The sequence below is a fragment of the Vulpes lagopus genome, chromosome 7, assembly GCF_018345385.1.
Source record: "Vulpes lagopus strain Blue_001 chromosome 7, ASM1834538v1, whole genome shotgun sequence".
NCBI classification, from domain to species: Eukaryota; Metazoa; Chordata; class Mammalia; order Carnivora; family Canidae; genus Vulpes; species Vulpes lagopus.
Window position 1 is genome coordinate 112,230,957 of NC_054830.1, and position 60,948 is coordinate 112,291,904.

Genomic DNA, 60,948 nt, shown 5'->3' on the forward strand with positions numbered 1-60,948 from the left:
AGGTCTCCTAGTCTATTGAAGAACATAATGTTCTCTGCATTCTCTGGACCACGGTTTGAAAACTTGATCAGGATCCTACCTGCCTGTTCTTTCAGAGGTGTTGAGTCAAGAGGAGACAGATGTGAACAGAATTGGCCACTAATGTGACTGATCTCTCTAAGAGAGAAGTCCAAGGGCCCTCCGGCCTGGCCTATGTATCTCTGGGCCCTGGGTCCCCTCCTGTTGGGTTCCATGTCTGCCATAACCACGCAGTCTGGATGCCTTATAGTCACAATTGCTGAGGCCTAAGGAAGGTCCATAAATGGACACCCACAGAGATGGAAAGAAACCTCTGGAGCCAAGGATAGAAAAGAGAAAGTCCCTATAGCCAGAGGTAGGAATAGGCCCAAAGAGGAAGGATACCTGTCCCATGATCCCACAGCCAGGCCCACATGCTCAGGGAGTAGGGGGAAGTAAGCCATGCTCAAAGAAAACAGAAAACTACTCAGTTAAGCTGTAATTTATCACAGCTACCGCTTTTTTTTTTTTTTTTGAATCGAATTATTCACAAGTAGCAGAGACATCTGTAGGAAGAGTAACTGGATGCAACATCCTACAGGAGGCCAGGCTAAATGTGTCCCATGACATCACTCTGGAGAGGAGGCTGCCAGGAGCCACGCAAGGGCCTAGAGCATTTCTGCACCTGAGTGTTATAGAGGATGGCAGGGCCTGGGGCTAGCAGCATGGTTTCTGGGCCACCTGCTCCATGGAGAAATTCTTTGTTGGCCCTCTGCCCTACGGAGAGATTGTCTGCCCATCTCTCTAGACTAATCTGATCTGGAAAGATACCTTCTTCCTGCCCAGCCTTCTGGTTCCCCCTGGGTCTCCTTTTGAGAACCAGTAGGTCTTCAGTTAACCTGCTGCCAGTGAGAGTTGGTGGGGTGGGGGGGGATTCTGACAGACAAACATGTGACACCCTTTTGGAGGAGCCTTCCAAGCCTGGAGCATGAGAGATTCCATCAAAGTCCCTGCTAGGCTGTGCCTGAGTTCTGGCAGGAGCATCTCTCCCAAGAGTCCGAATCCTGCGATGGGAAAGAAGGTGGAAGGTCCTATTGTAAACATGGGAAATGTCTCAGAGGCACACGTCTGCACCTACAGGCCTACAGGGGGTATATGGATAGGGCAGGGCACACATATGCCATATACTAGTACTGCAGGCACAAGCCCCGGCAGAAACTCACACCCTAACCGCTAAGTTGTTGAGCACATGTCCACAAAGGGAAGGTGGTCTCTGGTGGGTCTGAATAGACCTTTGGCTCTTCCACTCTCTGCCACCTAACGTCTATTCTCTGGTTTCCTACTCTTTTCTTCCTGGGTCTGCTAGTGCCTGGCCTGGGAGAGTGGCATAGACTCTTGGTTGGGCTGCTTGAGCGCTGTCCTCGGTGCTGGATGCCTGGTGGGACATAGGCAACACAGGCGAGGGTGTTGGGAGGAAGTGACCTTGAAATCCCACTAGGGCCCACCAGGAGATCTACATTCATTCTACACTTATTCTTTTGGAAGAATGTACAACTGGGCTTTCTCCTTCCATCCCAGACACTGAAACAGAAAGTGTCCAGCCGCTCAGCCAGCAGCGTGGCCATATGCGGTTGTGGGTGGCTGCGTAGCCATTCACTGTAGCTATGAGGGGCTTCTTAAGGCCTCATGTGCTACAAATAGCTATGCATCTAGACCGTGGTGGCCCGTGTCCTCAAGAAACACCTGTGATTCCATGTGGCCTCATGTGGGAGGCTGTGACTACATGGAGCCTCCTGTGACCTTGGTGGCCTCAGATCCAACCTTCCCAGAAGGGGAGATCTGAGGTCTGGGGTCCCCAGGGAATGTGGGCACTAATCCTGCTCGGTAGTCCGTTTGCTTGCCAGGGCCTCCACAGACCCTCACCACTTCTCTCCTCACTGTGCTGGGACTTGGCACGCAGAGGCTCCTGGTGGCTGCAAACTTGGGTCCTAGGGGGTGTCCGCGTCGCCGAGAACCGGCCCGCAGGCACGTGTGCCTCCTGGACCCGGGGACCGCAGCGCCCCCCCGCGCGGCAATCACCTGGGTGCGCCCCTCTCCTGCCCGTTTCCCCCGAACGCCGGGCCCTGACGTTGGGGCGGGGGCGCCGCGGGGGGCGGGTCTGCGCGGCGGCCGGCCCCTCCCCCCGGCCTCGGCGGTTCCGACGCGGCTGCGAGCGCGGGGGGCGCCCGGGACTCGGCCGGCTGCGCGGTGCGAAGCGCGCGCCGCGCCCTCCCCCCCTGCCAGGACCGCAGCGGCGCGGAGCGGGGGGGCGCTGCGGAGCGGGCGGCGGCGGCGGCGGCGGCGGCGGCGGGGCGGGCGGGGCGGGGGCTAAAAATACCCGGCGGGGCGGGGCGGGGCGGCGGGGCGGCGGGGCGGCTGCTGGGGCTGCGGCTGCGGCTGCGGCTGCGGGCCGGGAGGCCGTGCGGGGCCGGGCCGAGCCCCGCCGACCGACATGCTGACCTTCTTCCTGGTGTCCGGGGGATCGCTCTGGCTGTTCGCGGGTAAGTGCCCGCTCTGTCCTCGTCCCGGACTCCCATCCCCGGCGCGCTGTGGGGTCTCGGCCCCGCCAAGCCTCCAGCCCCGGCCTCCCCGGAGAAGCAGCTGGGTGCGCGGCAACGAGGGGCCTTGCTCTCAGGACCCCACGACCGCCCAGCTCCGGCTCTCGCACCCTCGCCCCGGTAGCCAGCACCGTCCCCACAGCGATGAGGCTAGGCCGAGCCCACCCGTCCCCCCAAGGACGGACATGGTGCATCCTTGCCCATCCGTCCCCAGCATCCAGAAACGTGCGGTGTTGGTCCCGGACGATCCGCTGCGGGTCCGAGGCGTAACCAGGACTGACCTGGGGCTTCCTGTCAGGGGTCTCCTCAAGACCCCTCACTGCCCACCCTTGAGCCAGAAACGTTCTGTAAAAAGCTGTTCACCTGACTCCTTAGCTCTGCACAGTGCTCGTGCCCCCACTGCTCCCCTCCCCCTCGCGGCAGTCAGCTACTCGCCCCTGCATTCTCTTAGGGCGCCGAGGGGACCCTCTCTGAATCCCCGCCCAGCACTCCTCCCTCCTCCTCCCCAGCCGCACGCACACACACACACCTGGGGTCTCACCACAGGCCCATTCATCGACCAGTTCTGCTGCCTGCACCAGCCAGTCCCCTCTGAGAGCCTCGGGTTCCTCCAGGGTATAATACCAGTAAAGGGTCTCCACTTCCGGCTGCCCATGTGCAGATTTAAGGCTGATAAGGTATGTGAAATGTTTGGGAACCTTAAACTGGCCCCCAAAGGGCCCTAGTCCAGAGCAAACACTCTATGAATGTTAGTGTTTATAATTATTTCACATTCAAACTGCAGCATCAGAGAAAGTAATAAGGGTTCTTTCTGAGCCAAAGAGGGGAAGCCGACCCTTTTGAAATCCTTACCTGAAACTTTAAATATATTATTCAAAATTCACAGCAGATAGTAGGAGTTTCATGGTGCTTTCCCTTTCTAACTGAGGTTCAGAGGTTAATTGACTTGCCCAGTGTGACATGGGTAGTATCTGGCAGAGTGGGATTTAATGTGAGGTTTTAATTGATCAGTCATTGCTAAGTGCATGGGAGTATCAGGCCCGAACCTTGAGAATTGTTGGGCCAGGTAATCACCACCACCACCACCACCACCACCACCACCACCACCACCCCTACCTCCACCGCCCCCCTCCTCCCACTGCCCTGAGTTGGGCCACAGGGACACTTCCCCTGAGCAGGGGAGTGAGTGAGGCCTCTCTAATCCCTTCAGCTCCCTAAGCTCCTTCTGTCTGCTGGTGTCTGAGGACAGGCTGTGCAGGGCCACTCTGGGCCTGACGTGCTCATCCAGCAGGCAAGATCTGGACTAGAGCTGGGATCACAGGTAAGAGGCAGAAGTTACCAAAATAATGATAAGGTTGATGATGGTGATAGGAACAGCCCCCATTTATTGGGTGGTGGTCTCAGGGCCTTTCCCTAGTGCCAGGACCCTTTGCTCTACCTGTAGTCAGCCTTCACCTGGCCATGGGTCCAAGGGCAGCTCTCTGGAACCCTGGAACCTTGGTCTTCTGCAGCTACAGGAAGTTAGTTGTCTGGGGACTGCAGGGCCACATGTGCCAGGCGTAATCAGCAGCCTTTGAGAAAAAGCCTCTCACAGTATTAGGTCCTTGTCTGAAATTGGACTTTGGCAGACCCTGACTCAAAGTGGCCTTCTGTCCTGCTTCCTTGTGGAACAATTCCCAAAGTGATCATATGCCTCCCCGAATGGGATGGTACAGAGCCCTTGGAGTGGTCAGGGAAGGAGACTCTTGGTGCAGGTGGCAGCTGCTTCCATACAGGGCAAGCTTCTCAGTGCAAAGATGCTACACTTGGTGCAAGAGTTAGAGACTGAGTAGTGATCATTTGATGGAATACCCCATACACGTATGGGGGCATTCCCAGATTGTGTGTCCACCTTGTTTGGGACTTTGCCCAGACCTCAGCCTTTCTCTGGGGAGAAAGAGAACCCTAAGCTAAGACTGACAACACATTCGGCCTGGTAATTTCCAGGGTCCCTAGGCAGCTGTCAGGTAAATACCTTTGGCTCAGCTAGAAACAGGACATGGCCCTCAAGGTGATGTCACTCTTTAGTAGAGTTATGTGCTTTTCCCACCCATTCTGGCCTTAAGGAGACAAAGGCTGCCCCGCAAGGGACTGCCGGGAGAGGTTGATGTGAAGGGTAGGAGGAAGCTACCTGGAGGAAGAACTGTCTGTCTGGGGGAGGTAGCCATGTGCTCTGAGCCCTAGGAGAACAAGAGCTGCATCTGTCCTATTCCCCACTAAAGAGGCCATCACTGAATCCTGGGCCAACCCAGATCCCACCTGTGTGCTGCATAGTAAGCAAGGGAACAAAGAAAATAGATCCAGCCTGAGACAGATGCTGAACCTGGCCTGGGGAAAATATGGTTGGTCTCAGTGCCATGAACATTCAGAGGACTGTGGGAGCAATGGACTGGCACTCCTGCCTGGCCATATGGCACCGTTGGGCAAAGTAGAAAGAGGCACTGCCCTTAGTGGATGAATTTCTGAAAGGGCGTCGTTCCTTGAGGGTTGGACAGCCCCATGACCTTGGACAATATCCATTCTGCTCAACCATATACCTGACCATTGGTGGCATCTTAATAAGGTTTCTGCAGCCTACAGGGATGTTTGTCAGGAGCAGATAGGTCAAACTCCAGGTAGAGAAAGTCAGGCCAGAAAAGGTGTACAGGATTAATTGTGGGGAGTGGGTCTTCAGAGTCTTGTGCTCCTGGAGCCTAGGTTGTGGGAGAAGGATGGAGTCTGGATAGCAGAGGATTCTGGAGGAAAGGGTGTTCTGCAGAGGAGCTCTCCGTTTACCTGCAGTAGCCAGGCTGCGCCACCAGGGGGAGACTGGAAGAGCGCAGAGAGGCTGTTGATGTTTTGGATAAGATTTAGATGTGCCTGTGGTCGAGGCTGGGCTCCTGGAAGGGAAAGTAGGAGGCCCAAGCCGTGACCCTGGGGAATGGGAGCTGGCCCCGGTGGCAGAGACTGGTGTGGCAGCCATCTGGCTGTAAGTGTCTTGAGACACGTGCAGACTTGTACAGCCTGGCTTAGTTCAGCCCTGTCAAATCTTCACCTGATTCCAGGCTCCCATTAGGGTGGAAGACTAGTGTGAGATCTGGAGCCATTTCAGGGGACCCAGGAAAGCACTTATGGTCCTGACACATTGTGGAGCTGCAGGCAGAGCGCCTGAGGGCATGCCTTACAAAAGAAAATTTAGATTTGTACCTAGTGCACTGCCCCATGGGAGAATTCTGACCTCAGCACCTTATCTTCTTCCCCAGCCTGTGGTAGGGTACATGGGTCCTACCAGTGACAGCACACAGACACCAGAGGGCGTCAGAACCTGGCCATTGAGCTATCTGGCTAGTTTTCTGTCCCACATGATTATAAGGGCTCTTAGGTTGACCTTCAGAAGACTGACTTGGGCTTGGCTACAGGCCCCAATGGGACCCAGGGCTGTCCCATACACATAGCAAGCAGGATAAGTGAGCCTAAGGTTCTGACTTGTTTGCAAAAAGGCAAAAATTACTGGTGTTTGTGTAGCACAAGCTGTACTTTGTAATTAGCCATATAATTAGCCTGGTACATAGTAGGCACTCAAATATTCATTGAATGAACTACTGTGGGAGGGGGGTTGTTTTAAGGGCCGGAGGAGTCTAGTTATAAATGTACTGATTTGACTGCTGTTTCTCTGAGCACCTACCAGGCCAAGCACAATATTCTACAATTCCCTAAGCTTTCATTTAATCTTTCCCACAACACTGTGGTGCTGTTAATGATCCCCATTTAATAGATGAGTCATTGAGACTCAAGGATGTTCAGAGGGAAGGCAGCTCCTAAGAGTTATGAGCCAGACCATGCTCTCAGACTTTCAGTCCAGGGAGGGACCACCAGTATGAGCAGCCAGGGCCTGAGCCCTCCAGCAGGCTTGTCAGTGGGCACAAGCAAGGGAGTGGTCTTTTCAAATGGAAAGGGTTTAAAGAGAGGACAGGCATAAAGTGCCAAGGGCAGGGCGAGCACACAGGAAGGGTCCTCTTAATTGTTAACTTGAGCTAGGTTTTCCTTAAAGTAGCTTCAGGGTTCTGACATGCAGAAAGGGAGTAGGGAAACAAGGCATTCCAGGCAGAAGGACCGGTATGAGGAACGATTGGTTGGTTGTAGGAGTGAAGGAAATCTAGGGACACTCTGCTTGGCCAGTGAGGTCACCAGGGCTGGATTCTGCAGGCCCTAGGATACTAGCCCGGGCAGCCTGAGCTTTGTTCTATCTAGTGGCTACGTCAAAGAAACATAGCCCAAACTGGGCATGTGGGTGACCAAGGTGACACTACCCCTATGCTCCATATGCCACATGCATTGCCTAGTGGCACCTTATCCACTGACTGCAGTTGTTGGCTTCCTATACTGTGATCTCCTAGAGGGCGGGACCAGAGTTTCTCCCGTGTGCTCCCCAGTCCAGGCCAGGCACAGTGTGTACCAGTATTTATTGCATAAATTAATGAAATGAAGAATTCTGTGAGAACAATTTATTTTAATAATGATGTGTTTTATAAGCTGTTTTCTTATAAAAAGCTAATCACAAATTGATTAGCAAATAACAGAATTTGAGTGTGCTCCTACTAGATGCCAGGCTCTATGGCCAGCTGGGGGTGATGGCAATGTGGTAGATGCAGTGGGGTGGGGTGGGGTGGGAAGCAGATGTGAACTCCTTGCAGGCAGGACAGGTTATGCCTTCCCTGGGGAACCTTAGTGCTAAGACCCCAGAACAGAAGGAGGTACTCCAAAAGTATTTGCTGAAAGAAGAAGGAAAGCAAGAAGGAAAGAAGATGAAACCCATCACTACTGGTGATTGGTTTTGTAGAAGATATTCTATTCTGGGGGCAAGGTCCTTTTGTATCCTTAGAGCTCCAGTAGGCTGGGAGCTCTGGCCTAGCAGAGCAGGGAGCAGGTCCCAGCCCCCAGCCTGAGTCCCCAGCTCACTGGATGGGCCAGTGTGATGACCCCATTTCCTGCCTTGGTCTGACCAGAGTCCTCACTACTCACTCATTGAGCCTCACGGGTGCCACTTTGGGCCGTTAGGGTGTCCTTCAGGATGCCCAGGCTGGTCTCCCACCATTGTTTGCCTGCTCTGGAAGCCAGTAGTGGGTGAGTCATTCCCAGAATTGGTTCCTTTTTGTGGCTTCTGATTCGTTTGAGGCTTGGGGGTTTGTGACAGGCAGAAGTAGAAAGATGGGAAGTGGGTTGGGACAAATTCTGAACCAAGCTGAGCTGTGTGTTCTGAGGGAAGTTACTATCCTAGAGCCTGTAATCTCAGAGCCTGAAGGATTTTGAATCCCAAGAAGTCCCACCTGTGCTTACTCACCAGCTCTGCCTGGAGAAATCTTTCCTCTCCCAACAGCTAGTCCAGGCATTTAGCTGGGAGTGTCTGTGGAGAATCGAGAAAGCTAGCCTCTGATTTCCTATCTGCCCATTCAGGCCTGCGTTCTGAGAGAGCTATCTTCTGGGGGCTTTAGAGCAAGAAGCGAGGCCAGGATGGTGCCAGTGAGGGAATAGTCAGCATCTCCATTTTCTGACCCCGGGATAAGCAAATCCGAATGATACCCATTGGAGCCAGGAACAGACCCAGTGATAGACGGCTGTTGGAGAGAAGGGAGATGACAGGCAGGCCCAGGTGGAATGGGCAGCTCTGGGGCCAAGATCATTAACCGACACCAGGAACCCTGCCCTGTTCCCAGCACACAGCATCTGCCTGGACCACCAGCACAGCAGGTGGATCTCAAGGAACCAAAAGGACTCAGCCCTGATGCAAAGCCCTGTGTTTCCCTCCAACTTGTGGATTGTTGTTGGGGCTGAGTATCTCCAATCAGATGCCTGACCTCTGCCTTAGCCTTGGCTATAGACCACTGTGGGCTGTGACTGCAGATCCTGTCAAGTAGGTAGAAGGGTCACTGGGAGGGACAGTGAGGTCAATCAGAGATTGAATGGCAAGGCGACACAGCAAGGACAGTCAGAGGTCAGGGAAGGTAGTTGGAGGTGGGGCGGCAGGGTGGAATACGGGCCTCCCAGGGAGATTAGATAGGGAGGTTAGCTGGCCAGAGGCTGGATATTGAGGCTCCAGAGGCCAGTGAGAGGAAGGCAGTTACCAACATGGAGAGGAGGGCCTCACTGAGACCCATCTTAGCCTGCATTGACTCCTGAACTTTGGAAGGAGCCATGCTTCTGGCCCCTCTGCTATGGTCCCTAGAAGTGGGACTGTCTGAAGCCACCTAAACCCCAGGACCCTGCTTAGTGTCTGGCAAACTTCAGTGTTAATGGTGATAGTAACTTCCAGCAGATGATTTGGATGTGGCTCTCTAGGGGACACCCTCAGCTCACCCATACTTAGCACCCCTCCCTGCCTGCAGGCTCTCTCCACAAGCCTTGCTGTACCTGGAGTGGTGGAAATAAAGGGAGGACAGGCCTTCTGGCCAGTGAGCTGGTGGGAGGTGGGGGTATGTATGTCCCTGATCTCCTTACCACAGGTCTGATATCAGGGGAGGCTGTGATCCGGGAAGCACCCTTTCCATCTGTACTGAAGTGTCCTTTTGCCTCCCCTTCCTCCTCCTCCTCCTCTGCATCCTGTTCCTCCCAGGAGGAACTCCATTAAACACTCTCAGATATGCCTGGTTTCTTGGCTTCATGGGTGCACCGTGTGGCCCCAGTCTATAGAAGGGAGACCTGTGGTGGGAGTAGCAGTGGATGCTCATCCAAGATGGGCATTTTCTTTGGGCTGAAAAGCTGACTGGGCCTGTTTCCCTTGGATAGCAGGGAATCTGCAGAGCATCCTCTAGACCTCCGATTGGTTCTGAATCAGTTCCTGAACTGGTTTTGTTCTAACTTTCTCCTCAGGCTAAACCATCATGTGTGTGTTTGAGATCTCCCAGTGTCACTATCTCCAGTTAATGGGAGTCTGAGTAGCATCCATACTTCATAGGGTACAAGATCTGTACTGTAGATAAAAGACAACTTGGTGACGTTCAGGTGTCAGAAAAGCAGCGTTTCCGGTCTCTGGAAGTGTGAACAAAATTGAAGTCCAATCTTGTCGTGGGGCCTGCTTTGAGGATGGAATCCAAACCCTGGAGTGTCCCAGAAGCTTGTGATTTCGCACACTGGGTCTGGGTTACCAGGAACCCCACCTACAGCTTGAGGGCCCTTTTAGCAGCAGCAGCACCAGCACCAGCACCCTGCAAGCCAGGCTGAGGATGCTCGTGGTCTCCGTTCTTACAAGCCCTCTCTGTGTGCTGCAAGGTCTTTTGTTTACCATCACATTTTTCTTCCCTTTTCTTTCTCCATATTTAACTACCATCAACACCATGAGAATTACCAGTGGCGTTCCCTCATATTTAAAAGATGGTGACCTCAGACCCAGCCATTTCTATTTTGGCAACGGGCAAAAAACCAGCAGAGCCTCAGAATGAACCAGTTCCACTTCTTGATACCACCCACCCTGACCTGACACACTGTTCTCCTGGGGGCCACAGAGGCCTCTGGCTCCTTCTGGAAAGGTGGTGGGTTCAGTAAGAATCCAAGTGATGGGTGCTCTCGGTGGGTCAGTGTGAACAACGTCCAACAGCCTTGCCAGGCCAGCCAGGGCCTCGTTTTGCTTGAGTCTGAAAGAGATTTTTGTTTTCTGGTGAGAACAGCCCCAGTCTGGCGCCAGAGCCAGCAGCAGGAATACAAACCCTTTCATGTGACAGCCCCAGAGTGGAAAGATACAGCACCAGGCCCTCCCCTGCACTCCTCGGGAGGCGGGTATTTGCATATTCCCCATTCATCCTGGCCTTGAAAAGGAGGCCTGAGTTCTCAATGCTCCCTGCCCAGCTGAGGGCTGGGCTGCTTGAGCCTGGCATTAACCCTATGGACACCATAGCCCCTCATTGGCCAGAGAACAGGACTTGGCAGGTGCAGGGCAGCAAGAGACAGCTGCTGTGTGGCCCTGGCCTCCAGAGGGATGATTCGGGAGGTGGCAGGGTCCCACTGACAAGCATGGCCTTCTGCTGAACTGAGTGAAACTCAGATTTGTTTCTTTTTGTGGCATTCAGAAAAGGAACATTGTCAGAGTACAAGGAAGCCAGGAAATTAAGCTGTTTATCAAATTTTCCAGAAAATTTACCTCTAACCAAAGGCCAAACTTTCTTCTCTGCTCATTGTCTATCCTGTGGGGAAAAAAAAAACAACATAAAAAAAACCAAACAGTGTCACTTAGAATGGTTGGGAGGGAGTCTTGTGGGCTCCTGGCTGTAGCCCCAGTCCCTTGGTTAGGGATCTAGAGGCACAGCTTGCCCAGGGCACTTCTGCATCTTAAAACCCCAGGTGCTAGGAGCTGGTGGGTTCTTGTAGCTTATGGCTGTGACCCCGAAGGCACGAGGCCTATACACAGTCCCATGACAGTCTTTTCTCTTCAGCAGCCACGTGCTGTCTCTCCAGCCTCAGCTCACTGCTCCTTTCCTCAATGCAGCCAGACTCCTGCCTCTTTCCTAGGAGCCTCAACATCTTACAAGTTCTTCCTACGGCTTACCAACCCACTTCCATCACTGTGTCCCCTTCTCAGAACACTCCTTCCCATCTGGTTCTGCTTCCCTCCTTGCTCCACATCCCTGTCTCAGGATGCATCTTGGGTTCTGTCTTTTGTGTGTGTGTTTTTCTTGGGCAAGGTGTCCTCGGATGCTCCAGAGTGAACAGGCAGGCAAGCAAAACCCTCTCTTTTTCCCCCTACCTCCATGACGACAACCATATCTTAGCAGGACCCACATCTGGTGCAGCAGCCGCCACAGTGAGCTCTAAGACTCTGGTCCTGCCAGGAGTGGCCTGTAGGCCCTTAGGCTTGAGCCTGTAAGTTTGGCTGTGTGTTCTCAGTTGGAGCTGGTGACGGAAACAGATCACTAGTTCTAAGGCCAGGACACTGACAGTCCTAAAACATACTGGCTGGGAGGGGAAAGGATCATGTTGCAGCCACAGGATTTGGCTCCCTGCACAGTGGGGCCTGGCCAGGGGTGTCCCTCTGTTCTTGTGGCACTGGTGACCCTCACCAGCATCCCCAAGTCCTCCTGCTGTCCTCGGACTTGGTGAAAGGAAGGACAATGAGCCTCATCCTCACCATCACCCTGGCTGTTGCATTCTGTATATATTGCCAAAGGGAGTGCTGCCTCTGATGCACCTCTTTGCTCTGAAATTTTAGTTGGGCCTGATTTGTGGTGAGGACAACATTTATCTCCAAGCTTATGAAAGACACTGTGTTTCTTTTTGCTCCTCTGTCCTCAAGGTTACTTGTATTTTTAAAGTTCCTGAAAGTGTCCTTTGAGCCTGGCTTCCCAGTGTTATCAGGAGTGTGGGCCCATGTTCCCTGACTGGGGCTTTGGGTGAGTAGGGTTCTTTAGAGGTGCTGGTGTGGTAGGGGGGTAAGCAGGGAGGTATCAGAGGGCAGTGAGGCTGCTTCCTGGATGAAACGAATTACTAAAGGGAGGCATGTGCAAGGTGAGTCCAGGCTAGTTGGTACAGGTGGCCCTGTACAGGGTTCAGGCACAGCCAACTGTAGGTGGGCTTTTCCACATTGAAGAGGCTTAATTGAACCCTCAGAGCGATCGTCAGGCTTCTTGGGGAAGCTCGGCAGGTGAGTCGCTGTGTAACCCAGCAACCTGCATCCCAGCCTCTCAGGGGATGTGCCGTCGGTCTCACCTGGCAGTTCCCCAGTTGGGGAGGCCCTAGGCCCCATGTCTGCCCCAATCATCTGTGGTTCTGTGACTAATTAAAACCCAAGAGGACGGTGGAAAAAAACGTCTCTCTCACAGTAGAGACGAGCATGATTATCGGTGAGCATGGGGTGGATAGTGGACCAGTGGTGGGCTGCCGTGTTTGCGTGTCTGCATGTCAGGGTCACACAGGGATGATGGTGAGAGCTGGCCTTTTCTTGACCTAGGGACCGAGCCACACCCTTCCTGGGACAGAGTGGCTGCTAAGGCTCTGTGTCCCCGGCACCCTGTGTGGTTTTCCATCAGCCAGGATCTTGGCTGTGGCTGTTGAATTTCCTGCTCTAAAAGCTGCCCTGAGAAGCAATAAAGGAAGATTTTTGTCTTATTTTAAAACATTTCTGAAGATGCCTAGGGAAAAGTAAGGGTCCTGCCAAGAAGGAAGAGGTAGGAGCTTTGTGAGCTGGAGGTGGGTCCTTAGGCATTCGTGTATTTTAAAGCCTCCTTGGGTGGATTGGAGGAGGCTATGGCCCGGGGGCCCAGGTAAGCTCCTGCTAAATTCCAGGAGAGGGCTGCTGAGGCAGGAAGCTCTCCTCCTGGCCTGCCCCCAGGTTAGGAGCTGAGCAGGCGAGGCTACATACATCAGCCCCAGGGAAAGTATTGAAAGGCCTCTTGGGCTCCAGACTCGCCAAGCAGGTTGTGCACATGACCCCTTAAGAGGGAGCTCAGAGCCCTGGACTGTGGTGTGGGACGGTCCTGCTGCTGAGGAGGTAGGTCGGATTTGGGCGGACGGTGGCCCCGGTATTGGCCAACTTGGAAGCACCAGTTGTGGGTAGGGCCTGGAGGGTGGTGAGCTGACTACTGTGGCCTGGATTTGCATTTTACTCTTCAGTAGTGGCCACCATGTTCTTACTGTGTGCTCAGCCACATGCTGGTCACAAAAATAGGAGTACGAAATGGCCATATCTGATGCCCACCCCCACGCCTTATCCTCTGGAGACAGACCTTGCAGGAGTGAGGCCCTGGGAGTTCCTGGGACCTCTGATCTTGGTATATCTCCCAGAGGTGCTAAGAGAGTTCAGAGCTCAGCTTTGATCCCAATAGGCCAGGATGTGGATTCTGGGTTCAAGATGGCCAGTCTCTGGTAAGCCAGGAAACAGTATCTCTAAGGGCAGACATTAGGGATGGGCTGGTGTGCTAGCCTAGGGACTTGCAGGGGAGACAAGCCAATGTCTTCCACCTGCCGACCCTGATCTTTATTCTGGAGTGTCCAGAGCATCTCTAAGCAGATGTTTTATCGGGGACTGTGTCCAGTTTCCTTCCTCTCCCCAAGTAGACAGGTTGTGACCTTGTGGTGAGGAGTCGAGGGGTAGAGGCAGCCCCTGAGAGGGGGGTACAGGTGGAGTCTCCTGGGCCTCCAAATGCCTTGCTCAAGCCAGAGAGCTGGCATCCCTACCCCCACTCCCTACTACTTCCTACCACTTCCACCATTCACGCCTGCTGCAGGTCCCCAGCCCCTGCCTGAGGCTCTGGCTTCTCATCGGTGTTGCAGATGGACGTGTAAAGAGGCTTTGTCCTTAAGCAACCCATTTGGCAAACCCTGTCCTGAAATGAAGACAGGATGGGGGTGGGGGGAGAAGCAGCGAACGGAGCTCGGAGCTCCGCGGCCGGCAGAGTGGGGGTTAAGGCGGGTTGCTGGCTCTAAGCTGATCTGAGCCAGAGCTACCCCGCGTGCAGATGGAGGGGGGGCCAGCAACTCCTCATAGAGCTGTTCTGTGCTCAGGTCCTGGCCAGACCTGCTCCCACGGCCGCCAGGGAGCCTCCGCCACCTCCGCTAACGCCTCCACCGCCACCCGGCTTCTCGGAGCAGGCGGCTGTTGCCATCCGCTGTCCCCAGGGGCAGACTTGGGGCAGGGCCTTCGCCACTTTTGTGCTTTGCTCAAGATGTGGTAAGCTCTCTCCCTGAGCCCCACACGCCCTTTATAAAGGGAGGCTGGTACTGGTGGGGTCAGTTCAGCCGCCTCCCCAGTGCCAGGAGCCCTCTGGAAAGGTAGGGTGTCACTGCATGTACTTTGGCAAGTGAACTTTGAGCCCTTTTGGCTGGCAAAGAGATGGAGTAACTGCTTTAGCTAACTACCGCCTACCGAGGTTTCACTTACTGTGTGATTGGCACCACATTCTCTGTCCATGAGCTTCTTGGAGGAGAGGCCCAGAGGGGTAAAGTGACTTGTCCAAGGTCATACGGCTATCAAGAGTCTGAGTCAAGATTGGCACCAGGTCAATGCAGCACCAGAACTCACCTTTGGGCCCTCTCCCTAGCTTCTTTGCTGGGGACCCTGGTCCCTGGGAGAGGTGGTGATTTTCTTTTTGAAGCTTATCATTGGGAGTTGAGAATGGTCTTTAATGATCTGGTGGCTTGCCTTGCACCTGCCTACCATTTCTGAACTCCTCAGAGATTTTCAGACTCAGAACCTCACTGCAAGAAGCCCCACCCCGCTCCAGGCTGATATACAAGGAACCTGGGTGATTTTAAACGACGGTAAGGATCTGAGGGTCGTGGAGTCTTCTGGTACCAGCAGGATGAGTTGGACTTTTGTCCTAAGGTAGTACGGAGCTAGATAAGGTCTTTGTGTAGTTGCATGACATGGTCATGTCTATGTGCCAGGAAAATAACCTTGGTATCAGCGTAAGCACCAGTTAGTGCAGAGACGCCTGTGAGGAGGCGGGTGTGGGAGATTGGACTGCACCTGGTGGTGGCTGGACCAGGCTGGGAGCTGTGGGGGTGAAGAGGAATAGTTACCTTTGAGAGATATTTAGGAGGTGGCCCTTGCAGAGCCATCTAGCTAGGTTGTGAAGGTCTAAGGCGCTAGGGTTAGGAGGCTGGGTCAGCAGAGTGTTCTTGGAGCCAAGCTCCAGGCCTGTGCTCTGGGGCTCTACCTCCGCCACCCTGCTACCGTGGTGCCAGTAACCTTCCCGCCAGGGTCTCTTTCCTCCCATTCTCTCCCTTCTTACGCTCTGACAGCTCTGCCTCTCATCAACTACCTTCCCTGTGTGCCCTGATTCAGTGGAAGACATAGTATGGTGGGGAAACCCCAAGCTCCTAGCCTGTACCACCAGGTGGTATTCTGAACTGTTCTGTGCGGGAGGAGAAAAAGGCAAGGGATATGCCAGAGGAGAGACTAGTTCAGCTGAGGGCGGCATCCTCCTTCGAGGTGGATATTTACAAACACTGCAGCTCACTTGGCAACAGGGCGCCACTGATCCCCTTGAGCACTGCCCACCCCACCCCCACCCATGTCCCATGCCACTGCAACCAGGAGAGCCTCCTGGGGCTTGGGAGGAGGCAGCTATTGCTGGCACCCCAGGGACCCCTGAGCCTCACCCTAGTTCAACAGAGAGGGAGTGAAGGTCAAAGTAGGCCAAGGCCCTGGGAAATAATGAAATGAGACCAGACTCCCAAGCCTAGGCTCTACTTTGCCCCTTGCCAAGGGTTTGGTGGCCTCGGTTGGCTCTCAGGCCCATGTCCTCAGAAGACCTGAGTTTGTAGCTCTGCCCTGCAGTGGCTCCCAGGTCTGAAGGGAACCTCGGGGTATATGCAGGCAGTCCTGACTATGTCTGAGAAGACTGGCAAGATAGAGGCGTGATGCAGCATACTACTGATTCCTTTGGTTGCTGCCCACTAGGCAGAGGTGCAGGCCCAACCTGAGGGGAAGAATAGTCAAGCCCTTTCTGGAGAGAATGAGCCAGCCAGATAAGTGGGCTTTCTGGAGGGAAGGAGCCAGCCAGGAGAAGTTGGTGAGAGGGAGCCCACCCCTAGGATGTACATGGGGAAGAACAAGTGACAGGCCTGATGCTACATCGTGGGCTCTGGTGGACAGCCCAGTGTCGGCAGGGGTGGGGTGGTGGTAGGTAGTAGGTGAGGTAGTGGTTTGGGAGGCTGCAGTCTGGGGTCTGGATTCTGCTCTCCGACTTGCTCCCAGTGTACCTGTGACTGGCAGGTACCTTCCTCAGTGGAGTCTGTGTGTTTCCACCTTAGGCAAGGGCTTCCCAGACACCAGGAATTGAGGAAGTTGAGACGGACCAGTTCTGTTCCTCCCTCTCCTGGGCACTATGATGCTTTGGTGACTTCTGAGAGCTCATGTACCTAGTAGGCCAGCCTCTCAGACTTGTGGCACTGACCTTTGTACAAGATTTCCTGGGCTCGGACTTAATTTCCTGAGTGGAATATTCAGCTGGTGAAGTGCTCCCTGCTCTCTCTCTCTCTCAGCTCTAGCCTTTGTGTGATTCTTCCCTCTGCTCAGGACACTCCTTTCCTCTTTGTCTTCTGTCTCAGCATCAGTATGACTCCCAGCCAGCAGCCTGTCCTGACTCCCCATACCTGAGTCAGGTACCTTCTTTGGCTCCCCATGCTTGATCACAGCCCAGACCGCACAGCACAGCACTGCCCCCTCCTTTATGTGTCTTTTTCATGGGACTGAGGGCAGACCCTCATCTGGCTTATCCCAGGGGCCAGCCCTGGGCCAGACGAGAGCAGCGACCATGTGACGGTTTGCCCAGTGAATGGGGTTTGGGTAAGTGGATGGATGGCTTGACCCTTCTGGGCTGTGCTCTGTAAAAAACCCAGCACTGCAGCAAAGGCTGCAAATGGCCATGTTCTGCTGCAGGGTAGCACCCAGGAGCAACTGCCAAGGGCTAGGGACTGCTGGTAGTGACCTATCTTTCCAGGGTTCTCTCTAAAATTTTTGGGACCACATAGCCGAGCTCTTGGGCTTGTCAGAGGCTTCTCAGCCCATTGACTCAGTTAATCCCATTAGAGGAAACATCAGGAGCCCACCCCAAAGACTGATGAGTATATCTGGATTTTCTATTATGTGTATACAAAGTCATTTACCTGATAGACACAGCAGTGACTTGGTCTCCATATCTGCGGCTGAGGGAAATAAATGTCCCAAGGAAGCTAGCTGGTGGTCTGCTGGGGGTCTTCCCCAGAGTGGTTTTCATTGGTGAATTCACTGGGGTCCATAGTTGGGCCTCTTCTCTGCTGGTACCTTAATGTGATCGGTATGCCAGGAGTGATTTGTTCCTATGGGATGGCCTCAAAACTGATCTAGCTCAAGGAGGCGGCCAGTAAAACTGGGTCTCCAGCTCAGGAACTCAGTGAAAATGATCAGGCTGGCTGGGGGCTTACTTTCTCTGCTCCCCAGGGAGCACCCAGAGTCCATGGGTGGTTCATGAGTGTTACCAGGATTCAGACAGCAAGTTGTGCCACTCGCCAGGGATCACCTTTGCCTGGTGCTTAGACTTGCCTGGACTGAGCAGCCTCCCCGGTCTGACAGCACCTCTTAGCTGTCTGTTTAATCGTGGCATGCCTCTGTGCCAGCCAGATACAGTATGAGTACATGGCTGAGTGATACTATCCCCACTCTAAAGATAGACAACGGGAGGTCCAGAGAGATGGGTTATGTGCAACCTTGTGTAGTTTATAGGTAAAGGAGAAGGAATTTGAACCAATATTTGCCTGTTTTCTCTGCAATGATGTTGCACATCACTGACCTCATCTCTGGTGTGGTGCTCTTACAGTTTAGTACAAATATTATTGTCAGAATTTCAGTAGATGTCTCCTCTCTCAGAGGTCAGGCAATTGCTGCTTGGTTCATCTCCTGTGGCTGTAGAGTGGCTGCTGTTGGGATTCTCACTGGTTTCCAAGAAGGGAAACCACAACCATGCTTCCAAAGGTAGAAGGCCAGTAAGGAGAGCAGCTGTAGATAGTGCAGGGCAGTTGGGAGCCTACCCAGCCCTCATCAGGCTGGCAGACCTGGAGATGTTTTGTGGCACTGGTAGCCTCAGATCCTAGTGGGCAGTGGCTCTGAGGAAGCCGTAGTGAGGATAAATCATCCAATGCCTGGTCAGTCTTGGGAGAAGTACAGACCCCTGAGCCCAGCTGGCCCTCTCTGCCCTGCTAACACTGTTTCACTTAGCGGCCATCGGGAGGACGTGGTAGCCCCTGGGACCTACTCTCTGAACCAAAGTTAGTCACTAGTGCTTCCTACAGAAATGCTTCCCCTGCCCACCCCAGGGCATCCACTCTGTCTCCTCATAGGCTCACTGTGTCCACTCGGGCTGTGGTAGGCAAGCACGGCACCCTGAGTACACACAGCATTCTGCTGAGCCCTTTCTCTCTGCACTTTGGTTCCTTTCCCTTCCCATCAGTTTAACACGTGCTCCTTATGCTGCTTCTGTTTGTTCGGGACATTAGCAGATGGGTTCACAGGGAAGACAGCTTAGGGCCCAGTTCATGATGGGGCCACCCCTGCTTCTTGGTACTTGGTCAGTGGCAGTGCGGAGCTACAGTGCACAGCGGTCAGCAATCTGGGACCAGGGAGCTGTATTTGACCTCACTCCCGTTGCTGTTGGTAACCCTGCTGTTCCCTCAGAAAGTTGGCCCCAGCATCACCTCTGGCCCTGGCAAAACTTTGGCTCCAACTTTTCTTTAAGGAGAGCCTGTGGTAGATCAGGATGTGGACCTGGGGGACCCCTGCTGTATCACTCACTGGACCCTTGCCAGATAGATCACCGCCCTTATGTCACGAGGGCCAGAGGTGTCTGTCAGGATGGGTTGGGGGCTCCACTCTCCTTCCCTTCTCTGTCTCCCTCATGGTTGGAGCCTGGGGCCAGGAGCTTTGAGATAGAGTGGGGGGACCAGGCACCCCTTCACCCCACTCATTCTGGTCACTGTGCTCTTCATACTCTGGGAGCAAAGATAAGCCAAATGGTATGACCACACAGGAGAGGCAGAGCACCCTGACCCTGGGGCTCAGGAAGCTTTACGTACAGAGCTGTCAGAGCGCATGCTGACCTCTGCAAGATACGGAAGCATCTGTCAGTCATGGCCTGGGGCCTGAGCCTGTGGGTCTCAGGAAAACTGGTTGGATGTCTGCCTGTCAAATGTGACTCCTAAGGGCTCTGGCCTGTCACCTGGAAAGGCCCTTCTAGGAGGCCAGCTTCTGGGATATGCTGTGTTGCACCAGGAGATGGTACACCCCAACTAGCCCCGGGCCTGCCCAACAGTGTATTTGGCCAGGGCTTGGCCAAGGTCACGATGTCGCTTGTGATCCAAGACAGATGGAACGACAGGGGAGGGACTCTCAGGTCTTCTCTCTCACCTGCCTCTTGTTTCCTACAGAGTTCATCCTCTCACTTCTGGAGAAAATGCAGACACAGGAGATCTTGAGGTTGCTGCGGCTGCCCGAGCTGGGTGACTTGGGCCAATTTTTCCGCAGCCTCTCAGCCACTACCCTCGTGAGTGTGGGTGCACTGGCCGCCATCCTCGCCTACTGGTTCACTCACCGGCCAAAGGCCTTACAACCACCATGCAACCTCCTGATGCAGTCAGAGGAAGTGGAGGTGAGCAGTGTGGAAGCAGCAGGGCTGTGGGACGTAGTGGACAGAGGCATCTTGAAGGTAGAAGCCAAACTTGTAGCTGATTTGACCTCAAATGGTGCGGAGAACTCGTTTTCCCCTGGCAGCTAGCAGTAAGCACCCCACCACCACCACACCACCACCGCCACCGGGGGCCTTGAACAGGGTCTCCTACAAGATGCTCCTCTGCCTTTCCTAGGAACTGAGCCCTGGGCAGAGCCTGACCGTGGCCTTACACCAGACCTCTAGTTTGCCAGCTTCTTGGGTGGGAAGCCTTAGATCATTGGTTCCTCAGTAGAAAACCTAAGGTTCTCAGGGAGCTGCCAGATAACTCCCCTCTTGGTCTCCCTGTGCCCACTCTGTGCTCATCCTGTGCCCAGCCTTGGTCTACAGCTGGGACTCAGAGCTGAGCCTACCCCATGGCCCCGTCTTCCCAGAGCACATGGACTTACAGGGAGGGTAACCTAGGAGAAGAGGTGCTGTGGCCCAGCCTGGACAAGGGTATCCCAGGCTAATTCTAGAAGGACTAGTGAGATTTCTTTTTTTCTTAAGCTTATGAAATTTAAAAATTGTCTTTTTCTTAAACTTTATTCATTTCGAATATATGCACGCTTCAGAAGAATGAAAGGTCACAGACTGAAAAGCTTCTACCTTCTTCCCCTTGCCTACAAGTTTTCTGTCCTAGAGAACCGTCCATGAGCAAATGGATAGTATCTGCCCCCCCCCTTTTCTTCTTCTTCTTTTTTTTTTTAAGATTTTATGTATTTCTTTGGGGGGGTGCAAGGCAGAGGCATGGGGAAAGAGACTCTTGAGCATACTCCCCGCTGAGCATGGAGCCCTTTAGGAGGGCTCAGTCTCACAAGATCACAACCTGAGCCCAAATCAAGAGTCAGATGCTTAACCCCCTGAGCTACCCAGGTGTCCTTGCCCCTCTTTCTAAATGCTGTCACGCTGCACACACAGTTTGGCATCCTGTTTTTTTGTTATTGATGGTGCATCTTGGCAACCATGAGCATACCAGACTTTTGCCTGGTAGGAGAGGATGCAGGTCTAGATAGGATGAGCATCTTCAGGGCACTTTTCCAGTAATGATGTGTGCAAAGGTGGGGGTATGTGAAATTGTACCTGGTGGCTTTGGGAAATGGTGATTCACATGGGGTGTCTAGATGGCAGAAGGGATACCCATGGGCTAGCAGAGTGGTTTCCAGAATGGCCTTTGGTGACCAGCAGCCCCGAAGGGCTGGCCATGCCTCTTACCAGTTATATGGTCCTTGGCAGTTTCTTAACTCTCTGAGCCTCAGTTGTTCTCAACTGCCAGGTGGGTAATAAAAAGAGCACCCATTTCCTAAGGTTGTGGTAGGGATTTGGTAAGATGACACAGAGAAAGTACTAGACTGTTTTGGTAAACTTATAATTATAACTCACTTGAAGAGGCTAATAAGGACAAAGGTCCATGGGCCAGGACCCTGGAGAAGGGCAGCATGGATTTATTTTGAGTTTTTAGTAGTATAGAGACACAGTGCCAATTTGTGCTATGGAAGGATCAAGTGGCATGGGCAAGAGCGTGCCTAGACAGGTATCTTCAGCCAGTACACACACTAATTCACGCTATTATGTGAATGATGGTTGGCACCCAAATGATTCTTAACCTAGGGGCACAGCAGCAGCAGCAAATGAGATGAAAGCCACCTTGGCAGGCTGATCCTGATGCCAGAGGGTAGCCTGACTGTAGCCAACACTCCCCATTCCATTGAATGAGTGAACCAGAGGTGTATATGAACAGTAACTAAAATTCTGTACATTTTGTGTGTGCTAACCTGGTGTTGAGGTACTGTGTGCCTATATGGGAGATCAGTGTACTGGCCTATGTGTGTGAGCCAACTGTGTTTGAGTGTGGGTGCATACAGGCCTAGTGTAGACAAGCTGGCTGTATGTGAACATGTGTAGAGGTTGTGTGTGTACAGTCCAGGTGTTATGTATAGGCTGTGTATGAATGCATACAGAGCATGTCACAGCCCCAGCCATGTGGCCCTGGTGTGCATCCAAGCTATGTGCAGCCTGATGCACCCTGGTGCCCTCTCCTGATGCCTCTGCCTGCCTCAGCCAGCTTCCCTGGCCTGTGCTTGGCTCGTAGGACAGTGGTGGGGCCCGGCGATCTGTGATCGGGGATGGCCCTCAATTGCTCACCCACTACTATGATGATGCCAGAACCATGTACCAGGTGTTCCGCCGTGGGCTTAGCATCTCAGGTGAGAGGGACTGTGGGGATGTGGAGGCACTGTGGCAGGGAGTGATCGGGTGCAAAGGTTGTGGTGGGCAAACAAGGTACCAGGGGCCTGGGAGGTGGGTGGTGCCCAGGATCAGAGGAGAAAAGCCACTCTTGGCCCTTCTCTCACCCCATCAGATAAATAGCTGCATTATGTGGCCAAAGGGCTGACCTCAGCTTTGTTCTAGAACTTCAGACTGCCTGACCTTAAGCTGTCTCTCAGCCCATACTTTATATCTCCTGTGGGCAGCCCCTGATAAACCTCAAACTGTCAGGCCACTGGTTGGCATGATTCAGAACCTGAGCCTCTAAGATGTCTGGGTGAGACAGGGTATGGGGCAAAAGAAAATGGTTCCAGAGAGACAATTTTCTGCTTCTGCCTCATGGCCAGGTCTCTGTGTCCTCTTGCGGCTGCATCACACAGGTCATGGTGGGAACTGGTAATGTGTCCTCCCACATTTCTGGGCCTCCCTAATTCCTGAGTATGTGTCATGCTTGTGTACTTTAGGCCTTCTTGGGCTTCTGCAGGTTAGAGGGGCAGCTAAGGAGCAGTTCACTTGACTCATGGGCAACCCCACAGTATGGGATGTCCATTCAGGAGTCTGATGAGCAGGTGCAGGTGACACCCCACCCTACCATCCTCCCTGGTACAAGGCTTGCTTATCTCTCTGCAGGGAATGGACCCTGTCTTGGCTTCAGGAAGCCCAAACAACCTTATCAGTGGCTGTCCTACCAGGAGGTGAGTGATGGAGGACAGGCCCCACCCTGTCGACTCATGTAGATCTGGCCCTTGGGGGCTTGTGGGTACAAGCCCCCAAGGGCCCCCTGAGGTCTCAGAGGGTCATTTATTTCTTTGCCTGGCCTCTTTGCCAGACTCCCGGCAGCAACCTCATAGGGCTTCCAGCAGACCTGGGCAGGGATGGGACTTGGGGAGGTCTCAGACCTGTAGGAATCCATACCTGGGGATCTCCCTCCCCTGCCAAAAGTCCTTGCTTTCTATCACTTCCTCATGTCTGTGTGCAGGTGGCCGACAGGGCTGAATTTCTAGGGTCTGGACTTCTCCAACACAATTGTAAACCATGTACGGATCAGTTTATTGGCGTTTTTGCACAAAATCGGCCAGAGGTAAGCATCTGCCTTAAAGTTTTGGAGGTATCAGTGGAGTAGGGGGATTGAATATCATACAACAGCCCTGCTCCCACTGTTTGTAGGGCCTGGGATAAGAGGAAAAATGGATCTAGTTAGTCCATGCCACCCCTCATTCGCTTGGCTTTGCCCCTAATCAGGAGTGGAAATCCCAGCCAAGCTCCATCCATACCACCCAGTCCCACAAAAAGCTGTGTTCTGAGCCATGGGGGAAGAATGACCCAGGGCAGAAGGCCATGCAAGCCTATTATATACACTTGGGCTGTTTGGAGTCCTAGAATTCCTTGGGGATATGCATGATCCAAAGGTTGTGGGTAAGCAGGCACAACTAGTTAGCCTCATGGATTCCTTGCCACACAGAGAGGGCCAGAACAGAACCTTCTCAGTAGGATCCAGAACAAGTACCCTGGTTGCCTGGGCATAAGGGCAGTATAGCCCTCCTATCAGCTCTGTGCTCTCCCAACCCCAGACCTGTGTGTCTCCACAGTGGATCATTGCAGAGCTTGCCTGCTACACGTATTCTATGGTGGTGGTCCCACTCTATGACACCCTGGGCCCTGGTGCTATCCGCTACATCATCAGCACAGGTGAGCCACCACTGCCCCCTCTTGCCACTGGCAGCCAGCTCCTAGAATCCCCTCCCCTCCCCCCATTAGGTTATACTAATTGTCTGACACTAGTAAGTAAGTACTTCACTTCCATCCTCAAAGAACGTTCTCCACTTTGGCCCTTGAGGTAGCTTTCCCTGGTTGGACTTCCCAGAAAGACACCTTACACAGGGCCTGGCTACTATGAAGGGGCTACCAGCCCCCACATGGGCTTCCAAGTCAGCCCCCACATGGGCTTCCAAGTCTCTGAGGCTTAGTATAGCTGGGGGCAGTTGCCTGAGGTGGGGGTGCAGCAAATATCTCAAACAGATCTGAGATTACGGAGCCTGATCCTAAAGCAAAGGAATGCTTGGAATCTGCTCTAGGAAATTCCCTGGTCTTTTGCCCTTGGTTTCTCCCAAGTTCCCTGCTCTTTCCTCTCTATACAGCACTCTATATGGCCCACATGGCCTCTCTTATGCATTTTTATACACAAGCTTTGGCACACAAAGTCCATAGTTCTGTTGCCTGGCACATGTACCCACAGTCACAGCCTGACTTTCCCTGATGGTCCCTTCAGCTGACATCAGCACTGTGGTGGTGGATAAGCCTCAGAAGGCCGTGCTTCTGCTAGAACATGTGGAGAGGAAGGAGACTCCGGGGCTCAAGCTCATCATCATCATGGAACCGTTCGAGGAGGCTCTGAAAGAAAGAGGGCAGGAGTGCGGGGTGATCATTAAGTCCATGCAAGCTGTGGAGGTGAGGATCTGCTCCTGGGCTATTTACTGGGCCACAGCTACTTGGGCCAGTGAGCCAGAGCTGCTGGTTATCTGCCCCTCTCATGCCCTGGGGTGGATGTCTTAGGCCATCAGAGTACTTCAGGGTCAAAACAGAACAGGCTTCACAAGGGCTGGCAGAGGGTGGTAGAGTTGGTGCCCATAGGCATCCTCTCGGCCACAGGCTCAGTTTGTTGGCCCAGCTAATGACACAGCTCCAACACGTGGGTGACGGTACCAGCCTGCCCCAGAGTTATGTCGTGTCTGGGGCTTCCTTTTTTCCATCTAACCATCAGCCTGTCTGAACCTGAGGAGTATAGACATGAGGTCCCAGAGTCTTTGAGAGGTTCTTCCAATGTGTCTGAGACTCCCAGCGGCCAGCAGAACCAGTTTTTCTGTGTGTGACCTCTCTGGAGGTGTGGGTTTGATGGCAGCTTGCCTGCTGGAGTGACACAGGCCATCCTGGCCTCCCAGAACTCACACTCTGCTCAGTTGCAGTTGACCCCAACCATACCTTACTGGATGCAGGCCCCTGGGCTCTCCACTTGTCCTCCTGCATGCCTGTACGTTTCTAACTATGCTTGTAATGCCTGTACACTTGTACCCTTTCATGGCTTTTGGGGTCACATATACAGTGGCAACTCCCATCTGCCCCTCTAGCCCTGACCATTTATCTAGAAGTCCAGGTCACCCAGCCACTCTGTCCAGGTGGGCACCTCAAGCTGTCTCCCCAACTATGCATGTGCACAGTGCCTAGCCTTGCCCTGGGCCTTGAGCACCTTGGCTGTAATGTGCAGGATGGCCTAGGCCTGGATGTGTATTTGAGGAGACCACTCAGGTCTCCACATGGGCTATGTCTGAATAGGGACTCCTGAACTCTAGGCTGGGTACAAGGGCAGGGAATAGTATGCTGAGTTTATTTTGATTTTTTAGGTTTTTTGCTTGTGTTGATTGATAAGAGCTTTTGAGCATTTAAAAATAGGATTTTTCTCTTCCAGGAATGTGGCCAACAGAATCATCATGCTCCTGTGGTAAGCTCATCTGCCAGTGGGTCTTTCTTGAGCAAGATGGTGAGCAGGGCTTATCCTCATAGACTCCATGCCAGGGGCTTGATAGGAGGTCAGAGCAGCCCCCTTGTGTTAATAAGCAGCCACTATGAGCAGCTTGGGAAATGTACCAGAACTTCTGCGGGGGGCGGGGGTGGGGAGGTATGGGGAGTGGTCTAGAAAGGGGCCTACAACAAGAGTCTGACATTTAGGAGTGAGAAAAAAGGGAGCCAATCCTGGCCAGTCTAGGTTCTCTAGGAAGGCTTCTTTGGGAAGGCTTCTTTTTTTCTTTGAAGGTAGTGAACTCTGTCAGGATGGGGTGAGCAGAAGCAGCAACACAACCAGAAATGAACTCTGGGGCTGAGTGGCCTTTTGATGTCTGCTGTCTTTGTTCATCTCTGCTCTGTGAATTTTTCTGTGTGTCACCCCAAAGTGATACTGCCTGGGCTTAAGTCACCAGTGACAGTCACTGGCCCTGGGAGGGCCCTGTGGGGGTTTTAAGCTTGCTTACAAGGCTTCTCACCTCCAGCTCAGCTCTTCCCACTCTTCTTACCTGTCCCTGAGCTTTGTCCTACGTAGGCCGGCCCTTCACGGGTAGCCCTGGGATGTACCCACCTCCTCCATACAAGGCCTTAGAGCACTATTCTCCGACTCCTTTGCATGCTCTTGCTTCTTTGACCTCTGCCAATGGCCAGGCTAGTTCCTCTCCCGGAGCCCACCCTCCATTTATCTGGAGAGATCTGGCCTGTCCCTCATTCTCAGCTCATGTCACCTCCTCTGCATATAAGCAGACACGATAGGTTCCTCCCAGTGACCCCAGGACTGTGTGTCCAGTGCCAGGGGCAAGGGCCTGACGCAGAGCAGTCTTGGTGACACAGTGGGAAGCTCAGTTCCTGGGCCACGTGTTCTCCTCCCAAGCCTAACCCCAGACATTTGGAAGAAAGTAGGAAGGAAGGGTGGAACCAGATCACATCCACTAGAAAGGTGTGGTCTCTTTTAGAGGCCTGAATGTGGCCACTACAGCCTGATCCCATCTAGAATTCAGCTCAGATTCAAGTTGAGGAAGCAGCAGAACCAGGTAAGAGGTTAGTGGGACAGATGGATGTCCAGGCATCCAGTAGGTCTCTTCAGCCTCTTTCCCCCTTTCCTGGGGACTTGCCAGCCTGCCTCTCTGACTGCAGCACACAGGGGTGTGCACATGTACCCACACAGACCCCCATACCTACACATGGCCAGTGGGGCTAGTAGAGGGGCCCAGGGCTCTTGGGCCCTGGCTGGCCATACTGGGTCTATTTAACGCACACTTCTTCTCAACTCTGCAGCCCCCGAAGCCCAGCGACCTCTCCATTGTGTGTTTTACAAGCGGCACAACAGGTGAGCACAGGCACCCAGATCATCAGCCAGGGCCACCTGCAGCCTTTTCCCCACAGCCTTGGTGGGGCAGATGCAGGGGTCTCTGGTGCACTCCATGGCCTGGGCTGAGCCTTGTCCTGTGCTTGGCTACAGATGGCGGGCCCCTCCTGCTGCCCCCAGTGCTCGGCAGGAGGCAGTACAGGTGGCTGGACATGGATGGACAGTGTGGACCGGGAGGTACAAGGTGGGGATGCCATCCCCCGGCGCTGGGGCCACAGAAGGGCTGGGTAGCTGAGTCCCATCACTCCCCTCTGAGAAGCAGCTCTCACCCCTCCACTTCCTGCCTCTGCCTGGCCTTTGTGTCAGGGACTGGGGAACAGGTGTGGGATTCGGTGTCCGAGAGCCCCAAAGTCCCACTTCCACCACTAGCTGGGCAGCTACAAGCCAGTCACTTAACCTCGCTGCCACCCACTCTGCCCAGCTCCTCGCCTTGTAATGAGGGTGGTTAAAAGTGCTGAATAGGAGAGGGGATGGTGTGTGAAAAGGCGGTGCCAAAGCTCTGCAGCATGGGGCTGGTTTGCCATGGACATGGCTGTCAGGACAGGGATAAGCAGAAATAACACCACCCCGTGCCTGGTGCTGACAGAGTATACATAGTGGTGTTTGCAGGGACAGCCAAGGCAGGCTGCCTGGGGCAGGCTGGGGGGCAAGAAGCACACGAGGAACACAGTCAGGGCCATGGCACTTCACAGCCTGCGGTGCCCTGCTCACCCATTCACTGAGCTGCTAGGGCCTCAGCACCACCTGTGAGGCATGCAGATGTGGGGGCTGGTCCTGTGTGGATGCCACTAGTAGGTGATGGTAGGGGACTTGTGCCCTAGTCCCACAACGCCCAGCCCAGTGCTCTTCCCATGCTAATGCTCCATCTCATCTACTGACTTGGAAAGTTGCTTGTCTTTTCCCTAAATGGTCAAGGAATTTCCAGCCTTCTTTTTCCAGACTGAGGACTGGCCTGCCTTGATGTTAGCTCTTAGTGGGGCTTACAGCAAACCAGGGCTTTCCATGCTTCCCGCAGACTTAGCCTCTTAGTCATTTGGCAGATCCTGACCAGCCCCACAAGCAGGACTCTCCATGAGGACGGATCATGATAAACATGACCTTATTGGATCAAGATGGATTTTTGCCATTAACTAAGTGGGTTTGGGGGTTTCCCCCCACATTGCTAATTTTTGTCAGAAAAGAAATAGCATAGCTCTTGCTCCCCAGGAGCTGACATCTAGATTCAACCTGGAATTTAGAAATGCCCTTCAGGTTAACATTGGTTTTTGTCATGAGTTTCATGACGTAAAACTTTGGTGACCTGTCTCTCCAAGGCTGGGGAACAGGTTACTACTGTGGCCTTTAGCTTTGGACCTGTGCCCTTGGAGCGCTCCCCTAGGCTTTTAACGAGTCACTTGATGTTGCCCCATATCTGGAAAAGAACTTCACAGTGCAAAAATGTGCTGTCACCCAGCTGGAGAGGGCAGGCCTCATGTCTAGTGCTTTTCCAGACCATGAAATCACAATTGGAAGCTAAGCCATCCTGCCCAAGCTCTGTGTGATGGAAGTTGTGGGACGTACAGAACCTGACCAACGAGTGGTGATTTAGTGCCCGAGCTTTCCATTCTAGAGATGTTGCTGGTGCCAGGGCAGAACTGGAGGATGTAGTGTACCTCTTATCACCCTGCCTGGCTGTACTTGGATTTCCCTGGCATTAGCCTGAGCTTTGCTTCTGGTAGCCATCCTGTTGTCAAGCACATCAGCCCTGCATGTCCTCGGCATCACAGCCTGCATACAGCTTCCTTTCCATACTGAGCGTCCTGGCTCATCAAGAGCTACACTGTTCTTTCAGTGAGGAAAGATGGAAAATATGATCTAAACCTGATATTTGGTTCAGGATTCTGGTGGAATCATTCTGGGAAGATTTTTTTTGTTGGTATGTGATGGAAACATCTGTGGAAATTCCTAGAATAAGCCAGTGCTTTGGAGCCTATAGTCAGGCCAACAAGGTCCTGGAGGAGGTGAGAGCTTGGGGTTTGTCTATACTCAGGGATGGCTACTGGATGGTTATGTAATTCGTTATTCCAAATTCATTTGTTTTTTAAATTAGAGGTTTATTTTTTTTAATTTTTATTTATTTATGATAGTCACAGAGAGAGAGAGAGAGAGAGAGAGAGAGAGAGAGAGGCAGAGACACAGGCAGAGGGAGAAGCAGGCTCCATGCACCAGGAGCCCGATGTGGGATTCGATCCCGGGCCTCCAGGATTGCGCCCTGGGCCAAAGGCAGGCGCTAAACCGCTGCGCCACCCAGGGATCCCTCGTTATTCCAAATTCATAAAATGACTTTTAGCTGGACTGGAGTCTGACACCCTCTCCTCCCAAAAAAGACAACTTGTGGGTATAACATAGTCCAGTTTAGGAAGTTTGGCCTCAGGAATGATAATTAAGACCTGTCCTATGAGTATATGTACTCTGTCTTCCCAGAGAAGAAAATACAGTGGTCTCAATCTATGTTTTTAGCATTCTTTTTCTTATTTATATAGATTGACTCATTCAGCTTATTTATGGAGCATCCACTATGCATCAGACCTAGTGCTGGGGGCTGAGGTCACAAGGATGGATAAGCCAGAGCCCTGTTTTCTTGAGCTCACAGCTCACATCACCAAGCAGTTCAGTAAAATTTGGTCACTGTCTCGAGGGTCTGCATCCCAGGGTGCATGGAGCACTGGGCCACCAAGAGGTCGGAAGAGCAAAACAGAAAGGATTCTCAGAGGAAGTCCATCTGAGCAGAGTCTTGAAAGAGTGGTAGCTGGAGGAGAATAGAAGGAAGGGCACTCTCAGGGGGAACAGCATATGCAGAGGATTGGCTGCAAGAAAGAAAATGTTGCTTTGAGAGAGAGCTGACTGAGGGACTGGTAGTCTGGGGACAGGATCTGGAAACACTGGCAGGGGAGGAGTGATAGGGGCAGGAGTTTCAAATGGAGACAGCTGGAGATAGATGCTAGAGCAGAATAGAATCTGTCAGCATTATCCAGTGGCTAAGCTGTTGCCCATAGGATGTTGCTGGTGCTCTTGGCAAAGGCTAATCATAGAGTGGAGGCTGGATGCAGAGGCTGATGCAGTGGAATGAGCAGTGAATGGGAGGTGAGGTTGTGATTTCAACAGGTGTGGACAATTCCTTCAGTTTGGTGGCCATGTCACCAAAAGACATGCTGACACTCACTTGGGCACTTTATTATATGTATGTTAGGCTGTAAGAGACAGTTTAAGTAAAAAACAAATTAGCTCTGAAGAAACAACAGAGCAAGAGTGGAGCTGACAGAGGCTTGGAGGGGATGAGGCTCATGTTATTTTCCTGGAAACCCCTGAAAGTGTTCTGTGGCATCGAGAAAAAGCCACTGGAGACAGAGGAAAGGGAAGTGCTGTTCAGTGGAGCCAAGCCCCCAAAGCTTTGGTTTATTTATTTATTTTTTTAAGATTTTATTTATTTATTCATGAGAGACAGAGTGAGAGGCAGAGACACAGGTAGAGGGAGAAACAGACTCCCTGCAAGGAGCCTGATGTGGGACTCGATCCCAGGACCCCGTGTCACAACCTGAGCCAAAGGCAGACGCTCAACCTCTGAGCCACCCAGGTGTCCTACAAAGCTTTGGTTTAGATTAGAGGAGAGAGGAGGCTTCCAGGTACCACTAGGAAAGAGACATGTCCTGTCTGGAGAAGAAGGGGAGGAAGTATAGGGGGAGGCGTCTCGTCTCTGCTGATTGGGGACACCCATCAAAACTCAGCCATCTGCAGTCCATTAGCTGAGTATGTAGATACCCATCAGCCTTATGTCTGTGGCTGCTCAGAGGTGGGATCTTGGGAAAATGTTCTCCTTGACGTGTTTGCTTTACACCATTTAGTTCAGGACTTATACGACCATATGCATCATACTGACATAATCTCAGTATTCCTGCTGTGCAGCTTTAGGAGAATTTCTTGACCTCTCTTAAGCCCCCATTTCCTTGGATATTAGATGAAGCTAGCTGATATCTGTAGCATGGGCTATTTTAAGAAATAACTGAGCTGCCATGCATGAGATGCCCACCTAGCACAGTGCCCACATTCGTGGGTGTTCAGTAACTGGCTGCTATTAGAGATATTATTTGTATTCCTACCAGCTCTTCAAGTCTGATTGTTTAAAAAAAATTTTTTTTAATGGTGGATATGGGGTTGATGAAAGTAAGACTCAATCCTAAAAGAAGATTTGGGACCCTCTAGCAGGGAGATGAATACTCTGCCTTAGAAAGCTCCCAGAGCATTTCTGTCACTGGCATCTTTTGTAACCTATCTTTGTGTGAAAGTGGAAACAAGCAGCCAGAGGAACCTCCAGCCAGAGGGCCCGGCACTGCTCCCAGCTCCACTCCCACCCACCCCTGTAGGAGAAACCTTGAGCTTAGCTTGACCCCCATAATTGCTCTCACTTGGAGCCAGTGTCCATCCAGTGTAGACCTTCAGCCAGTGAAATGCCTTTCTGCACATCAGCCATGGATGGCCAGCCCAGGAATGTTGGCTAAAGCCCAAATGACAGTTGCAGAATCTGAAACGAAGAGGTTTTTTCCTTTCATCAGCTGGAGGGAGGACAAATGGGAGGATGGCCAGCCTATCAGTAGAAGGTAGTAGGCTTCATGCTGCTGAGATGTCGGGGCCCAGACAGCTGCACCTCCAGCCCATGTTGCACCAGAAGAGGAGAAAGCCAGAGCAAACATTGGTTCTTTAACTTTGCCATGGGTCTAGTGAGAAATGCTTACCTGTTCCTCCATATGAGTAGCTTGGAAATTTTTCCATATCACATTTGAAAGAAATGCTGCTAGAAGCTTGCACTTGTCCTGGAATCAGAGAAGCAAGCAGAACTTTCCAAAGGCTTACTTACCCCCCACCTCAGACCTTGCATCTTCTCCCAGGATTTGTTGTCCACATGTGCTTCTCCTTCATCCTTTGGGACTGCATCAAGGGCTGACTTGAGGAAATCATTTGAACATTTCTGGGAACATTTTAAAATTCTGTAACTCATTGGAAGTTTATGAAACCTCACTCGTACATGTAAGAAAGCTGGAGGAGGACAAAAAACAGCAGAGCGAGAAGGGACAGCCAGACTGCCTGGCCTGCAGCCAGCCCTAGCTGGGGACACAGCAAAGTGGACCAATTTGCACTTTCGACCTACACCTGCAGTTCTGAGTTCAGGCTGTCTGTGACTTATGACCCCTGTGAAACTCACCTGGTGGTGACTAGAAAAGGCGTGAGGTGCCTGTGTTTTCATCCTGGGGGCAGAAAAAGAGCTACTACCCCCCCTACTGAGCAACTTTAAAGGCACAGATGGAGCTAAAGGTTTGTTTCTAAAAGGTATAAACTTTTCTCATCATTTTGGAGAGGAAAAAGATTTGTCCAAGCAGGCCTGAGTGACTGCTACCCTTATATGTGTTGTGGACTGAACTGAATGGAGGCTTCAGACAATTTTCATTAATGAAGACAACTTTCTCTTGAGGTTCTCAGCCATCCACTCTGAGGTTGTATTAGACATGAGCAAGTCAGCCAGCTTAGCAGATCTAAAGCTCTATAGCATCAGATCATATTTTGTAGGAGCTCTGATTTCATACCTAGCATTTTGGAGGTATTCCTTAGAAGTTTCCAGAACTTGAGAATCCAGAGGTAAAAATCTCCAGGTGATACTCTCAGGATAGTTCATGAGCCCAGAGACTCTGTGGGACTTATGCATGAGGGATCGTTCAGGGACACTTCTTAATATGGGCTTGGGTTTGACGAAGAAGGATGCTGGAATGAAAGGATGACCAGCAGAGGTGCAATGGATCCCATGGATCTTCTTCATTAAAAGAAGAAGGATATTTTAACAGCTACCTATTCAAACCCTGTAACCCTCTGTGTCCCCAAAATCCTCCGTGCAGTTTGCAGTATGGTTGTGTGTGCCAGAGCACTTGTTAAAACCCCCGCCCATCACATACCTGGGTCAGACCGAGATGGGCCCGTCCTGACCCCTGCATCTGACAGAATTTTTCTGCCCCGTAATGAAAACAGGCACCTCACTTACCTTTTCTGATCACTGCCAGGTCAATTCCCCCTCTAGGGGTGGATCAGGCTGTGTGTTGGGGGAGGGGGGCGTCCCTAAGTCACAGACAGCCTGATCTCAGAACTGCAGGTCCAAAGCACAAGTGGGTCCACTTCACTGCCATTTCTTCGGCCCCAGCTAGGGCTGGCTGCAGGCGGGGCGGGGTGGGGCAGGCTGCCTGTCCCCTCTCCCTCTGCTGTTTCTCCTCCTCCAGCTCTGAGGCTTTTGGTCCACTCCCACCAGGTGGAAGTGGGGAGGGAGAAAAAGGAAGTGGGAAAGATGAAACGGAGAGATGGCCACTTACAGGAGTTCTCTTGATTATCTGCTCCCTCCTCCCCTTCAGCTTCTGCCTGTGGTGTTCCCAGCTGCTTCCCCGAGTCAGGCAGACACTGACCTGTGGACAAGATGCCTTTTTTTTTCCTGTTAAATTTTATTTAAATTCAGTTTGCCAACACAAAGTACAGCACCCAATGCTCATCTCATTATGTGCCTTCCTTAATGCCCATCACTCAGTTACCCCATCCCTCCAACCCACTCCCCTTCTGCAGCCCTTTGTTTCCCAGAGTTAGGAATCTCATGGTTTTCTCTTTTTTAATCCACCATTCCCACCACCACCCTCTCAGCTTGATATTCCCTCTGCACACTCCATATCCAGTCCCTGGGATTTATTATTTATTTGTAGGTACAGTTTTCACATTTCTCACTGGGACCCTCAGCTGCAGGAAACAGATCAAACTTTGAGTTAGCTTGGGTTTTGGGCCCCGAAAGAAGATCCCTCATTCCTCCCCACTTTGACAGGGTCTAGAACTGTGTAGCTCTTTCTGAAGAAATTCTTCTCACAAATCCACTTCTCCCCATCTCTCCTCCTCTTCCTATCCCCCTTTCCCTCCCTTCCCCCCCTTCCTCAACTCCTCCCTCTCCTCCTCTTCCTCCTTCTCCCTCTTCTTCTTTTCCTCCTTCTTTTCCCTCTCCTCCTCCTCCTCCTTCTTCATTGAACTAAAATTCACCTGGCATAAAATTAAACATTTTAAAGTGAACAATGTGGTAGCATGTACTACAATACTCTCTTTAGCTCTGTTCACTTAGACCTTTTATCACCTCTTTCTGGGTAAGGATTGCAAAGTTAACATATTCGTGTATTTAATATATACCGGGTAAATTCTGCTCATGGCCTGGCTCCTCATGTTTGGAGTTTCACAAATGTTTTATCTGCTGTCTTAGTCGAATCTTCTAATTTAACATCTTTTGCACATGGATTATATCCTTAGACCTTCTGAAAGCCAATGAGGTAGGCATTGTCCTTATTTTACAGGTAAGTGAACAGAGAGGACAGATGGCTTCCCTGTGCTATGCTGGCAGTGACAGGCAAGGCCAGGAGTTGAAGCCAGTTAGTTGTGTCCAGCAGCAGCACATGTTGTGTCCATGAATGTTGTGACATGAAATGGTAACTAGCTGGCCTCCCTCCCAACCCACTGTGTCCTGGGTCCCCATCTAGCCTCTGTCTTCTGAGTCATTCTAGCAGACTTGGGGTTACTACAAGCAGTACTGAAAGGTCTTATCAAGACAAAGTGAGAATATCCGTGTCCTGTCTTTGCTGATGAGCTGGCAGGAGGGGCTGCCCCTGTGCTCTGCTCCTCTAGCCTGGCCTGAGCCTAGGGCCTTTCCTAGTGCTGCGTGCAGCAAGGAAGTCCTCTGCCAGCACAGCACAGATGGCTGCTGGATTCTGGGGACTAGACCCACTCAGCTCAGAAAGCAGCACAGGGTACTCAGTATCTGAGGAGACTAGGAACTGAGAGCCTGTGCTTCCCCAAGAGGCAGGAGAGGGGAAGGCACAGGCCACAAGTAGCCAGCCTGTCAAGCCTTGGGACAGCCTGGCTGTGTGACTGTCACCTGTCTTCTGGTCCTAAGCTGCTGGGACCTCAAGGTGGGCTTTGAGGGTCTATAGGATGAACGTCTCTGACACAGCATTCATTGTCTAAGACTCTAAAGTGGCTGCAGACGAAGGCCAGAGGCTTGGATGGGCAGTATGGAGTGGGACTGTCAACTTGGACAGTCTTCTCAAGGAGTGGCCCTTGAGCTTCCAACTAATTTGCCTTTTTGTTTTCTCTTTTCAGGGAACCCAAAAGGTGCGATGCTTACCCATGGGAACGTGGTGGCTGATTTCTCAGGCTTTCTGAAAGTGACAGAGGTGAATAAAGTAGACTCACTAAAGCAGGTGTCTCTTGAGGATACTCTCAAGCCTCAGAGGCTTTTTATTTGTTTTCTTTTTATCCCCCCTCCCCGATGTAATCTGAGCTGCCTTTCCCAGGCAGGAGTTTCTGTTGTCATTAGAGCAACACTTTAACCCCCCCCAAACTCTGAAATGATCCATACCTCATAAATAGCCAATTTGAGTTTTAAGAGTGCTAAGATCCCAGAAAGAGAAAACATGTGAACCTATTTTTCATTTTTAACTGCAAAAAAGTGAGCTTTCTGTGGTTTTATGTATACCTTTATTTAGAAAGTGATCCTTAATAACTTGTTTTTCAAATAGGCCAGGCTTTAATTCATTTTGTGTTTAAGGACTACTAGAGTCTGAGAAACAACGGCAACTGCTAATTTGTAAGACTGTACTTAAAAAGGTAAATCTAAAGTAAAAACAAACAAAAACCCCTTGACATCTTGGCCTGACAAAAACATGTTAACATTTTATAACCGGCTAAGAAGGAAGGACATTTTTCCTCAAGTGGTGAGTATCCATAAGTCCTGCAAGTTTCCTTCAGGAGAATGGAATGTTCCTTTTCATGTAAGTTAGGCTTTTTCTCTGCTGTGGAGAAAGATCACCCTCCACATTCATGCCTGATGACATTATGGAGTATATGCCCCGAGTACTGGTAGATTCTGATAAAAGACTCTGAGAGACTGTTGTGGCTGAACCTAGTCAGGAGCCATGAGCCAGGTTCCTGGGGCTTGTCCAGGCTCATTCAAAAGCCAGCCCAGGAGGACGAAGGCTCTGTGAAGGGGTCAGGGGCAGGGAAGTCCCATAATGCAGAGCCCCTGAGTGTTGGCCTTGTGCACATCCCCCTGGCCAGAGCAGCCTCTGTCCCTGAGGTCAGTCCCTTCTGTGTATAGTGGGCTGGGGGGCACAGCAGGCCTTCCTCTGAGCCTCCCCCACAGGCCCTGTCCCCAGGCCATGGCTTGTGAGGCCTGGCTCTGCCATCTGTTTGTCTGGGGTTCATACCCCAGCCACAACTGGTGTAGACCTAGGGTGCCCTGGGTCCCTTTTCTGGAACAAGGACCAGAAAGTGCCAACAAGCCGAGACCCTCAAACTCCCTGCCCAGGTGGCCCAGGAAGATGGCGAAGTGGGGCCTGGCCCCCCGAGGAGACTTCCCTGCGGAGCTGGGCTCTGCTGGTTTATGTGTGCTTCACTGGGCTTTTTGCTTCTGCAGATAACCTAGACCTACTGGCTGCGCCCTAACACTCCGCCTCCTACGCTGCCCTGTCTCTCTCCCTCTTTTCTTCCTGCGTCTTTCATATACCTCTCTCTCTCTCTCTCTCTCTCCCTCTCTCACACACACTTTTTCTCTCTCTTTCATCTTGCCCCTCTCTCTGCCCCCTTCCCTCCACCCCCCTTGCCCCCCCCTTCCTGTTTGCCCCTCCAGGACCATTTTCTCTGTATTGTTTTATGACTCTCTTGTCGTCTTCCTGTCAGTGTTTCTTTCCTTTCTGTCTCCCATGCCCGTCACCTGCAGAAAGTGATCTTTCCGAGACAGGACGATGTGCTCATCTCCTTCCTGCCTCTGGCTCACATGTTTGAGAGAGTAATCCAGGTAAGACGCCCACCTGACTGACCGGGCCTTGCCTGGGCTCCTTCTGTTTTCTTACAGAGTCAGTGGGCTCCCACTTGTGCGGATGTGCACATTTCCTATTTGCCTTTAGCACACATGTTTGAGCGAATGGTGCAGGTAAGGCCCGGCTCCAGGGAGGCACAATCTGTGCCCAGAACCCAGGACCCTAGCAGGGTGTCACTTGTCACTGGTGCCATGAAGTAGAACTAAACTGCCCTGTCCTCAGAAGGTACCATAGGGGTCAAGGGACCTTGGCCACCGGACCTGTCCCTTCTGGTATGACTCCAGGGAAGACCCCAGGCCTGCCTTGTCTTACCTGTGGATATGCCTCAGCTGACAGAGGCCCCAGCAAATGGCCTCTGCTCAGAGAGGATTTACTATTCACACTCTGTGCAGTATGATGGCCAAGACACTTACATACCATAACTTCCAAAACTCATGAACTCCTGGAGAGGAAAACAAGACAGTGAAGTTGGGGGATCCAACTGTCATGACCCCTCACTCCGGCGATGGGACTGGCGTTATGATTGGCCCTGAGACCGGCCTTGTGGGAGGTGGGGGTGGGGGTGCGGGTACCTTCCACATAAGGTTGTGGAAACAAAGAATTTTCCATGCATGTGTCACTCAAGGGACCAGCCTGTGAATGAGCCGTGTCTTCTAAGCCTCTCCTGTCTCACTTGGAGGAGAGCTGGTATATTAGGGCATGCTTTCCAGCTTTTCATACCTGGATTAGAATGCCATAGTTCATTACTATGAGCTAGTTTTGTGACTCTGGGCAAGTCCCTTTACCTTTCTGAGTTTTGCATTCTTCGCCTGTGAAATGGAGATATAAATGCTGCCTCACTCGTAGAGTTGCTGTGAACATTAAAGAAAAGAGCATGTTTCAGCCCCTGGCATATTCCTAAACCCACTAAGAATCATCCCGGCCCCCCTTTGGCCCTCCATCAAGTAACACCCACAGCCAACATAAACAGTGTCTCACAGTACTCATGGGCACTGTACAGCCTTCCAGGTATCCCTGAGGGAAATCCACAGACCTAGAGTGGACCCATCAATAGGGTGCGGTACAGCTGAAAGACCTGAGTTCCCAGGGAGGTCCTTGCCCAGGGCTTGGGAATTGAGTGTGAGGGAGTAGGCTCCACTTAGCCTTGCTGCTCTGCATCTTCCAAAGACTCAGGATTCCCCTCTGTCTCTTGCTACTTCACCCCCATGCCGAGTGGGTCTTAATGGGAAGGGAGAGCATCTCAGATGGTATTCTTGAGTGTCTCATGGCAGCAGCCAGAGCTGGGTTAGGGGGTCATGGGTGCCCTCCATGTAGGGCAGAGCTTTGGACTACAACCAGGAGTGACTACCCTGAGGGACTTCTCTCTTCCTGTCCTCTCCCTCCAGTCTGTTGTCTACTGCCATGGGGGACGTGTCGGCTTCTTCCAGGGAGACATCCGTCTCCTCTCAGATGACATGAAGGCTCTGTGCCCCACTATCTTCCCTGTGGTCCCTCGATTGCTGAACCGGATGTATGACAAGGTAAGCCCTATAGGGAGTCTCTGGCCAGACTAAGCTGCTGTGCATCTGCTTGTCTGGACAGGATCTGGAGCCCCAGGCAGGCTTTCCATGCTTCCTGGGGCATGAGGTCCTAGAATTTGCCTCTTCTCTTCCTTCACTCTCACCTTCCTTCTCCTGTTTTCTTCCAATTCTCTAAAACCTTATTTAAGGAGATTTTTCTTCAGGAATGTCTATCCCCACAATGTGACCAGATGCTGATTAACCTTTAGCTGGGTGTCGCATACCCACTGACCTCCCGCAGAGGCAAAATGGAGCATGGCTTCTCTGTTGGTCAGGCTTGCCTTCTTCGTGGGTTAGGCGGGCGAGGAGTGTCTGTCTAAAGGTAGTACACACAGGCCTGACAGCTGCTTCCTATTTCTGTTCCTCAGATCTTCAGCCAGGCAGACACACGACTAAAGCGCTGGCTCCTGGAGTTTGCAGCAAAACGTAAGCAGGCTGAGGTCCGGAGTGGAATCATCAGGAATGATAGTATCTGGGATGAACTCTTCTTTAATAAGATTCAGGTAAGAAAATGAACAAGTGACACCCAGGTGGTCTTAGGGAATAATTTGGGAGGCTTATTCCAGTGGCCTGTAATCTTATAAAATAACTCATTTGCTCATGAAATCAAAGCTTAAGCTACCATTGAAGTATTAAAGGACTCCTTTTTATTATTTGGATGTGTGTGATATTTGCCAAAAGGCAACCAGCAAGAAGGACTCCTGGAAAGTAGGCCCCCTGGCCTCCACAGGCAACTTTGCCCTTTGGTGGCCAGGTCCATCAGGTATTCCTATGGCCTGAAGGTTCTCTTGCCCCTCCCTGTAGCCTTGGCTATGCTGGCTTTCCAACAGCACTAGGTTCTACCCAGGTATCCAAGAATCTTCCTTTCCTTTCCTATTTCCTATTCCTTCAACCCTGTCCTGGTTGTCCAGGAATATTTTAAACAGAGCCTGTTTAGTCCTGGACTGGGCCAATCATGAATTACTCACTGCTGTATCCCCATATAAGTTTTCAGGCTCTACAAATACCCAAGGAATTTGTAGCTAATTAGTAGCATTACTCGTTTTTTTCTTACTACTCTATTTTTAGCTAAGACAATTAATATTTAAACTCTCTTGGCTCAAATTACAGAAACAAAGTGTTTAAAAGAATCCGTTGTCCTCTGCAGTGCATAGTAAATAGAGTAGAGCATGGTATTGATTTAAAAATGAGAAAAGGCTGTGCCATTACAATGGAAGTGGGAAGAAATTGTCCTAAGTAATTGTTTTGGCTACTTGCAAATGATGGGAGAGTGAGGAAAAAGCTGTGTACTTTAAAGAAGGGAAAGCCAAAGTTATAGAATAGTACACAGATTAATGGTACTTACCTCCAAAGACACAGAGGAGTTGGCCATATTGTGGTCAAGTTGCAAAGCTGATTGGATTGATTCATTTGAAAGGAGATGAGATTCCTTCAGCTCATGTGGTATGCAGCCTCAGACCTTCTCTTTTATCCCTATCGTATGGCAAGGTAAAGTCCAACTGTTGAATGTTGACCTTGGATAGGGCCTACATGGTCTATACGCCATCTCCAGCAGCACAAACTGTGGCAGATTCTTTTCTCTTCCCACAGGCCAGTCTTGGTGGATGCGTGAGGATGATTGTCACCGGAGCAGCCCCTGCATCACCGACAGTCCTGGGATTCCTCCGGGCTGCTCTAGGATGCCAGGTAAAGTCTCCATGTGGCTTTCCCTAGGGGCAATGGGATGTGTGTCAGGGCAGAGCCCATTACAGTCTCTACTGGAGAAAGATTCTGGGGGCAGGAATTGAGTGGGACAAAAGCTCCCTCCTCTGAGGATAAAAAAGGCTCAGAGTCAGTGAAAGCCAAGATGCTCTTGTGACATTCTGCAAAGTCCAAGTGTACCCACTGTACCCACTCTGAGAAAAAAGGTAGTTAAACTATATATGGATCATCATTGTTCTAGAGAACCCATACTGCACTTGAGCCAGCATCTCTGCATTCTCCAACCTGCAAAATATCTCCCAACCCAGAAAAGGAGCTGTCGAGATGGGGAATGAACTCCATTGGTGTTTTGTTATTTGGTTAAATAGGTTTTGTCATCTCTAAAATATTCATTCCTTCATTTATCCACTCAATTAATATTTATTAAATTCCTGCATACGCAGGGCTATGACTCATATATTTTATGCAAAGTAGTTGTATCTGTTTCATAAATGTGCATGCTTAAGTTTATATACCTTAGAAGCCAGTGCTCCTTTCACTGTCATCCTATTCTGTACCAACATAGCCCGACCACTCCTAAAGGCAGACTCTCACACATAGTGTATTCCTACAAGCACATGGGGCTCTAGAAAGGAATATTTTACAGAGCCAAAGGGAAACATATAGTAACTTTTAAAATACTTGTCTTCCATACTGTTATCCAAAAAATAAAGTCAGTAGTTGAAAATAGGTCAGAAAAATAAAGTCAGTAGTTGAAAATAGGTCAGAAATCTTCACCCCCAAACCAAATAACCTTCTCTACTAAGTGTCTGAAAAAAAAAAAATAGCCCTTCTTCCAAGCCAAGGAACCACACCTGTTGTCTGCATTCAATTTCCCCTAGAGGGGCTTCCCTCCCCGCACCCCCCCACCCCCACCACTCTCCCCAGCGTGGAACAGCCACATGCTCCATGGGAGGTTCCCTAGCTGCAGAGGGCAGCCAGTCAGATGTAGGAGCACGTATACTTACAGTGTAGTTTTGTTTTTTGTTTGAAGGTTTATGAAGGTTATGGCCAAACTGAGTGCACAGCTGGATGTACCTTCACCACACCTGGAGATTGGACCTCAGGTAGGATGGGCTAGAGATCATGTGGGAAAGACTCATGCTGATCTCAAACTTCCTTACAGAAAGCAAACTTACATGGGCACTTAGGAAAAAAGTGACAGAAAAGAAAGAAAAACACTGATGGTGGTTATGTCTGGGTTGTGGCATACTGGGTGTTGTTCTCTTTGGTACATATTCTTTTCCAAATATATTTAGTATTTTCCCACTTCTTTTATAGATAACTAGAAGTCATAAAAAAAGAAGCAATAGATCACAGTATATAATTCCAGGTAGAAAAATGCTTTTAATACCAGTAAATAACAGCATGTTGGATTTTGTAGATGGGAACCTATTTTAGAATAAAGGGAACAGGCCATGAATTAGATATGATTTAGGAAAGAAGGGCAAGTTCATAGTGACCAGAGCACTATTTCTTAAAGGGCCATTTCTGAGATTCTTTGGGGTCTCCTATAATGTTAATGTCTAGAAGGCAACAGCATCCTCAGGAAGGAGCAGCTCCTTTCCATGCCCTCATTGTGAACAGACTCATCTTCCAGGGCAAGGAGGAAGCAATATGTAGCCCCTGTATTGTCCATCACCAAATTTAGACCAGGCACTGGAAGAATCTAAACAACACTGAGCAAAATCCTTCAGGATACCAACTTCCTCTGTGAGTCTGGGGCCACTCTTCAACCTCAAATTTGCTCAACTACACACTAGAAAACTCAGGGTGATGCATGTGGAAAAGAAATATGCATAGTAATGCAATACTATTTTCAGAACACCTTGAGGCAGTCAGCAGAAACATGATAGGTGGATTCCAAATTAGAATCATATTTGATCACATCAAAGACAGAAGCATTTTTCTCTGAGGTTTATCTCTCCAAATTCTAGCTGAATTAAACCTCTCTTGTATATAGATTCTTTGATGTCTCTGTCTCTCAGAAATTTACTACAAAAATGATCTTCTGAAGTCCTGGATCAGTAACTTTTTTCTTACTGCTACCATCATATTTACTGACCACTCAATACGTATCCCCATCTTTCTGGGTACTTTCTTCCCTCTTATTGTCATCTTCCGCATTTTCCTATGTAAGAGTTTTGAGATTTTGCCTTTTTAAGTCATCCTTATCATCAAACTTGCAAAATATGTTGCATATGAGAGGATAGATTTCTTTGTACAATATTATAAATGTTGGCAGCCTCTTGTTGAAAAAGAAACCAGTGTCACAACCTCAGTTTTCATCTGCATGGCTCACTTTTCTTTCAGGACCTTGGCCAGCACCTGCTTAACCATCTTCCACCTCGCTAGTGAATTGTGCTAACAACCATAATTTCTATAAAATGACTTAGATGTGTGCAGTTGGATTATATATGAGCAGGAATATATGAGGTCATATTTTTCAGGGACGAGTTATCTCATCCTTGTCTTCTATTTCTTTTTTACTCTTAAGTATAGTATGTGGACCAGAAGCATCAGTATCTCCTGGGTGTCTGTAAGACATGTAGACTCTCAGGCCTCATCAGAAATCTAAATCTTAACAAGATTTCTAGGTGGTTACTATGCACATTAGCCAACATTCTGGTGACTGGCGGAAAAGTAATGATGACAGTATTTTATGATCCAAATCAAGGGTCTGACAGAGGGGGAAAAGCATTTAATATGGACTCTATTGCAAAAAGAATCCTGATTTTGTGATTGATGTGGGTATGAACCAACCCCTCCCCCCAGCTCCTGCAGACTTTGTGCAGGGTGCTGGGCCAGGGGTGCCTGTTTAGCTTTTAAAAGAATCAGATGCAAAACAAAGGCCCAGCAGAGGTTGGCCTGTCTTTTCTCCAGAACTTTTTTTTAAATCATCAGTGCTTGCTTGTGACAAATGCCTGTCTAAAGGTATATTGCTCCCCTTCTGTAATCCCCCATTTTTATATTGCCTGGAACAGTTTAGTGCTGAAATTGATCTGAACACTGACAAATGCCATATTGTTTTGGTGTTCTAGGGCATGTAGGGGCACCTCTGCCCTGCAATCATATCAAGCTCATCGATGTTGAGGAACTGAACTATTGGACCTGCAAAGGAGAGGGAGAGGTAAATTTAGGAACATAGCCATTTATGCCTCTGGATGCCACATATAGTGAGTAAAAGAAAACAAAAAAACAAACAAACACAAAAAGAAAATGGAATTGTTTTCCTTTCACCCTCCATGTAAAGTCACTTTAAATTACTGATTAATTTGACTCCATTGAATTCAGAATTTCCTCTCTTGCTTATGAAGCAACTGACCCCCAGGGTTTGAACAGGGCTAGTCTAAATCAAGATTTGAAATTACCAAACTTCTTTAGCGGCACCTGGGTGGCTCTGTCAGTTAAGTGTCCAACTCCTGATTTTGGCTCAGTTTATGATCTCAGGGCCCTGAGATTGAGCCCTGAATTGGGCTCTGTGCTCAGTGGGGAGTCTGCTTGAGATTCTCTCTCCCTCTCTGTCTGCCCTTACCCCCACTCATGCTCTCTAAAATAAATAAATCTTTTAAAAAAAAAAAGAAATTTCCAAACTTTAAATTTAAAAAATCCATTTTTTCCCCTAACTGACGTGGCCTGTTAACTTTCCTGTGTCTCAGCAAAAATGGGACCATTTGCAACCCGGCCAGAAGGGGGAGATAGAGCTGGCCTATACCGGTTCGCTCCATGAGAATAGATGGGCAAGTGACTGCCCTGTCATGAAGCAGGGGGCTCGAGCATCCCTGGTGGAATCAACCAGCCGTCAGTAACCTAGGAGACCCCATCCAGTGTCACAAAGCAGCGTACGCTGAAGGGAGGGGGAAGGCAGGAGGCTGGGGGGTGAGGTGGGGTTAGAGGGGCAGGACAGGGAGAAAACATGGAAGACAGACGATGCTATTTGAGGGAAGTGGGAGACCATTCAGTCTGCTGGTGGCTGTTCCTGTGCTCTTTCTCCATCCTTGCTGTTTCCACAGTGAACTTCCTGGGGGATAGGATACCTTATCCTATACAGACCTCATGACAGCCCTACTGTTGAGTGAGATTCCTCATGCTATGGGCTGACAAAAACCTGGTGTTTGTCCCTACAGATATGTGTGAGAGGACCAAATGTGTTCAAAGGTTACTTGAAAGATCCAGACAGGACAAAGGAAGCCCTGGACAGCGACGGCTGGCTTCACACTGGGGACATTGGCAAGTGGCTGCCGGTACGTACGTTTGCAGCTGTGGCTCTCCACACACTCTCGAGATGGGAGGGTGTAAAATCTGACTCACTTCTGAGGCAAAATTTTCCTCCCTATCTTCCCTGATAATTAGCCATTCAGGAACAACTGCAGAGGGATAGGGAGGTTCTTCCTTATTTTGTCCCCAAAGCGTTCTTGTCCATCCTTCTGATAAAGGTGATAGAGATCTTTATGCAGGGACAGAGCTGGAGTGTGAGACCCACTCCCGACCTGACCTGTTTTCCGATAGAGATCTGTCAGTGCTGTGGAATCGAATGGGTGGAGTGCAGGGTGCAGGAAGTTCATAGCCTTGGAGATCTGAGAAAGGCAGGGCCTAGGGACCCAAAGACACTGGCCCCTAACTGAGAGTTGGCATTGAGCAGTGGGAAAAGCTTGAAGCCAGCTAGGAGGGTGTCTGAGTTCCTTTGGCTCTGCCAGCAGTTGCTTTGAGTCCTTGTCCAAAGCCTCATACCTCTTTGGGGCTCCGTTTTTACTTTCTTGTAGAGTAAGAGAGTAAGGCTATGTGATATCCTTTGGCTGTGGCTCCCAGCTTTTAACCAGACCGTGTTATTGTGCCTCACTCTGTCACTTGTAACATGGGGATGATAACACTGATTACCTCTACGGTTGTTTGGAAGAATAAATGAGTTATACCTGTAAAGTGCTTGGCATAATGCCTGGCACACGGGATATGCTTAGATAAAAACTATGACCAGAAAATGGCTCTGTTGCTGGAACCAAGAGCCCCTTGCCTGATGCAGCCCACCCCAGGAACTTCCCTGTGTCTTTGTGAAGTTGCTAAGTTTTAGGGTGGCCGTTGTGAAATATAGAGTTTATTAGGCATGTGAATGATGCTGAAACTTCCAGAGGTCCTGTGGACTGGGGAGCTGGTTCACCCCTGCTTGAATCTGTGTCCCTCCTTGAGAAGTCCTCATTCCTGTAGCAGGAATCCCTGGTATATGCCCTAGGCCAGGGACTCTGCTCAGGAAAGAGATACCAATGTGATGTCCAATGTGATGGGCGTAAGTGGAGGGCCACACTTGCCTGGGGAGAGGCAGAGGAGGACAGGCACCTACAGGAGACTTAGGATGTGAGTCATGTTCCAAAGGGAGAGGAGAGAGTGGGAAGTGTGGTCAGGATAGGAGTAATAGCACATGCTGAGTAGAGAGAAAGAGGTGTGAGGTAGGCTGTTCTCCCTTGAGGCCCCCAGGTGTGGAGGAGGGAGGCATGCGAGGCAGCAGGCCCTGCAGGCTGGCAGAAGGCAGATTGTCCCCTGAAGCCCAAGCTCAGAGCCCCTCACTGGTGTAGGCCCCTTCCAAGCCTCTGTGCTTCATTCTTCTTAAAGAGAGAGGGCCTCCAAATTGAAAAAGCTTGACGTTCCATAGAACCTTCAATCTGGTACTGAATCCTGATAACTTGAGTGCAGCCAGCCACCTTGCAGGATGTTGGGAGAAGCAAGTAAACTAATTCTTATGGAGATGTAGTGCTGTGCTTACACTAAGAGCCTAAGACAGCAGGCAAGTGATCTGTAGACATCCATTTTTTTTTTAATTGATAATTTTTTGAAATAGTATTAGGTTGATTAGGAAAAGATATACACTTCTGATCTAGAAACACCTAATTCAAGTCCTGGTTCCCCTGCCTTCTAGTATGTGGCTTTCTAGGAATTAACCAGATGCTCTAATCCTCATTTTCATCTTCTGTGGAATGGAGGTGATGACACCCAGCTCACAGGGTGCCATGAGGGTCAAAAAGAAGCCAGTGTGGGGAAAGTGCCTGAAGTCCAGCCTGGGTTTTGAACAAAGCAGGGCCTATTCATTTTTCTTTTCTGGAGACTTTGCTCTGCTTTGGCCAATCACATAGATGGAGAAGGGACAGAGTGTATGCAGAAGCCTGGTCAGGAAGTGGTTTTGATGGTTGAAGGAGGTGGGTGTGGGAGGGTTTTGTGTTTGAGGATAATGAGCTTGACTGCTAGAAGTTCCAGGAGAAGAAAACAGCAAGGTCATCTCCAAGTTTGTGGCTTGTAGGGCTGGGACAGGTGTGAGGAGGCCTGTGATGGGCTTCCTTAGTGGCCTGTTGCATCCTGTAGGGCAAACAACCTGGTTTCTGAAGCATTCTGACTGTTAGGTTCTGAATATGGAATTCAGTGAAGAGGTTTGGCTGGAAGCTTAGGCAGACATGGAAGTGACCAATGAAGAAATAAATGGAGGCTATTTCAAGGAACATTATCAGTGGAGGTGAAGAAAGTGCAACATTCAAGGGTTGAGCCAAAGGAGACAAACCAGTTCCCCTGAGAAACTCAAAAAAACTTGAAGGGAGTCAGGGAGATGTGTGTGGGGGTGGTTCTAGAGGCCAGGAATACAAGCACACACTGCCCAAGGGGTGGCCTGCCTGCCCCAGAGGTCCTGGAGCAGTGAGGACTCCTAATGCCATCTGGTCTGTGAGGTGGGCGTCACTGGGGGCCTCTGCCAAGGTGTGCTGTATGCTGGGGGATGGAGAGGCCACTCTTTGGGAGTGGAGGCAGTAGCTGGCTAGAGAGGCCTCAGCATTGTTTAACGGAGTAAATTTAAAGATGGTGGTGAGAAAAGGGACAGCTGGAGTAAGGGCCTGGGTAAGAGGGGAACCAGGACTTCTGAGGAGGAGGACTCCTGTTTCTGGGCATGAGGGTGTCAGCTGGGGGAGCAGGTAAACGCCAAGGAGAGATGACAGTGGGCACTCCAGGTCCAGCAGATCTTGAGAGCTGTCAACCTCAGTGCAGGGAGGCCCGCTCTGGCCATGCAGAGGCTAAGAACAGCCTCTGCAGCAGAGGAACAAATCCAGGTGGGGTTTGCCGAGTGGGACAGGGCAGGGGTCTTTTCATGAAGCTGCTGTCTCCCTCCACAGGCAGGAACTCTTAAAATTATCGATCGGAAAAAGCACATATTTAAACTCGCTCAGGGAGAATATATTGCACCCGAGAAGATTGAAAATATCTACATACGGAGTGAGCCCGTGGCACAAGTCTATGTCCATGGGAACAGCCTAAAGGTGAGTGTCCTGTGCTTCAGCCCTTCTGCACATATTGGGCCTGCTGAAAAATCTAGAGTTATTTGGGAATCATTTCCTGAGTATTTGGTATTTGATTGTAGTGGTAAAAATGAATCTCCATTCAGACACCAGTATTCGTCTGCATATTAGATCATGAGGGAAAATGCCTTTAGAAGGAGAAATCTTACATGCTTATAGTTTGGTAAATTGCAGTTAGGTAAATAAGTTGCTTAAAGTAGTGATAATGAACATTCTCACTACTTTTAACTTAGGCTGTACCTACTACCAAGAGGGATTTGAGGTAAGATGCTAAAGCAAGATTCAGGGTTTCTGCTATTTGGATTTTGAAACATTTAAATAAACTCTACAGATAAATGGGTACAGTATTCCAAGTAATGATACTGATGATAACATAGCTTAACATATATATATTATATGTTAAACTAGTAATATTAAGTTAATATGTTAACATAGTTTAGGATTAAATTATTGGAGAGGATTTATATTTATTCTGCTTTCAACATCATTAAGACTTGAAGTCAGCAAGATCACTGTGAATATATTCTGTGCTGTCATTGCACTCATTAAGCAAATATTATTAGATTTTTTTAAAGATATATTTATTTATTCATGAGAGACACAGAGAGGCAGAGACACAGGCAGAGGGAGAAGCAGGCTCCCTGCAGGGAGCCCGATGTGGGATCCCGGATCCCAGGATCACACCCTGAGCCAAAGGCAGACACTCAACCACTGAGCCACGTACACATCTCGTATTAAATTTTTCTTTTAAAAATGCTTTAAAATTTTTAAATAGACTTCTTCATGAATGGGGACCATCTTAATATGCAATTTCAAAATGGTCTGGGAAACCTTGAGAAATATATGTGTTTGGGTTCATTGAGTGTCTTAAAGGTGTACTCATTTAAGATTGACATGAGAACCAAACTTCACTGATTCTTTACTTCCTTAAGCTTACCCTTTATTAATTTTCTTTTATGAAGTTGAGGAAATATACCAGAAAACAGTCAAGAATGTATGCTGTATTGATGGAAATGTTTCATAACATAAGCATATACTTATTTTTAGAAAAGGATGGAGTCTGAGAATACCAGGAGATTATTTTTAATGCTAGACCACAAATAACCACTTTAAAAGCTTTTGTCTTGACTGTGTTTTCCTTTGGTTGGGATTGCAGGCCTATTTGGTGGGTATTGTTGTGCCTGACCCTGAGGTCATGCCCACATGGGCCCAGAAGAGAGGAATTGAAGGCTCATACACAGAGCTCTGTGCGAATAAGGTACCTTGGTTACTGGACTTCCTATGATACTGTGTAATGGGAGGGCAGAGACACAGTAAAGCAGTGGAACTTGAACATGTAGGGAAATATTTTTTTTAAAGATTTTATTTATTCATGAGAGACACACAGAGAGAGGCAGAGACATAGGCAGAGGGAGAAGCAGGTTCCCTATGGGGACCCGGATTCAGAACTGAATCCCAGGGCCCTGGGATCACACCCTGAGCTGAAGGCAGACGCCCAACCGCTAAGCCACCCAGGCATACCTGTAGGGAAATTTCTAACGTTATTTTATAATGGTAGAAATCCTGAACTAGAGATTTGTCTTTTTGTTATTATTGTTGAAGGAATGCAGATATCTTCTTAGGAAGTTTGATGAACTATTGAATCACAGAAAGTTTGTCCAGCCCTGCTGTTCTACAGCTTGCTATAGAGTCCAGAGAGGGTGGTGGCATACCCAAGGCCACACGGCTGACACCAGTTGGTTAACAGCAGTGTCAGGTGCGAGTATAGGCCTTCTGACACATTGATCTCACTCTTTCCAAATATGAGGTGGCTTTTATATATACTGGACTTAAATAGTCATGGAATTGAAAAAAATAACTCAATTCTTCCTACTTAGAGCTTTAGCCACTCACATCTGCCTGAAACTTTTCAGGCAGGTGTAGGTTTCTTTGGAACAGATCTCTGCAGTCTGGCTCAACATCACCTTCTCCAGGCACATGGTTCATTTTTCAGCAGCATCCATGGACCCTAGCTCCTCTGGGGGTGACAGGGGCCCTGGGACTCTAACCAGAGTCCCAAATATAGTGTTAGTGTTAGGCTGATCAGAAAGCCACTTTAAAAAGTGAAATAGTCCCTTAGCCTGTTCATGATCACTCCTTTGGCCATTCCTGGCACACACTTACCTAATGAGAGGTGGTGACAGTGTGGTGACAGTGTGCTGCCAGGGAGTGTCAGCCCCAGTGAGGGGAGTGGGGGTTGGGGTGGATGTTGGCACAACCACCAGTTGTACTTTGCTCAAAACTCACTGTTTCCTCTACTTCCATTTTGAAATGTGTTTTTGCCTTGTAATTTTTCCTATATGGTTCAATTCAGGAGCTGAAAAAAGCCATTTTGGAAGATATGGTGAGGTTAGGAAAAGAGAGCGGACTCCATTCATTTGAACAGGTAACTATTACCTTCCCCATACTTGTTACAACCCCTTGTGACAAAAATTAACTCACCCATGGTGACCCTGACCTAGATTCTCCACCCTCCGTGCTGTGGCCAGCGGACAGCCTGTGTACTGACAGACCCCTGAAGGCCTGTTCCAAGCTGGCTTTGCAGCAGCCTGCCTGTATCCTGAACTAAAATAGGTTGTATGTTGAGAGAGACTGTGTTGTCCTCGTAATCACAGACGTTCATAAAGCTGAAATACTACCCTAGCTGTCACAAGCAGAGTATGTACACAAGCTGCCTGCAATACTCAAGACTAGCGTCCTCTCTTATTTTTATTTTTATGGGAACTGTCTTCTTGGCTGCAGCAGGCAAGCTTACTTGCTAGGACATCGGAAAGATCGTGCTCCTTGGGCCAGTGATCTGTCAGCCCAGCATGTCTACCACAAAGAGGAGGAAACACAGAATGTATTAGATGACACAGCAAGCAGTTCTCTAAGGCTTTTTGTCTTTTCAAGTTTGGGGTTCCTACTGTAATTGAGTTCATAAGCACACTTGGTCCTACCTACCTACACCATTTATACGTCCTCTTTAGTCAAAAACTCAAAAAAAGAAAAATTCTTCAAGTAGAGAAATAATAATACTCTGATTTTCTAAAATTTCCAGCCTGTCTTTAACTTAATGGCTTTTAATAAAATTGCGTTTCTCCAATAGGGTTCCCAAATATAGTGTTAGTGTTAGGGATCTACAGGGTTTCTGAGAATTTTAAATTTTGTATGTTCACTTTGATGATAACCTAAAAACATTTTAAAACCAGTTTCAAATTTAAACTCTTAAAGCATTTGCAATTAAAAACCATTTCCACAGATTCAGACTTTAATTTCTTAAGTTTCAAACTGGTGAAATCTAAACATAGTTTCAGAATTGTTTTCTTTTGAGATCATATTTTGAGATTATATTTTGAGATATATTTTGAGATTATATTAATCTAGTTTGAGAAGCACTGCTTTACCCTTATCTGCCAGCATCTACAGCAGAAGGCTTGGATGAACAAAATCTTCATCATAAAAAAATTATAAAATCAGAGGCATTCAAGCAAATTATATTTATCTTTCTGAATGAAAGGTCATTCCTGGCATAATAATTCAAATTTCTAAATTTGCCAGGACTGACTTCATTGTCCTTCCATTAAGGGGAGCTGTGTGACTGGATCATATGATGATGATGTAGACCCAGTGGTCCAAGACATTTGTTCTGGGCCTGCGTGTTCCTCTGAATGGGGAGCCATCAGGGCACTAAGTGCATTGCTTAAGCCGATTAGTTCCAGCCAATACCTTGTGATTCCCAGGGGTGGCACGCCCCCTGCTGGGTTGGGGAGGCATGACCTGCCCCAGAACCTGGAAAATCTTCACATTTAGATTCTTCTTCATGGAAAAGACCATCAACTCATAAGATTACTCTGAAAGGGGGGCTTTAGTAAAGTTTCAGGTGTTAACCAGTGCTCAGATTAGACCTTGACTGAGTGGAGAGGTGTTTTTGTCTTCCCATACCCCTTAAGCAGTTTCTGCGCTAATAATCTGCCCTCACCATGGTAACCTGAAATATAGGGAAGCCATGCAGGTATCCCAAAGGACTGAGTTGTTGTTGTTTTTTAAAGATTTAAATTATTTATTTGAGAGAGAGAGAGTGCACACAGGCAGGGGGAGCAGCAGGCAGAGGGAGAGGGAGCAACAGGTTCCCACTGAGCAGGGAGCCCCATGCCTTGAGATGGGTGTGCTCCTGGTTGTGTTCCAAAGATCAACATAGATTATTTGTTGTTGTTTTTTTTAATTAATTTTTATTGGTGTTCAATTTACCAACATACAGAAAAACACCCAGTGCTCATCCCGTCAAGTGTCCGCCTCAGTGCCCATCACCCATTCCCCTCCAATACCCGCCCTCCTCCCCCTCCACCACCCCTAGTTCGTTTCCCAGAGTTAGGAGTCTTTATGTTCTGTCCCCCTTCCTGATATTTGAATTAATCTACAATCCATTGTCAGCCTGTTCTTTTCTCTTTTCCTCAAAAATGAGCCATTAGTTAAGGTTTAACACTAATTTTCTGAAAACCATGCAAACACAAATAGATAATCTAAGCCTGAGGCTTAAACCATTCACCAGAAGCTTTAGGAGTTCAGGTTTACTGGTCAGGGTTGAATCTGAATTAACATTTAAATTAGTCTTCAAAAAATTAATGTAATTTAATGTCCATTAACCAATCATTGTTAATTTATAGAGATCTTTGAAAGGTAAATTTGAATGAGTAGATAGGAAACATTTAAAATAACTCTATCAATAATTAAAATACGTAAGTACTGGGAAGTTTTTGAGCATACTTAGCCATGATTTAACCATATTCTTGATATTTATATAAGCTTTATTAGTTTGTATAGACAATACAAAGTGAATTTTGACACTTGATAGATTTTTAAAATTCTGATGCAAAACTCTCAGTAAAAATGTTTTTGTGTTTCTGTCACTGAAATGAATACTTACCTAACCAGTTTGCCTTAAAATCAGAAAGGGAAAAAAAAAATTGAGCATTTCCCTAATTCAAGTGTTTTTTTTTTTTTTTTTACTTTACCTCTAATGTCCTAATTATTCTTTCTGTGTTTGTTATCTTCAAGCAATTGTGTTTCATTCAGTAATGCCATTGAAAATTTAAAATATTATGTTTCTTCAAAATTATGAAGAGTTTTGTGCTTTAATGAGTTGGCATAAATTGACACTTTTGAAGTAATTTACTCCAACACAATATTTAAATGTTACAGTATTTCTAAACAAACAAACAAAAGAAACCCCTGGAATCACTTTTCCATGATTAGAGTATAGTTTCAGAAAGGAAGCTAACATTTAACATTTCCTTCTTTCCTTAACAGAGAGTTTGGTTATGGGAGCACCTGTGTGGCTCAGTCAGTTGAGCAGCTGACTCTTGGTTTTGGCTCAGATCATGATCTCAGGGTCCTGGGATCAAGCCTTGAGCTCAGCAGGAATCTGCTTAGGAACTCTCTCCCTTTCTCTCTGCCCCTCTCCCCACTCACGTGTGTGCACATGCACATCCTCTCTCTCTCAAATAAATGGATAAATCATTAAAACTTTTTTTTTTTTTTGCCCATTTCAAATTGGGAAACGAGTTTCACATTGTGTTAGATGTATAGAGAGAAGAAAGATTCTCATTCCTTTTTTCTTTTTTTTTTTTTCACAAATTGACAGTTTGCTTTTATTAGAAAATACGTAAAGAAATGAAAATTGGTTTTAATATTGGTTTACTTTTTTTAAAAAACTGTAAGTTTGGGACCCACAGTTAAGGTCGGTATTAGAGAACTGGTTTGACTCATTTTTCCCCCACTTACTGACTAGATTTTTAGCCACTCAGGCTGTATCTATAGGTATTTTCCTGGAAGAATTCAAACAGACCCAGAGCTGTAGGTCAGACTGGAGCAGGGACTGGCAGCCTGGCAGCAGAGCCACTCTAATGCACTCACTAAGAGTGTTAAAGATAAGCTGGGTGCCAAATGCCTTGGCTTCCTGTAAAGTTGTATTTAGGGATTGATGCTCCCTCTCCTCAAACTGAGACTATTTTGTAGTGAGCCACGCCAACTGCAACTGCCCCAGTCAGCCTTTAGGCTTGCTGTGAAATCTACCCCTTGGTTCAGTCCCTTATTCCTAAAATCAGGGCATTTTCTTTTATTGTCTACTAAGCATCTAAATAGCATTACATAGCTCTCCCTATGAGATTTATCTTCCCTGTAGTTTATTGTCTGTAGCTTCTAAATTTTCAGAGGTGCTCACCCTAAGTCCCTATACTGAACATATATCTCATCACAGTTACTGTGTTCTGCACCAGCAGTGAGGTGCTCAGATGAGTTGAAACCCAGGCTGCACAGATACCGCAGATATTATATATCTTGGCATTTGCTCCTCCTTTTAAAATTATATTGTTTTATTCATTTACGAAAGAAGGTTGGAGAGATCATTTGCACTTACCCAAAGTCTTTACATGATACCATTTCTATCAGAAGAGAACGTAAAAAAAAAAGTTCAGGAAACTACAATAATAAACATGAGTTAGTTACTAAGTTAATTCACAGTATCTAAGATTAAGTTTGATTCAGATTGTGTTCATATTTTCTTCAAGCTAATTAGTTTGTTGTCACGTGGTGATTTCCAAATTTCTTTAAGCAGCACAACTTAGATGGTGTCTTATCTGAAAAGTCCAGCTCATGCCAAACATCAGAGCACTGCTGTGCCAGTCGGATAGGGACTTGAACCAGAGCTTCTATTCCCTCTGCCTCCCAACCCAACCACCTCACTTCATCCCTCCTCCACTCCACCTCCACACACCTCTGCTTCTCCCCAACTTCATCCCATCCCCACCTATCTACATCCACCTCCACCACCACACCACCCATAGCAGTAGCCTCCACAGAACCCCTACTTCTCAGTGTACTGTGTCTTTGAATGTCTCCCTTGGGACCAGTTTCCAGTGAGTTTTGTTTAAATAGAATGGTTTGTGTTTAATAAGAACAAATTAGGAAAGAAAGAATATTTCAGAGGGTCCAAAAAAGGGCAGTCGTATTCCTTACCAAATCCTTGCTTCTTTGAATATCAAGAACATTGAATTTTCAAACAAAACATTTTTTTACAAGAAACTTAACTAATTTTGAAACATTTGACAGTACCTCTTTTTAGCCAAGAGCCTCAGATTTCCAGCTATTTATATTGGACATCCAAGTAGAAATCCCTTGTGTGTGAAGTAAAGTTGAGGCAGCTACCTATCATGCTAGCTCTAGTTTTAGCCTAACATTCCCTCCTCAACTCTCCCTTACACACTCAAATCCCTTAAAGTGTTGTTCTTTTAGAGCAAAGTGAGTCCTTCATCTGAACAAAATCTAAGAATCAGAGTGAACCTGATTTATTAATGTTGTGCTCATTTGAAAACTTTCACATTTTTAAATTACAAGCATGGGTTTAAAAATGCCAGAAGTTGTGAGAATTTTTCTTTAAGGATTGTTAGGAAATTGATAGTACAGCTGTTTTAGGAGTCTTCCTTGTATGTAGAGTTTTCTATCTGAATAATGCAGTTTTCTCAGCAAAGAATTCTTTGCCATCTCAAAAGGCCCACCTCCCAGGACACAGGACTGTTAACATCAGAGATTTTGAAAACAATCATGGACATACTCAACATTTTGCAACTATTTGCATACACTGAATTTTTTTCTTTTTTCTTTTTTTTTTTTGTGGTAATATACACATAAGATTTAGCAGCTTACCCGTTTTAAGTGTACAAGTCTAGTACTATTAGATATATTTGTAATATACAGTCATCACTACCATCCATCTCCATAACTCTTCTCATCTTGTTTTTTTTTTTTTTTTTTAAATCTTTATTTATTTATTTATTTTAATCTAAGATAGTCACACACACACAGAGAGAGAGGCAGAGACATAGGCAGAGGGAGAAGCAGGCTCCATGCACCGGGAGCCCGACGTGGGATTCGATCCCGGGTCTCCAGGATCGCGCCCTGGGCCAAAGGCAGGCGCCAAACCGCTGCGCGACCCAGGGATCCCCTCTTCTCATCTTGTAAAACCGAAAGTGCCTGTTAAACAATAACTCCCAAGTTTCCCCACACTACCCTAGCCTCTGGCAACCACCATTTTACTTTCTGTCTCTATGACTTTGATTATTCTAAGTACTTCATATAAGCGGAATCATACCATATTTATCTTTTTGTGACTGGCTTATTTCACTTAGCATAATGTTGTAGCACATATCAGAACTTCCTTCCCTTTTAGAGCAAATAATATTCCACTGTATGCCTATAACCACATTTTGCTTATCTGTCTGTCAGGGGACATTTGGATTGCTTCCATGTTTTAGCTACTATGAATAATGCCGCTATGGATGTGGATGTACCAGTATCTTTTCCATATCTTGCTTTCAATTCTTTTGGGTATATAACCAGGAGTGGAATTGCTGGGTCATGTTGTAATTTTATTTTCTATTTTTTGAGCAACTTCCATATTGTTTTCCACAGTGACCACACCATTTTATATTCCCATCAACGGGTGCAAGGGTTCAAATTTCTCCACATCTGTTACTTTCTGTTTTTTTGGATAATAGCTATCCTAAGGGTATTGAGGTGGTACATAAATTGATTTCTGAAATAAGTCATTTCCTGATTGTGCCCACTGATTTTATGAACAGTTCTTTTCTTTTTTTTAAGATTTAATTTATTTATTCATGAGAGAGAGAGAGGCAGAGACGTAGAGGGAGAAGCAGGCTCCTCGCTAGGAACCTGATGCGGGACTCAATCCCTGGACCTGGGATCACGCCCTGAGCTGCAGGCAGAAGCTCAACCCCTGAGCCACCCAGGCATCCCTTAGGAACAGTTCTTATATGACAGTAGCATCTAACAGAGTGACCTCTCATTTTTTGTTCTCCTGGCTTTTGTAACCCACACTCCAATTCCTTTCTACTCATCATGTCACTCCTCTGTCTCAAGCCCAGGCTGCTGCTCTGTCCTACATACTGATAACTGATATCCAGTATCCAAAAACCACTTGGTTGTCTCAGAAGCATTCCAGACTTTAACACAAATACTTGATCTTCCCTCCTCCAAAGAATTATCTTATTCCTCCAGTTTTTCTTCTCAAGCAGAAACCTAGAGTCATTCTTATTATTTCTCTTTCTTTACCACTTACCCAAGCAAATTGCAAGTCCTGTCCTTTCTCTCCTCAAAATCTGTTTTTATCTCCACAGCCAACTTTTATAGCCCAAGTCACTCTTATTCTTGCCTTTTGGCTGGTCTTACAGTTTCCACTTTTACCTCACTTCAGTCCACCATTAGCACAATAGTTTTTCTAAAGAGCCATTCTTTCTCTCACTCCTTAAAACTGTTGAAAGAATCATGTCCAAACTCCCTTCTTTGGTGTATTAACCTTTATAACTTGGCCCCAGTGTATCTCTCCAGCCCGATTGTTTTCTTCTTCTCCACCTGTATCATATGCTTCAGCCTACACATGGAATGCCCCAAATGTGCTTTGGCATCTGTAGCTTCTACCTAGAGCACCCTACTTTCCTTGGGCTACATAGCAACCACTCCTTTTTCCCCTTGCTATCTTCATTGGGCTAAAGCTGACTTATCCTTCAGAGTCAACTCAGGCATCTCTTTTCAATGAACCCTCCCCAAGTTTGGGTTGGGTGCTATATCAGAAATGCATTCAGCTCTAACAGAAAAGCCACAATGTCTTAAACACTTGGGTGTGTTTTTGTATTTTTTCTCACATAAGTGTGATGATAGGTGGTCCAAGGAAGGTGCAGGTCCTCAGAGACCTAGGCTCTACCTGTCTTCCCACTCTCCTTTCTTGGTATGTTGACTTATCACAGGGTGGATTCTACAGCTTTAGACATTGTCCATATTTAAGGAAGGAAAAAAGGAGAGTGGTGGAGATGGCTATGGCTGAATCTTTTATTAAGAAAGCAAAAAGTTTCCTTTCTCACTAGCCAAAAATAGATCTCATGGCTGTCCCCTAGATGCCAGTGTGGCTGGGAAATTAGGGAAGGTGATTGTCATGGTTGACTTAGATGCTTTTGGCCCTAAAAAAAATTAGAGTTTCATTAGCATGGAAAAAGTCAAGATTGGGTATTGGCAGAGCAACCGATTCTGCCTGAGAAAGGTGGCCTTCTCTGTGCTTGTCCCTATAGTAGCAATATCATACTGTCACCACAATGTCATATAGCAGTATCTATCATTAGATTATAAATTCATGTGGTTAGTAACTGTGTCTTATTATTCTTTTATCCCTAATGCCTGACCTAATACAAAGGAGTTGCTCAATAAATGTCAATTACAGAAAACAACAAATGAACGTATATGTGTATTTAACATATATGTTTTGAATTAATTTTCTAAATGTCTATGACAGTCGACCATTGAACAACACAAGTTTGAACTGGAGGGGTCCACTTAGATGTGGCTTTTTTTTTCTTCCAATAAATATAGTATAGTACTGTAAATGTGTTTTCTCTTCCTTATGTTTTTTTTTCTTTTTTTCTTATGATTTTCTTTCTAACATTTTCTTTTCTTTAGCTTACCTCATTGTAAGAATATGGTATATAATATGTGTAACATATAAAATATGTGTTAATCAAACATTTATGTCATCGATGAAGCTTCCAATCAGTATAGGCTATTAATAGTTAGGTTTTGGGGGGGTCAAAAGTTAAACATGAATTTTCATTTGTGCAGGGGGTCAGCTACCCTAACCCCATTGTTGTTCAAGGGTCAGCGGTACATACCTAGGGAGCACTTAGGATTTGGTGCACTTCTTGCTGGGCTTCTCTTCCACAAGATTCTGAGAGGTTTGTTGTTTCAGTTTCAAAATTTCATTTTGGACTTTGAATAACATGCATGTAAGGACAAATGACATGAATGTTTAGCAAATGATATTTGTAGTCACATTGTGTGTCTGTGCTTCAGGTCCATGACAATTTTATTTTTTAGAACTGTGATAAAAAATTCTTATTAGAAAGTCTACCGCAGCAATTCATAACCCTATTTGCTATCTAATGATTTGGGTCTATTATCTTAATAAGAATCACTTAATTTAGACCCAGCTATCAGTCAGGACACAATTTCTTGGAAGCAGTATCATTCAAGGATTAAGCTCAAGCCCAGATCATAAAATTATCATGGAACTGTCAGTGACCCTTGATGGAACCTTACGTGGTACAAGTCTACCCAGGCCCTCCTAGTTAGTTCACCTGTCTCTGGCCCTAATTCAGCATTGCAAAGGGACTTTGCACAAAGAGGCCTAGGATCTGTCTCATAGGAATAGAAAGTATGCAACTCTAAACCTAATCCCTCCATGCATGCCTCCTCCCAGTAGATGTGATAAAATGCCATGGCAGGACTTTTTTTTTTTTTTTAAGTATAGACTCATCATGTCCCCCCCAAGACTTTATATTCGTCCTGTGAATTGCATCACCCTCATGTATCCATCCAGATCAGAAATCCGGGAGTCCTGGAGGCTGCTTTCCTCTTTACTACCTCTTGCCCACTGAATGGTTCTTCGAGCTGCTTGCTTGTGTCTGTCTCTGTCACTGCTCTAAGCATAGTTAGGTCCTTATCTTGTCTCCCATGGATTGACTAGATCCCTCAGATTGGTTTCCCTGTTTCTTACCTTCATGTTCTCAAAAACCATTTTCACATTTCTCTTGGAGAGGTCTTTCTAAAATGTATATTCAGCCATATCATTCAGCCATATCTAAAAACCGTTAGTGCCTTCCTACTGACTCTAGCACGAAGTTGAAGCTCCTCTATAAACTGTCATATTACCCACTTCAGCTGTATCTCTTACCCCCTTTTCCTCCTACTTCATATAGCTACAACCAGAAACCACTTAGATTTCCTTTCTCACTCCCATAGCTTTGTTGTTAGGGTTGCTTCTGCCTAGAATGCCCTCCACCACCCACTTTGCCTCTTTTGCTGGTTAACTCTCACTCATTCTTTAACATTCATCTACTTTGGGAAGGCTTCCCTGACCACTCCTCCTTCAATACCACTGGTGCGTTTGGCACCTGTCACTCTGTGCCTGCCCTGCTGGATGCCAGTGTGCACCCATTAAGGGCAAGGACACTCATGATTCTTCTTTGTGTCCTCAGCCTGGCACAGAATAAGCAGCCAGTTCATTTCTGTTGACTGGCTAAATGAAGAAATAGGAAGGGAAAGAGGTGGCTTGCAGATGTGTTAATAAATAGGTTGAAATGTTATTAACATAATTTTGACTTTTTAAATGAGCATACTGTTTTTGTATCAATATATCTATTCTTGTATGCCTGTTTACTTTTATCATGTGTGCTATAAATGCTATGTTATATTCCTGATAAAGACATATTCTGCATTTGGTTTTTAGGTTAAAGCCATTCACATCCACTCTGACATGTTCTCAGTTCAGAATGGCTTGCTGACACCAACACTAAAGGCTAAGAGACCTGAGCTGAGAGAGTACTTCAAAAAACAAATAGAAGAGCTTTACTCAATCTCCATGTGAAGTTCAAGGAAAGTTCTTCTCAGTATAATGGACTGTGTAGCAATATTATAGTTACTCTTGAAAGTAATGAATCAGAATGATGCAGCCGAAAATGAATAAGCACGTGACCTTATGATTGAGCCTTTTCCTGTCCCAAGAGGTCTTTAACAATATTTTCTCTATCATCACTGAGTACACTTTATTTTTATTAAAATGATATTGTAACAAGCTGCTAAAAATATCACAAATGGCAATGTAAAAATCAAGACTTTTCTCAAGGACTGTGTACCACTAAAAGTAATATATTCTCAATGTTCACAGAACTCCTATTAAACATAAAGGAAAAATATAACTGATATATTGTACTTAATTATTTGTGGAATAGTAACCAGATACAGCAACTATCTAGGCAATGTGGACTACCTCATTCAATAACTGTCAGAATCACAGTTAAATCAGACTTAAAAAATTAAAACCATGTGTACACAATCATGCTAAAACGAGACATAATGAATGCACATTCTATATAACTTCAAATTCCTTATACATGACAATTCTTACTGGTGTAAACAAGTTTTCCCTCTCATTTATACTTTTATTCATGAAAAATGCAAAGTCAGATATTCTTGAAACAAATGTTTAATTTACAATAACATTTTACAGTGATCTTTCAATACATTTTTTCATTTATTAAGCTCATTAAAATATTCAGGAACTACCCAGAAAAAAAAAAAGTATGACTTCAAGGATACTATGTGTATATCCATGGACTTCTTACACATGAATTCTAAAAGATGTCTGTCGACTGTACAATGAATAGACCTTTGGGGAAGACTTGGGAAAAGAAACCCAGAAGTATTTCTCAGGATAGGCAGCAATTAATGTACCTATGTTCCTTGCTGGGTTCTTCAGGCCTTCCATTCTCAATATGTCCATGCCAGGCCTGGAAAACCCAAT

At 48.2% G+C, this 60,948-nt stretch overlaps 1 protein-coding gene across 4 annotated transcripts; it reads left to right on the plus strand.

The window, feature by feature from the left end:
* Window positions 1-2,405: 2,405 nt before the first annotated feature.
* Window positions 2,406-60,343, plus strand: ACSL6 (acyl-CoA synthetase long chain family member 6). 4 transcript variants are annotated; one of them, XM_041764336.1, is made up of 22 exons: window positions 2,406-2,537; window positions 3,805-3,915; window positions 19,500-19,720; window positions 21,870-21,984; window positions 22,676-22,740; window positions 23,025-23,126; window positions 23,635-23,734; window positions 24,315-24,493; window positions 25,509-25,541; window positions 26,879-26,930; window positions 35,166-35,239; window positions 36,784-36,861; window positions 38,269-38,403; window positions 38,811-38,945; window positions 40,033-40,128; window positions 41,177-41,249; window positions 43,224-43,312; window positions 44,310-44,426; window positions 47,325-47,468; window positions 48,664-48,765; window positions 49,861-49,932; window positions 59,875-60,343. In XM_041764336.1, exons 3-22 carry the CDS (start codon window positions 19,526-19,528, stop codon window positions 60,010-60,012), a joined length of 2,094 nt encoding a protein of 697 aa, XP_041620270.1. In that variant the 5' UTR covers window positions 2,406-2,537; window positions 3,805-3,915; window positions 19,500-19,525; the 3' UTR covers window positions 60,013-60,343. The 4 variants fall into 4 exon arrangements, with proteins under 4 accessions (XP_041620270.1, XP_041620268.1, XP_041620269.1 ...); XM_041764334.1 differs by lacking the exon at window positions 3,805-3,915 and having other exon boundaries at window positions 2,407-2,537; XM_041764335.1 differs by lacking the exons at window positions 3,805-3,915; window positions 36,784-36,861 and adding an exon at window positions 36,919-36,996 and having other exon boundaries at window positions 2,407-2,537.
* The last annotated feature ends 605 nt before the right edge of the window (window positions 60,344-60,948 follow it).

What these genes read in the sequence shown, in the direction of transcription:
- ACSL6 (XM_041764334.1), top strand. Translation starts at nt 2,489, where the DNA reads ATGCTGACCTTCTTCCTGGTGTCCGGGGGATCGCTCTGGCTGTTCGCG. An exon ending in AGTCCATGCAAGCTGTGGAG is followed by an intron (nt 24,494 to 25,508) that starts GTGAGGATCTGC and finishes TTTCTCTTCCAG; the next exon opens with GAATGTGGCCAACAGAATCA. An exon ending in TGTTTGAGAGAGTAATCCAG is followed by an intron (nt 36,862 to 38,268) that starts GTAAGACGCCCA and finishes CTCTCCCTCCAG; the next exon opens with TCTGTTGTCTACTGCCATGG.